The sequence below is a fragment of the Apium graveolens genome, chromosome 6 (genome assembly GCF_009905375.1).
Source record: "Apium graveolens cultivar Ventura chromosome 6, ASM990537v1, whole genome shotgun sequence".
NCBI classification, from domain to species: domain Eukaryota; kingdom Viridiplantae; phylum Streptophyta; class Magnoliopsida; order Apiales; family Apiaceae; genus Apium; species Apium graveolens.
Window position 1 is genome coordinate 248,661,438 of NC_133652.1, and position 72,089 is coordinate 248,733,526.

At 34.8% G+C, this 72,089-nt stretch overlaps 3 protein-coding genes and 1 non-coding gene across 4 annotated transcripts; 3 read left to right on the plus strand and 1 right to left on the minus strand.

The window, feature by feature from the left end:
* Nucleotides 1–8,210: 8,210 nt before the first annotated feature.
* On the minus strand, nt 8,211–18,366 carry LOC141667308 (ABC transporter G family member 32-like). The gene is made up of 25 exons (XM_074473736.1): nt 18,056–18,366; nt 17,400–17,520; nt 17,221–17,309; nt 17,063–17,147; nt 16,724–16,883; nt 16,525–16,601; nt 16,389–16,442; nt 15,788–15,878; nt 15,389–15,690; nt 15,030–15,308; nt 14,381–14,697; nt 14,113–14,273; nt 13,898–14,001; nt 12,998–13,157; nt 12,719–12,841; nt 12,551–12,645; nt 12,127–12,459; nt 11,755–12,045; nt 11,167–11,250; nt 10,726–10,859; nt 10,426–10,653; nt 9,696–9,867; nt 9,339–9,593; nt 8,773–9,073; nt 8,211–8,614 (listed from the first exon to the last, which is right to left on the minus strand). The coding sequence occupies exons 1-24, from the start codon at nt 18,328–18,330 to the stop codon at nt 8,801–8,803; spliced, it is 4,263 nt and encodes a 1,420-aa protein (XP_074329837.1). The 5' UTR covers nt 18,331–18,366; the 3' UTR covers nt 8,211–8,614; nt 8,773–8,800.
* Nucleotides 18,367–19,836: 1,470 nt separating this feature from the next.
* On the plus strand, nt 19,837–20,530 carry LOC141668005 (small ribosomal subunit protein eS17-like). Its single transcript, XM_074474672.1, has one exon. The coding sequence runs from the start codon at nt 19,911–19,913 to the stop codon at nt 20,349–20,351; it is 441 nt and encodes a 146-aa protein (XP_074330773.1). The 5' UTR covers nt 19,837–19,910; the 3' UTR covers nt 20,352–20,530.
* Nucleotides 20,531–23,688: 3,158 nt separating this feature from the next.
* On the plus strand, nt 23,689–30,561 carry LOC141667720 (uncharacterized protein At5g03900, chloroplastic-like). Its single transcript, XM_074474325.1, has 13 exons — nt 23,689–24,154; nt 24,690–24,797; nt 24,909–25,009; nt 25,201–25,284; nt 26,157–26,214; nt 26,302–26,367; nt 26,933–27,019; nt 27,413–27,478; nt 27,806–27,939; nt 28,028–28,114; nt 28,212–28,275; nt 29,357–29,500; nt 30,042–30,561. The coding sequence occupies exons 1-13, from the start codon at nt 23,768–23,770 to the stop codon at nt 30,321–30,323; spliced, it is 1,668 nt and encodes a 555-aa protein (XP_074330426.1). The 5' UTR covers nt 23,689–23,767; the 3' UTR covers nt 30,324–30,561.
* A 19,208-nt stretch (nt 30,562–49,769) lies between these two features.
* On the plus strand, nt 49,770–49,876 carry LOC141670015 (small nucleolar RNA R71). The gene has a single exon (XR_012554266.1). It is a non-coding gene; the product is annotated as a small nucleolar RNA R71 (small nucleolar RNA).
* The last annotated feature ends 22,213 nt before the right edge of the window (nt 49,877–72,089 follow it).

A 72,089-nucleotide genomic window follows, 5' to 3' on the forward strand; every position in this document is an offset into this window, starting at 1 on the left:
GCTTTCATAAGGGTTGAACTACTGCCACCTAGTACACCTTTCCCTTTCCTAGCCCGAATGCCCTCACCCTCTGAATCTACAATCCAAAAATCAAAACCCTAATTAGATTCCCATTCGACGTTCCCGGAACACTTAACAATTTCCCCTTATCGCAATACCCTAAGAGTATATATACTCGATCATATTCACAAAGCACGATTATACCATATACTCGTATACTTTAACCAAATAGTCATCGAATCACATATTGCAACAGAATTACAACACATAACATATAATCCTTGTATCCAAACTCTATACTCGAGTTATAATAACAATTATACAATCTCATATCAAGACGACTCAATCCTTCCTTTATTTCACATTAATCGAACCAAAACCATCAAATAAACCAAATAATTCTTAGAAATCTCACATGCATTCTCTTAATAAGATATTAGGATCAAATCAATTACTTTTATACCTATAATCCATTCGCTATAACACGAAACACGAGCAATAAATCATACAATTCATTTAAATCCCAATCTTGCCAAATACAACACCATATCTTACATGCAACCACTATTTCATCCAACTCTAACTTCAATTTCAACATTATAACTCATAGAAACATAGAAGCAACACTTTGAGCACATCATTCATCTGAATTTCCTATAAATTCGAATTTTACTATTTGAATTTCCCAAAAATATCACATGCAAACATCAATTTGATCTATAATCCACCAATCTATCTATCCATATCATGATTTATAGTAACAACTACTTAAAATCATCAAAATACAACATGCATGTACCAATTAATGTTTATAAACCACAAATCATTCTACTTTTCCCATAATTCTTATACCCAATCATTTATAAGTCCAAAAATCAACTTATATTCTAAAAATAACAAGAACCATTCGGTTTCAAGCAAAACACAACATGCAATCACAGAAAATCTTGTGTATTCATATTAGAGTTCAGTTAATACATCACAACTCACCACCGGTTCAGTGCATCACCGGTGGCGGTGGCTTCACGGTGGTGCCCCCACTCGGGGGTTTCCAACCTTAAACCACCAATTTCTACATCAAAGATACACATGTAAACACATATCATCAATCCAAACCACTTTAAAAATCAAAACCCTTTTGTTTTCATCAAAACCAAACCAAAACCACCAAAATCCAACTTTGGATTTTTCAAAAACTTTGGAGATAGCAACATGCATCTATATATCTGAACAGAGGAAGCAAAATCTCACATAACCATGGTCTTATAATCGAAAAATGATGAATAACGAGGGAGAGATTGAAGAGAGAGAGAGAGAGAGAGAGAGAGAAGACCCGAGAGAGAGAGAAGACCCGAGAGAGAGAGAGAGAGAGAGAGAGAGAGAGAGAGAGAGAGATAGATAGAGATAGAGAGAGAGAGATAGAGATAGATAGATAGAGAGAGAGAGAGAGAGAGAGAGAGAGAGAGAGAGAGAGAGAGAAATGAGAGAGTTCGGGGTGAGGAAAAGAAAGAAAGGGGGTGGGTGGGGTTTATATACTACCAAGTAAGGGTAGTTTAGTAATTGGGTAATTATATTTCTGAATTATCTTTTATTCTTTTCCAAAAATGAATTTGATTAATGAATATCTCTCTCGGAAAAGATGAAAATGATACGAATAATAATTTTAGAACATAGATCTCGAAATTAGCTTTTCAGCCATATTTTTCAAATAATTTTCGAGCAAACGGTTAATTTAATATGGATTTTACAAGATTATGCTGAAAATAGCATTTTAACTCCATAAAATCATTTTCAAATACACCGATCTCGGAATAAATCCATCTATCATTTTTATAAAGTCTCTAGGACTATTCTGAAGATAACAAAATAAATTTCACACCTTGAACACACTCGGATAATTTTATAAAAATATTTAAAGGTTCAATAAACCTTATTTCAAATCAAATAAATCCCTTAAAATTATTTAAAAATTAACAGAGCATATTTTCAAACAATAGCACGTATTCACATATCACGACTCATATTCGATCATAAAATTTCCCTTTTTTTATTAAAGGTGGTATTAATATATATGATTGATATTGACTTCAGTATGGAATGTTGTGAGCATCAAAGTTAGTATTAATATCCAATTTGATATGACATCAAAATGAGTATTAATATCAAGAGTTCGGTTTTGAATAAAGTTTATGATTCAGTTCAGAGTCACTGTTCATATTGTTGTTTACGATATTTCTGTAAACACTTTTTTACGACTTTTATTCTCGTCGAGATTCAAAGTATTGCTGAAGCATTTTGCTCAAAAATATCAAAAGGATTTTGAATACATATGAGGAATTAATTTTGGGATTTCTTAACTAAATTTTCTGATTCAGGAATTATGATTTTAATTGTCCTGCTGTATTGCAGATGTCAGTTTTTATATCAAAAGACCTTATATATGTTATACTGAACTTGCTGAGCATTTCTTTCGCTCATACTTGTCTGTTTTTAAATTTAACCTTCGAGTGAGGAATAACTTGCGTTGTTTAGTTGCGTAATTCAAGAAAGAGAAGGGAAAAGAAGCTTTTGGAATGTGGTTGGTCCAGGGTTTGCGGACTAGTGTAAGTTCTATATGTAAACTTGTTTATATTATTTTATTTTATAGTTGTATATCATATTAGGCCTAATATACTTCTTTTCGAAGTTACACTAGTGGGTTAAGTTTTGAGATTGAGAATTATTGAAAAAAGTTTTTAAATGAAAGTGAAAAATTTATTATGGAATTTGGATATCTTGTTTCTAGAACTGTAACCTTAAAAGATCTTGGATTAGTTTGGGGTCATAAATGCTAAATATCTTTTGCTGACATTTCTTTATTAATAAACATGTTGTTTTGGATTGAGGTTTCATAGTGACGAACAAATCCAATGACCCCGAATTAATAAATATTATATAGCATGTTATATATATTTTTAAATTATTTTATATATATGAAAATTTCACATGTTCAAATAAATTTAAATATTTAATTAAATATAAGTAAAAATAAAATATTTATTTAATGAAAAAATCTTGAATATATAATTATATAAGTATAAAAGGATACATATATGTGTTAAAAACACATACTTATATGTATAATTAAATTTTATATTTATATTTATATTATATTTTATTATATTAGATTAGATTTATTAATATTTTTATAAATATGTAATGTTTATTATAATCATTAATAAAATTGGTCAATAAGAAAATCATATTCTAACACTTAATATAACATAAACTTAAAATATTAAATATGAAATAAAAATTTGAAAACATAATTATATATTAAATATAAATATAATATGAATATATGTGTGTATTGATGTGCAAAGTTAGGTTAAAGTAAGGCAAAAAGTTGACAGAAAGCTTACGTGGATTTTTTAGCTAATGACTACAGGATCAACAGATATAGAAGATGTGATACATGATATCTAAATTTTTTGCTAACATGAATAATGGTTGGAGTACTATATTTTTTAGCTAATATGTATATAATTGTGCCACCTATACTTTTTAGCGTAGATTAATGACTTGTTATGCCCTTAGCATATATGTTGCCTGCATTTTCATATAGATATACAAATTTAGTTCCATTGAGTCAATTGCATTGTATACGACTTCCCACCTTGGCATTTAGTGGTGGTAGCACATACAATTATCCTAAGGCCTACATGTTCTATGAATTGAAGCTTTATTTATTTATATTTGCAGGTCTATTACGAAACAACATCTTTCAAACCTAGTTTCCTCTTTGAAGATTGCTAGTTGTGTAATATGTGGTATTATTTTATTTTACAGGGAGACTTTGCAGGCCATCTTTGAAGATTTTATTTCTTTTGAGGCTGTGGTCAATGATATTTCCATGCTCCGATTTTAGGCATGTCGTTATGACTCTAGCAATATTATTAATGTGTGAATATTTAATGTATTGTCCAATTGTTTCTATACTTGTAACGATGTAAATGCTGATTTATACATTACCCATTATTAATGCAATTTTTTGTGAAGTACTTGGTATATTTAATGATATTCTCTTTGGTAGTTTTGTATGTTTTGGTTTAGAAACCATTTGTTTTTTTTTCCATTTGGTATGTTATGGGTGCATATAAAACAATTAGTACATGTCTAATTTTTAGGCATATAGACATCAGTTTCTGCACACATTCTTAAAAACTGTTGTTAAAATGCTACATGGACATCAGTTCTTAAACAAATCTGCAAAGCACCTGATGTAAATTTCAAACAAATACATCGGCACATTTTTAAAAACTGATGTCAAAGAAGGAGAAAGTTTAGTACCTTTTACATCAGCTACAAAATGATGAAGCAGACATAGACAGACTACGGTTGTCATAAGGAAACCGATGTTAAAAAGATATAACACATCGGTCCAGAATCTATAACCGATGTTAAAAAGAAGCTTTTACATCGGTTTTCATTCAAAAGCGATGTTAGAACCAAAATTGACATCGGTTCTATTTTTATAAACGATGTAAATGCTGATTTATACTTTGTAAATTAATAGTTAAGTTTCATAATTAGATCATATAAAAGCTATTTGGAAAAGATTGTAAAGCAGTTTATGTTAAAAAATAGAGAATATATATCGGGTTTTAAGCTAAAACCGATGTTAAAGATGTTCCCAGACATCAGTTTATAACTGATATCATATGGGGGTACCTTTCTCTACACATGCATAGACATTGGTCAGGAAAATTTTTAACATCGGTTTTTGGCCGAAGTCTATTGAAGGTTTTCTGGTAGTGGACGATCCCCCCGATTCACCTCTAGTGTGAGAATAAATTAACAGATTTTGGTATGGATAATTCGGAATACGAGATAGTGCTGTAATCTCTGTGTGTGTTTCCTTATTTTTGTGTGTATATAACCTGCATGTTAACGTTCATCCTCTACTGCTTTCGGCCAGTTCCACAAAAAAAGGGGAAGTGGACGTTGTGGCTTAAAAGACCACATTATCGCTTTTACTAAGCCGATCCACCCTGAGCTTCATGTCTTGACACTCATCGATCTATGGATATTTTATGAAACGGCTCGCACTTTCGGACCATTAATTCTAAATAAAAAACAATACAATTTACTAATTGAAATCTCTATTACAAAGGTGTCTATTACAAAAGCGCAGCTAACGGAAGTTCAAAAGTCAAACCACTCCAAACCTAAGGTCCTCAAAACTCCAACGCTATTCAACTCGAATCTTAGACAAAACCTAAAATTGTCAGTAATGAGCTATACAGCCCAGCAAGAAACCAATCGATCCATCTAGTAGGCCAAGTATCACATACATATAAGAAAATATGATAATCTATAATATACGATATTCGAAACAAACACTTTTGATACATATTCTTATTCTTATTCGATACATACGATACACATAACACATAAACAACAATAATTCAAAATCAATAACTCATGTCACGACCACTACAACCCGGTAATAACGGTCCTAAATTTTCAGAAAACCGTCACTACAATCCGGTGACTACGGTCCTAAGTTCTTCTTCGATATTTTCACAAACCATGACATAAATTAGAGATCTCAAATTATCGTTGGCACACAACACATATACGACAATACATATACTATAACACATAGTACTTTCGAATATATCATCACTTAGCCCATGTTTTGATAATCAAATATTAACGCATAACATATAATTTTGAAAACACTAGCAAGATCGATCGAAAACTTACCTCCAAACCTTACCAAATCTGAAATTGTTCTTTTTGACCCTCTAAATGACGTTTTCTTGAAAAATCTGAAACAAAAAAGTTGAAGAGAGCGAAAAGACCTTTCCAAAAAGTCCAGAATCAACGAATTCCGACTTATGATGAATTTTCTACGAATTTTACAAGATTGTTGATTTTTGTGTAAAGAACCTTACGAATCATATGAATAAAAACGAGAAAAACGAATATGGTGTATTTATAACGATACAAAATCCTATATCTTAACCTACAAGTTATCCATATTTGAATCTGATCCAAATTTTAGGTCCGTTATTCTAATTCAATTTTAAACCCTAATTTTTATCAAATTTTAATTTTTTTAATTCTATTATTCTATTATTAATCTAATTCTAATATTTACGATATATTACATTTTAAGTCCTGTTCAGCCCAGACGGACAAGATGAGCATAATGAAATGGGCCTCCAACAGGCAACAGCAAGTTTAAAGAATTTTACTAGATGATAGTGATTAAACAGTTATAGAAGCATGTCATTAAGTTGTCAGTTCTTTTTTAAAACATTTGTATATTTTTCATTTAAAAATTAATTAGAAAAAAATTATCTTGAAACATGTAAAAGAATGTATTTTATGTTTGGAAATGGTTAAATTTTTATTTTATTTGGATTATTCTGACAAGAACTCTGGAATAAATTAAGTTCAAGGAAAACTCAAATGCTGCTCCTGAAGAGATTGTGGAGGTTGTAGTATGGTGCAATAAAGTAAATAGCAAAATATTAATGGATCCTGTTTTAATGGATGGTATTATGGCTTATGCTATTGATTTTTAAGGATACCAGGGAAATATCAAAGGGTTGTGGATGTGCAGGAGTCTAGTAAAGACACAAGTTGAAATTTAAATTTCTCAACTGCAGGAACATTTGTTGCATAACTGCAGCATGGATACAGCATAAAATTATGGCTGTTTTTGTTTCCAACATTTGTTTCATTTTACATTTTAACTGCTGCTCATGAACTCTCTTCTGAGTATTATCAATTATATCTATTGCCTCTTTCTTCTCATGACTACTGCACATATATTAACACTTAGTAAACTCTATTTTTAACATGGAACAACAGAAGAACACCATATGGGCAAGCAAAACCAAATTCGAATTAACATACATAGGCTGCATATCATGTACACCATATGCACAAGGTCCTGTAAATCCATAATCATGAAAAGGTTTATCTGGATGTTCAAATTCCGCATAAGACCATAAATCCGCTGGATCATCAACCATTTCTGTTGCCTCTTCCTTTATGTAATCATATGACAAAAATCCAGCTTTATCATATCTATAATTTACTAGTACTACATCACCATCATTTCTAAACCCAATGGGCCACCAAACTCCACCAACTTTTTCGAGATCAATAGTAACCTTCTTCTTCCAAACCTTGTTCATCTCACCACTGGCCTTTAGTACCCATATGTCCACAATAGGTTTTTGGTCAAAATAAAAGAAAAACACCGCTAGTTTACCAAACTGTTGAACGAGATTAATACTATTAAACTCATCAATCATAGAATATTGTCGAGGTAACATAATCTCTCGAATGCTCTCATTCACTGTGTCAAAATAAACAATGTATTGCTTAGCGATGTAATCGAGAAAATTCTGGTTTGCAAATAGTCTTCCAAGAATTAGTACTCAGACTATAAATAGAGATGTAAACAAAAAATGACAACACTTGTTCTCTCGGTGCAAAAAACTTGTCGATTTTTATTACTTTGTAATCCTTGGTACTAGGGCTATAACCAAAAGCTATACAAGACACAAAATGCTGAGAAACCGGATCAACACGGTAAGGTATTGCAGAATCTGGAAGAATTTTAGATATTCCAATAATCGGGTTCATAAGGTATAGTTGGTATTTGTATACCCGTGGTTTGTCAATTGTTGTTTCAATACAAAAACATATCAGACCACGAGATGTCCCATGTATATGTTTACATACATTTAAACACCCTGTAACCATTTGCGGAACAGGTAATTGATTCTGAAATATATATTCCTTGCATTGTTTATCATCAAATCGTAAAGAAAAACGAGAATGAACACGACCTTGAAAAAGAAGATATTGAGATTGTATAAGATAATACCATGATTTTTGAACGCACCTGCACCGAAGAAGAGATTTTACGGGCAGTCTTTTTAAGATTTCTACCCAGAAATCCTCGGAGAGGAAACAATCAGTCATTGTTTTGTGTTATCGCCAGAGAATGAAGAGATTTGAACAAACAAATATGCTAGTTGCGTATGAACATAAACTATGACCTATTTTGTAAGGAGAATGAATCTGAAAAACAAGAAAATATATTAATGTAATTAATTTGCAAGTATAACGGATCGTGTGACGATGATTTGGTGGTCTTATCATTTAGGGTTATGAAGTGAGACGCAAGTAAACAATTTCCTATTGATTTTTTTAACAAATTATTTAAATTACAAAAATTGACCATATGTAATGTAATTCACCATCAAAGATAATCTCATTTATTGACTATTGGATAGATAACAAAAAATTGAGGGTTGATCTTATAATGTTTCTGTGCTATACTACATTTAAATGATCATGGATATCAAGGCGCAATTTATTTATATCTCTATGAGCTTTCCTTAAACGAAAAGATTTTTGAACATTATAGATTAATCCTATTTTCACTATTTTCCTGCTTCCTGTGATCATTGCGAACTCCTTAGACCTTAACTATTGTCCGTCTTCCTGTGATCATTGTGACTCCTTAACTATTGTCCGTCTTCCTGTGATCATTGTGATTCCTCGTCTAGCTACAATACTTGACAAATGTCGGATGAACAGAGACCTGAAAGTCATAGACATTGATCACCTATTAGTTAGAGAGCTAATCTACCACCTGTGTTACATGACTGATTCATAGTTCATTACAATAACTACCCCGATTACTCATGTTCACTGTCAGAATATCAGGCGATTCTAATTAAACAGTAGTTAGGATTTTACCTTTTTTCTTTGAGTTTAAGCTCCATCATCATCTTGTTTGAAAGTTCAAGGCTTTGATAGCGAAAGCAAAGGTTAATGCAAAGAGCAAACAGAAGCTAACCACTGCAATGGCGGCCGGACCTAAAAGATCATGCCTATATCCAAACTGTTCTTTGAGCAACTGCTTTATAGCGATTGTTTGAGCACCACCTGCTCGCTGTACCAGTGCATCCACATCTCCGTATTGGGATACTAATAGGCCGTACAAACTCCAAGCTACCGGATTTCCCCAGTAGTACCAACTCCAATATGTTGGAAGTCTCTGTCATAAGAGAAATAATAATCAGTTACAAGAAAAAAAATACTGAAGTCATTTGAGTATTGAAATCATGGTAAAGCCCCCTGCGAAAACTTTTCTAAAATGCTGAGCTAACACTAATTCTACCATTTACCAACAGGTAAACATTACATATCAGTGAACAAGGTTTTTCATTTTCCTTAGTCACTTGATTTGAGCTCTGTAGAGACTAACCATGAACATTACACACACAGACACACTATGGAAAATTCAGTAATTAATGTCATACCATCCGAGCAATCATGAATCCGCTGAAAAGATTCCACATCATATAGAAAGGTGCAGCAACTATTGCAGCAATATTTTGATTTGGAGTAACAGCAATTGTCATCATTCCAAAGAAAGTGAAGTATAGTAAGGTGAAGTACATAAAGTAAATGTACCAAACAAGCTTCCAAAGGTTCTGCTCAAAAGACGCCATAGAGTAGAAGATGATACTGTAAATAACTGACTGAACATAGACGTATGGGAATTCTATTACAATCTGCAAATGGAATTTTAAGCAGTTAGAAATTATGTATATGATTGGAAACTATAAAGCTCGAATGAATAAAATGGATGCATATACAGAAAATAAAGTACTGACCTGAGCCAATGCAAATGGTAGCGCAGAATACATTCCAGCTGCTCTTTCTCTATATGAAACAGACCTTTCAACATAGACTACAGGTTGAACAGAAGAAGCATTTGTAATTCCGATAAATAGTACTGCAGCATACATTGACCCCATTGCATTGAATATATCTTGTTGTGATTCCCTGATAATGCAAAAAAAAAAGGACATAACATTCAGCAACAATATGTTAATTTATATAAGAGTAACTGTATATGTTATTCAAGTGATCAAAAATACGAAAAGGACTCCTTGTGAACCATTTGAAAGAAAACAATGTATCGATTGATGAGTTGTTAGTTGGTTATAGAAATTCACTCTTCTAGATTACCGTGAATTACTATTAGCAGGTTGTATATATATAGGTATTGTACATTAGTTTTCTTGCACAAGAATTTAAATAGATCCAAAATTTCAAGGGAAATGTGAAATGTTCTTATTCTGGTAAGAATACAGTTACCTTACAAGTAAACATTTTAATTAATCTTCGGGAGCATGCTATCAGCATGTGTCAGAACACTGAACACAAGATGTGTCACAAGTTTTAATCGAGCAATGTTTGTTATGTTTATTGATATAATGAGGCAACTGTATCAATTTGGTCGAGTGATTACAAATTTTTATTAGCAATGTATAAACTTATGTATCATGGTGTATCCGCACGTAATAATGTCAGGTGCAGAAGAAAATACCATCGATGTACCTTTTAGAGCCGAATCTCCAGCATATTGTACCAAACATTAGTGATATGATGACTGTGTAGAAGAAACGTACAGCAGTGTATTGCGGATTTCTCCAGTATGACAGATTTTGTTTCCAAATACAAGTGAAAAACTGGCCAAAAAATGATTGAGAATATTTGGAAGGGAAGTGCAAGTCAATTGAATCTCTATCCGGCTTGCATAAACAGTCAACCAGTCTTTTATTTTGCCTGAAATGATATAATGTCAGTTACAAAACTGGATATAATAGTCAATGAGAAGTTGTGAAAACATATGCATACTGGAATAACTCTGATCTGCGATAAACTTCTGCAAAGTCAACACCAAGGCGTATTTCTTCAGCTGAAGAAGTCACATCCAGAATCCATGCAGCAGGGTTACAACCAGGCCTTATCTGAGGAACTTCTTGAACTGCCTAAAGAAGATGAAAATGCAAATGTAAAACATAAAAACAAGAACGGGGCATCAAAATCACTGTTGTATATAAACATAATAGCTTTCTCTTCCTTTGAAATGATTTAAATTATATATCAAATATAAGTAGAAGTTGATTATGGGCTACACATATCAAGGTAGCTTAACCTAAGATCCCAAAACTTATGTAATAGAGAAGAGATTTTAAGGCTGTAGAGTAAACAGGAATTTGTTGTTGTTGTTGTTGTTGTTGTTGCTTCACTTACAAGCATAATATATGTCGCAAAAACAAATAAGAAACAACAAACCTCAAAGAACTGAACAAGTTTCTGAGAGTTTTTTCCAAGAGGACCAGCATATATAAGCTCCCCACCACGCTTCATCAGTAGGAGCTGCATAATTGAAAAATTTAGGCTTCAGTTGCAGCAATGAATGTTTGGACCTTGGCCTTATGAATATATAACAAATTGTAACAATTGATTGTCTGCCACTATCCGGTCTTTACGTACAAAAAATGACAAACATGTGAGATATCAGAAAAGTCATAAGCGACAAATGGTAATAATTAATTTTCCTGCAAAAGGTATATTGCAACAGAAAAGACCCCCAAATGATGCTAAGATACTGAAACCTAATAGATATTAGAAAACTTTACAGATTCAGCAAGGCATTAGCAGGAAACTTGGGTACCTTTTTAGGTTCTTACCAGTTACCAATCCGTGAATATATGCAAGTATATACTTCTTTCATTTCTTTTCTTTGAAGTGATTGTTAAAGCTAAGATCTGTTTATCTAAGTTGGCTTAAACCAGCATAAGGAGTCACAGAAATTGTGTCACTTCAATATTCATTTTTTCTGTGACAGTTTTTCTTTTGGCAATTGCAATAGTCTCTAACCTCGTCAAAAGATTCAAAAATGTCAATACTGGGCTGGTGAATAGTGCAAACAATTGTTCGTCCAGTGTTGACAATGTTTCTCACAGTTCGCATCACAATGGCAGCTGCCCTGGCATCTAATCCTGAAGTAGGCTCATCCATGAATACAATTGATGGATTGGCAACAAGTTCAATTGCAATAGTTAGTCTCTTTCGTTGCTCCGTTGACAACCCATCAACCCCAGGTATACCAACCAAAGCTCCGCCCAATGAAGTGAGTTCAACTAGTTCCATGACCTCATCTACAAAATCCTGATAGTAGATATTTAAGTGTTAAACGGAAACTGCAATTGGAAAAAAAAATTACAAGGAACAACTGAACCAAATAATGACCTTTTGGGTTTTCGAGTTGACATGAGAAGGCAATCGAAGCCAAGAAGAAAAAAGAAGTGATTCAAGCACAGTCAAACATGGGGAGTGAATATCATTTTGTTCACAATATCCAGAAACTCTAGCAAAAGTTTCTTGTTTTTTAGGATACCCAGAAATGTATATACTCCCTTCAATATATCCCCCCGTTTTTCTACCAGCTAAAACGTCCATCAAAGTAGTTTTACCAGCACCACTGACCCCAACTAATGCAGTAAGCAAACCAGGCCTGAATGCTCCTGTAACATTGACCAAGAGCTGCAATTTGTCTTCTACGATTCCTTGTTGCTTCAGTTCCTGATGCAGACATGTACTCGAATGATGGATGTGTTTTTTGACAAGTAAGGTTAATTGATGTAGAAGAAACACAACTGATCAAGTAACATACCACAGGTGTATCCACATAATAGCTAATGTTTCTGAAAGACATGGATAGAGGTTGAAATGGAAGTACCATTCTTCTTTGATCTTTAATTATTTTCCCTACAACCAAAGAATATATTAATATTTGGATAAATTAAACTTAGCTAGTAAATGGTCAAGTATTCAGACTGACCAGCAAAAGAGTGTGAATGTTTCAGATACTCTCGCAATTCAATAACGTCACATTCACCCTGCATTCTACTGTCTCCTACTTCAGCCTCTTTATCACATATAACCACTTGCTGATTTCCGAGTGCTGTATAAGAGTAAACAGAAGATACTTGATGTGATTCCACAAACTTTAAAATATACTTATCAGCTGGACTTGGAATCCAACCACTTCTAGACCAGCTAGATGTTTCGGCATATTCTTAAAAATTGAACTGCTACTGCTTTGACCACATAAACTTACGGTTAAGGTAGGTTAAAAACAAGGTATAGAGGATGTTGAACAAGACAGTGTAACCAAGCAAGGCACCGACACCAATCCAATACCAATAAGTCTCTGGAAATAAACTGCGTGCTTTCAGTAGCATAACCCCCAGAGATTCACTAGTGCTGTTCCCAGCATTCTACACAGTCAAAGAAAATGAGGATTCTGAGAGAAATAAATGTAGCTGCAGAGTACAAATACATGAAAGCATATATTAAGACACTACATCTAACGTACTATCAAAGTTTATGCAGTATCCCAAAATTGTCCCTAAACGGTTCAGCTGTGAACCAGTCATGTGCAACTGTGAAAAGGTTAAATGAACAAGGCATGACCACAGGTGTATATGTGTGAATGCAGGGCCGGGGATGGTCTTACAAAATTCTAACACAATTTAATTCACCAACTATTGATTTTCTGTAACTTGTGTACAAGTCTCGAAGTTTGCCAGTATCCCAGTGATATCATTTCTTTGTATCTATCCCCAGAACAAATAACAAAATCTAGTAAGTTATCGTAATTAAGGCGATTTTCATTTTTATTTCACTAGACCAAGAAGAAGAGGTAGCTCCGTATCAGCTTAAATTTGTATTGGATACGATTACAAATCCTTGCATTGACTAATAGCCTAATTGAGTTTCTTTCAGGTGATATTCCTCCATTTTACAAGAACAATATGAAGCTGTAGCTCCGTATAAAAACATAAATATATATTGGATATGGTTACAAACATTTTACAGGAAACACTTTCTTTGACTAATAGAGTTTCTATGAGTACACATCTCTAAACAAAAAAAGTGTTGTACGTTGAATATAGTTTCTACATATAAGAAAAAGATCATACATGTAATGAGTTCAACTGTTACTAATTAATATTACCTTGATCCAAGAACGTCCAAGAAATTCATTAACAGAAGCGGCATTTTGTGCATACATCAATGGGGAAAACCAGTAACCCCAGAGCCACCAATCTGGGATACTATCTGCCAAAAGTGAAAATATGGAATCTTAGCTGAAACAAGATATTTTTTCTTTATAATTAGTATTTGAAACAGTTGTTCAGATGATTTTTATTAAGTAGAAAAATGTTTGACCTCTTGAAAGGACAAATCCTCCCAGAGCCATAACAACCAGCATTGCAAATGATCCAAAAGTGTTAGCAACTATCAAATTCCGCCCTAAGGATGCCATCACACGGAAAAGTCCAGTGGACATCTGGTGCAAAGAGAAATACAACAAAAACTGGCGTAGGCATCTGCACATTGTAATTTGAACTGAAATCCGTCAACCTTTATATGTGAAAAAATCAATGTATTAATGTGCAAATCAATTAAGCAGCAACCCTGGCGACAGTAAACTTACCTGCTTATTTGAGGATCAAACCCAACCGCATAGTATGTAACTATTACCCACATGCCAGACTCTAATAAAGAAAATGGAATACTTAAAACCCAAGAAGGAATTGTGTACACCCAACATGGATAGAAGTGCAAGTCTCTGTGTTTGTACAAGATAGGAAGCTTAGCTATCATCATCGGGACCTCCATGAATCCGTTAAAGAGAATCATCACTATCGAGAAGTATATAGCACCAAGATAAACACCTCCATCATCCAGTGTATCATGATGCATAGTTGTCCGAAAAAATACACTTACCATGATAATAATGATCAGTAGAAGCTGCATAGGTCAAATATCACTATCAGTTGTTATGATACCATAATTGCCTTTACAGAGATTAAAATAAAATTTTCTGGATAATCGACCCATTAGCAACCAGGCCTGCGTATTTCAATAGGCCTGTCAGACATAACCTACTGCAATTGAGTTAGGAAAAGACACATTTGGAGATTCGATCTATTGTTATTTTACAACTGAAAATATTTCAGTTTAGTTAAAGTATAGTACTTATACAATGAGATTATTTAGTAAGATGATTTTATAGTGAACAAACTTGTAAGTAGTATATGTGCTTACACGAAAGGAACTGTAGAATTTTACAATGTGTTCACCTGAAAGAATTTGAAAATGTGGACAAATGAGTTCCGCTTCAGTAGTAGCACCTGCCAGGAGAAACTGATCTTGAGAAGCTCTACCTTCTTTACACCATAGTTACTAGAGGACAGGACTGCCGGATGATTATAGGACTTGTCGAACTGTACAGCAAGTTCCCGCAACAAAGCATTTCCAAGCCAAAATGTTTGAAATGCTTCAACAAAATTTGCTACAGTTATGTACTGGTATTGCTTGTCAAGGACCCAATATTGTTGTTGATCCTTTTCTGATATCACCTGTGTAAAACCATTACAAAACCATTAGAGACTAATTATATCTTGAATACATGCAATTAAGCTCATGTTCAAATGCATACTTCCTGCAAAAAATCCGCCACATTTTTCCTGTATGGACAATGGAAGCCCATAAATGTAAAGAATTCGAGTGCAGTTTCTCTGGGTCCCTGATATACAATTTGTCCTTCACTTAAAAGGATTATATCATCAAATAAGTCATAAGTTTCAGGATCTGGTTGCAACAGAGAGATGACTGTGGTCCCATCCAGAGCTTGAGTTGCATGCCTTAGATACTTGATAATTTGATGTGTGGTTGAGCTATCTAGTCCAGTTGAAATTTCATCCATAAATAGAACTCTAGATGCACCCATTAGCATTTCTCCTGCCAAAACAAGACAGATTTTTAGAAATTAAGAAGCAATGTTGCCTTAGTATTCTGGAAAGGAAGTTATAAAATACCACGAAAATAAATTGGTTACCTGTTGTGAGACGCTTCATTTGTCCCCCAGATATTCCTTTCCGCATATCATCACCCACCAATGTATCAGCACATACATCTAATCCTAGTATCTTTGTATATTCAAAAATTATGAAAAAAGTAAATCTAGTGCCACATCATATTCCAGCTAAAAGAAAAACTCAAAAACATGAAGGATGCAGCATATGTTTCTTGACTGTTTAATGAAGATATGGAACTGTTCACATTAAAACAGTTAAAATTAATAGTTTGAAAGCACAGGTATATACAGCTTTGATCATATACTGTGTTCAAATAATCTACTAAACAATACATAATTATGCTTCTTTTTTCTTAAATAGTGCAGCTGCTTTGTAGCTAACTGACCACCTAAAAACAGTTTCAAAAACCCCCAAACACGGCTCTACAAACTGTTTTCTGGAACTAGCAATGGTTCCTATTATTTCTGGTAATTGTTAGCATAGAAGTCATTAGTTCAATCACTAACCAAACAGCAGTCTAGTCAGTGATTGGAAAAATGCAGTTTGAGTACAATGTCTAGTTCTTGATAGCTTGGTTAATCTAAGCATGTATTGAAAACAAAATGATTCACACTTACATACCTTCATAATGTAATCCACAACTAAACTTGTTCTCTGGTCTCCCAAGGCAACTGACTAGAAGAAATAATACAGTGGTGTCAAAGATATACTGATACAAGAAAGTAATTTAAGAAACTTTTGACCGCTGATACAAAACCTTCACGAAAGTATCAAGATCATCATCAGGTTCTATTCCAAGAACCTTTTCTCTTCTCAAAAGTTCCATTAGCATATCTGTATCAAGTTCTATATGGTTAGAGTCATGGTGTAAAATATTACAAAATGATACTAATTGACAGATAAAAGATAAATATATATTCAAAATCTACACAATTTTGAATTTTCTGTAGGCTTACCTTGCTTGAATCCAAATCCTTGACATCGTCCTGAAAGTTCGAGAGTCTCCCTCACTGTCATGTCAGCAGTGTGCGAGTCCCGTTGGCTGACATATGCAGAAGTCCTTTGGGCAACAAACTCATTTAGTTTATGCCCATTATAATTAATTTCGCCTGACATCTTAAAAGAAGATTAAGGGTTACTCTCGCAAATTAAACTGGTAGCTCCATGATTTTGTCAAACCAATCAAAACCAGGTACAAATCCAGTATTCAGATACATAAAATCATACTTGTATCAACTGTAGTTCTAGTAACATTACAAGTAAGAAGTAAAAAATAACTGCGAAAATTTTAGTACCTTTAAACCTGGAACAAGTCGACCCGCAAGAGCCAAAAGCAAGGTTGTTTTCCCCGAGCTTGGAGGACCCAAAAGTAAAGTCAATCTGTGATACAATAAAATGATGAACATTCTGAAAATAGCCTTTTATAGAATATAATTTTTGATGATCACTTTACCTGGAAGGCTTAACGATACCACTGATGTTGTTTAAAATAGAGTACTTCTTTCTTTTGGCAGGGAATATCCCGAGCTTTCCCAACAAAGCCTTTTCCAGACATTTTAAAAGAAAACTTGATATATTAAGGATAAAAATATGAAAATTACTGTTAAACATTATATATTCCATTCGATTTACCTCGGTCATGTTAAAAATAAAATTAGGAACAGTGGGCAGTGCCCTGCTCCCAACATGGACTGAGGCCTCTATCTTGAGGTCCTGAAACCGAACCTCTACCCTGGGAAATTCCAATGCAACTCTGCAGATTGTGAAGAATTGGTCAGGTTTCAAAGAATTGTTGACCTCGGAAAATATATAATTTTGTTAACTTGCTAGCAGGCACAAGTTATTACTATTTAGTATTTAACAAATAACCACTGACAACAGATATCATGTTCTCAATTGACAACAGAGATCTTGCTCACAACTTTCCTACACCAATGTGACTCACAAATTGATTTATTCCACAGGATGAGCACAAAGGGTGCCAATAACCCAAAATTTAGAGCTGAAGCCTAAATTTTGCACAACCTCATGAATATCTAGCACCAACTTCTTCCAAGTGTTTGTAAATCTAGATTACTCAAATTATTTGTAAGCCTGATTACAAATGCATCCTCATATACAATCTCCCGAAATAACACACACGTGGTTGAAGAATGTATCGATAGTCGACCTATGGGGAAAACACATTAATCAAATATGAAATACCTAAAAACAAGTGACTCTAAACTCTACAAACCAAAAAAAAAAATGAGAACACTTAACACATGCAAGAAAGTAAAAGAGCTTACACATCGAACCGATTCCTAATCCTTTTAAAAAACATCTCTTGATCTTCAGTAATAGTAGCAATTATCTTATCCAACACCATTTTATGTTCTTGATCTCCAAGTTTACCAACATCCACAAGTGAAACCTTTCCTTCAATGTTCCGAAAAATCGAAGTTGTTGCCTGAACACTAGTTGGTGATCTCTGCAACACAGCAGCCAACTGAAGTGCTTCTTCATCATCAGTACCGCCATTTTCATCACTTTTACCAAAACTCATTCTTGAAGCATTCCACATTATTAAAAGAAGAGTATTATGAAAATGTACTTGAACTAAATGTTCTGCGAGGATTTAAAAGAACAATGCATGGAAAGTAATTGTGACAGATGAGTCCTTCCAACAACTCTGAAGGCTAAACATGATTGTTAAATTAATTGGGTTACTATCATTTTCATTAATTAAACTACCCAGCTGGATGTTTGAAATACAAAGTAGAAATGTTTTGGGTAAGACTTTTTTCAAGTAATCAAGGTATTAAAGTAGTTAAAACGGTTAGGAAAGAATTACTACAATACTAATAAAATCTCTTAAGGATTGTTTGGTTCATTTTTGTTGCACCAAATTTATTTGACCTGTTTTTTTCATTAGATTCTAATCCTAACCATCTGGTTGCAAATTTAGGACTTGCCATAATTCATTTTCCGAATTGGTTAGCATTCTAATTAAACAAAGTCAGTCTCCCTAATTCAGTAATCCCGCCGTTATTACAAACTCAAAGATAAAAAATAAATTCAAAATCTAAAACATAAAACTTTCAGAGCAACCCGTATTTATAAAAGTAGTGTCAGGTAATTCGAGTCCGTTTTCAAAAAAATTTCAGGAAGACGCGGCGTAACATTTTAATTTGTGTGCGCATATGTACACAAGGTCCATCTCCGAAAATCACCTAAGCAGATTACACATGAGGCAGGCAGTTGTGAATGGTCTGAGGACTCTGGCATTTCTGTTCATAAAAAATGTAATGCCTGTCTTGTATAAAAAAGCAGTAAACTGAATTAAATTTCAAAGGTTTGATGTAGAATAGACCATCATACCTGACATGTACTCTTTCTTTTTCTTGTACACAAAAAAGGAAGTACACAGGACAGAAGTAATCAAATTCAACAACTTTTGTGACCTTTAAATTTAAACAGTCTTCAATGTTCCCCAAGCTGACTTTTCAGTCACTACATTTTAGAGAAATGCTAATTATTCTTCCACTGATCAATAATATTCAAATACCATGTATAATATATTTTTTCACAATTTAACACATTTGATACTACTTTATAAAATATTTTACTCAAAAAAATCATAAGAATTTGTATTTTATATTTTACATACCAAATGATGAAATAAATAAACAAGATGACAAAATATGGATGTCATAAATTATTGTCCTTGCCACATTGTGATTTTTTTTAATTAATCACGTAAGCACGTGAAGTCGAACTTTTGAAGAACCGTAAGCGCGAGCTCAAGCACTGTACTATTTTACTGGCAAATTGAATTTTCTACCTTATCATTTTGCTAAATAATTTGTGTTATCCCTTTTCTATAAAATAATTTTTGAAAGTAAAAGACCCCAACAATACTTTTGTAATGAATTATGGTGGTGCTATACCTATACATGCACAAATATTTGGGCTCACTTACAAAAAAAAAGTTAACTGGGCTAAAAAATATTTAAGGACACACAATCCAGCCCAAAAACGTTATAAGCATAGCCCAAACAAAATCACACAATATAAAAGCCAGCAAGTTTGTTCCTAAAAACCCTACCTCCCCAAAGCACACATCGCAAACCAAACAAACCCTAGCGATCCACCGCCGCAGCCATGGGACGCGTCCGCACCAAGACGGTGAAAAAATCTTCACGACAAGTAATCGAGAAATACTATTCCAAAATGACATTGGATTTCCACACCAACAAGAAGATTCTAGAAGAAGTCGCCATCATTCCATCAAAGCGTCTCCGTAACAAGATAGCTGGATTCTCAACTCACTTGATGAAGCGTATTCAGAAAGGACCTGTGAGAGGAATCTCGCTGAAGCTACAAGAAGAGGAGAGAGAGAGGCGTATGGATTTCGTGCCTGATGAGTCTGCAATTAGGACTGATAGGATTGAAGTTGATAAGGAGACTATTGATTTGCTTGCTTCTCTTGGTATGAGTGAGCTTCCTGGAATTGTGCTTAAGGAAGAACAGCCTGCTCCTGTTGTTGCTTTGCCTTTTGCTGGTGCTCGTGGTGGTTTTGGTGGCGGTGCTAGGAGGTATTGAATTGTTTTAGGGGAATTTGAGTATTCGGTTTTATTCACTTTAATAATGTCGAGACTTTTTCGAGAATTATGACAGTTTTTATATTTTTGTTATTCGAATTTAACGACTGTTTTTTTTAAATTTATCAAGTTTGGATGATGTTATTTGATATAATTTGGTAGAAATGTGGATTTGGGTAACTATTCTATGAAATTGCTAGGGTTATTACTATTTGCGAAGCTTATAGAGATATCATTATTCCGGGGGTATTGAATTGATTATGTGGAGTTTCTTTTTTATTCAGTTTTGTAATGTTGAGAGTTTTTTTGAGTATTATGAATTTATGATAGTTTTTATATTTTTGTTGCTGGATGTTATTCAACTGTTTTTGTTTATGATAGTTTCGATGATGTTATTTGAAATGCTAATGGTAGAAATATGGATTTGCGCAACTAGTCTGTGAAATTGCTAGGTTATTACCTTTTGCGAAGCATAGAGATGATTATTCCTCCTTTGGTGGGATAAAGTTTATCAAGTTGGGATTATGTTTGTGTTGGTTTATTAGTTGCTGACTAGTGTGGGTATGCTATTTGGAATGCTTTGGTGAAATGTGGATTATTTTGTAAAAATGATAGGTTATTACTGTACTATTTAAGGTACAGATGATTAGTTCCTTTTGTTGGGGGAATGTGTAAGACGTACTGCATTTAAGATTGATAGGTGGTTACATAATTGTGTTTGATTTCACTTGTTTTACTTTTGCTGCATGTAGAATAGTTTTGGTATTGGTTTTGTGTAAATTTAATGTCTGCAAGTTGGAAGGTCTGGACTTGTCTGTGTAGACTCTAGACACCTAGTAGTGTTCAGATGAACTTTAGGGATCCAACAGCATATGTTATGGTGAGTGAAGGACCAGTTGGGTTAGGAGGAATGAAGAGGTTCGTGTCTGGCCAAAGTACAGGAACTTGGGGTGAAGTAGAATGAATGGGTTAGATTAGGTAGGTGTGTTTTTCGTGACGAGCTAAGTGGTTCCTCACTTTAAACCCGGATCTTTTAGATTAGTGGGAGGAGGCTAGAAGATATATTCTTTTTTTAGATGGAAGGTTTACTATCCCCGTCTAGTCCCTTCTTTGGATGAAGAAGTAATGTTTTCCGGTTTGCACTCAATCTCGTATTTGATCATCAGATGATTAAATGAGCAGCAGAAATGTTTAAATGTGTCCAACACCTAGACACACCCCTGTAAGATTTACATAATGCAGTTGATCTCGTTATGAAGTGTTATCGGTACTTAATACTTCTAAACATGAAAAATTGAGTGTTAGCTCTGAACTATAAAACTTCTTAGTTATACAATATCAAATAATCTTGTGTTTTTATGGAAAAAGGTCCCAAAGTCCAAATAATGTTACACGAACTATCCATCAATTGCAGGATACTCATATCCCAAAGATTACAAACAAGAATACTATGATGGCATTACATGTATAGAGATCTAAACCTTGGTCCCTTGATGCAGATACAAAGCTGCTGATTTTCAATACATAGCACTGCAATGAGAATGCTCATTGCAAAGTTTATGTTCTATGGCAACACAATCTTTGTAAGTATATGAGAAAACAGAGGAAAACAAGCACCATTGCTTCTCAGAGAGCGTAAGTCGCATTAATTTATTCAACAATTTCTGAGCTTTCAAACATTTGGATATTCTAAATAAGGCACCTGCAAATTTTAGCAATTTAGATTACTCACAATATCTTCGAGCTAAAATGCATCTATAATCTTATAACCACCACTCTAACTGAGAGAAAAACCTGAAAGTATCTAGCTTTCTCATAGATTAACTGTCGCTTTGGAATGACACGAGCACAATTGTAACAAATAAACTTAGCTGTAAAGAAACCTTTGCCTGGAAATATAAAGAGCGAAAAACAATATATGCAGAAACTAGGTGAAATGAGCTGCCAACAAATGATATTAACCGCTCATTCATAAAGCCACCGGCGGGGTTAGAATCGTAAAATATTCGGGACTAAAATGATTTATCGCTAATTTTTCGAGGTTAGCCGGAGCTTTAATTAAAATTTCTACAAATTTTTAATTAAAAAACGTGGCTTTTTTTAAAATCTCTCACAACAATCTTTAATCTAACCGGTACTACAGCTAAAGTTTGCACCTATCGGCTCTGGAAAAAAGGCTCCAAGATATTATTTTTTGGGGTTAAATGACCCTCAATGTCATTTTTTAAATTATTGAACCCAAATATCACTGTATAACACAGTTTCGTTTTACGTTTTTCTCTGATCCAAAAACATTAATTTGTTTGCCATTTTCCAAGCTGAGAAAAACATTGATTTGGTGCCGTTTTCAAGTTGAGAATTATGTTTTTTTTAATGACTAAACATAACTTCATCTTATGTTTTGTATACACAAACGCAATATTATCGCTTGTTTTTAGAGATAACATTAAATGCATCAACGTTTTTTTTAATATATTTTTTTTCCCAAAATGCTAAGTAATGTTATGTTTTCAAGTTTAAAATGCTACTTTAACGGGTATTTTATTCGTATATATAAATATATAAATATTTTTAAATCTTAAATTGAGAATTAGTAAACCCAAAAATATTAAAAAGTGGGTCCTAATTTAACAACTTTTAATATTTTAGGGTTCAACAATCGTTTTATAAATATTAAAAAATAAATTAATGAAACGTACAACGATTTAAGATTTAGGGTTAGGGCCTAAAACTGTGATTATTAACTATTTTTAATATTTTATGATTCACCAATTCTGAATTTGGATTTTAAAAATAATAAAATATTAATAGATATCAATAAAATACGAACAAAACATCACTTAAAATAACATGAAGGATCAGTATGTCAATTAAATTTCATAAAAAAGATAAGGATAAATAAAAAATAGTCCTAAATGTATCAAAATAAACACATGACATATTGTAAATTGTAATTAGTTGACTCATCTTAATACACGCACTTGGTGAAAACAACTCATCACAAACTGGAAATTTTGGGATTTTTTTTGGGATCTTAAAAATTACTCATAAATAAATGTACACACAAACAACAGAAGAAGGGAAAAAAAAGAAGCAGCAAGGACACCAAATTACCCAATGTCCTAATTGACCCATCCTTGATGCTCCATTTGGTATTGCTATTCGGATAACAGCTTTTGGTCTCAAAACTGCTATTGTACCATCAAACTTTTTTAAAAATATTATTTTTATATATTATATATTAAAATATATATAAATTAATAAAAATGATCGTGATCTAATTAACAGTTTTTAACCGTACTCGCAAACAGAGCATCAGAAGGTGAAAACCCTGTTGCCTCTTGTACATGGCAGAAATGAAAAGCAGAGTAAATAGATAAATATACACACATTACATTTTTATGTACATACATAATTATGGTGTCCCTGGTTGCATGCTGCAGGAATACACCACTCTCTTATTCCATTAACCCCTACAATAACAAACCTTCTCTCTCCCTCAAACCCTCCCCAATCTTGTTTTCTAGGTCACAATCTTCTCCGTTTTTACAAACTAACTCACACTTTCTTAAACATAACAGACTCTCTGTTTACGCTCCTCTCATTAAGGCTAGTACTGATGCTTTTTATTCTATTGACACTGATAACATTCCGTCTGATGTACGGAACCGGACTTTGGACGCTGTTGATTTTTGTGGCCGGAAAGTCACCGTCGGTGACGTCGCTGCCAAAGCTGGGATTAAGGTGGATGTAGCTCAGAAAGCTTTGCAGGCTGTTGCTGCTGACTCTGATGCCTACTTGGATGTCTGTATCTTCTTCTTCCTCTTCTTCTGATTTTTTTTTTAAATTTTGATAAATGCTCTCTCTCTCTCCCCCCTCTCTCTCCCCCCTCTCTCCCCCCCCTCTCTCTCTCTCTCCCCCCCCTCTCTCTCTCTCTCCCCCCACCTCTCTCCCTCTCTCGCCCCCCCCTCTCTCTCTCCCCCCCCCTCTCTCCCTCTCTCGCCCCTCCTCTCTAATGTGTTTTTTAGCATTTTAAGCTCAAAGTTATAAAATGTATATTATTTGTTATACAATGTAGCGTTATTAATTTATCAAGGTTTCGGAGAAACTAGTCAGGTTTCTGTTAGTGGTCTTTGAATGTTATAATGAGCTAAATTAAAATTTTTGCTAGATGAAACTAGTGACATTATGGAATTAGTTTTTTGAGTTTAAAGCTGTAACAACTGAAATTGTAAATAAAATATGTATAGTTTAAGTGACAAATAACATGTCACTTGTTTCTTTTTGGTCTGTTTGTATGTGTTTGATGTGGTCAGGGGAATTGTATTGCATGTAACAGGTTTCGGATGAAGGTGATGTTCTTTATATTTTTCCAGAGGATTATCGCTCTAAGCTTACATCCAAGTCCATTTGGATAAGATATGAACCTCTAGTCCAAAAGACCAAGGTAATTTTGTTACTTCTTCCTGTTAGTATTCCTTTGGAAGAATCGATATCAGGGATGTAGTTGTATACTTGTACATATGTTTGTAAACCAATTTATGTACTCAAATGCCAGTCTGTAGCTGATCGCGTGGTACGGTTTGCCTTTGGAGCAGCATTAATCGTTTCAATTGTTCTTGTTTTTGCTGCAATTGTTGTTATACTCGTGAGTAGAAGGTAACAGTTTCACATAATTTGGCAATTACAGAATCTTATACTATTGTGCTCTGAATTCTGATATGACTAGATTTGTATTATCAAATTTATGTCACATTATACATTGTAGTAACTAGTAAGACACTAGGAATATATTTGATAGCTCTATGTATCAGTGTTGAGAATGATAACGGTGATGAGGATGATGACAGTGATGAAGATGATGAAAAAAAGAGTAGAAGTAAATCAAGTAGCAGTAACCTGTTCTTTCTTGATTCATCACCTAGTTCCTTTAGGTAAAATCTCTCTCTCTCTCTCTCTCTCTCTCTCTCTCTCTCTCTCCCCCTCCCCCTCTCTCTGCATGTGTGTGTATTATGTCGATATCTACAGTAGTTGCAGATTCTTGTGGGAAATTCTTCACAACAATAAGCGTGCGTAGAAGTAAACAATGCGGTTATTCTACAAAGTGTATGTTCATTAATTTCTGGCCAATTGATACATTGACATATTGGATGTTGACAGTATTCATTTAAGTCTTGCAAGCGATAAATTCTTACCAGTTACCAGTAGTACTTATGTAGTTATTTTATATAATTTACGATATCGATAATTCTACGATTAAAATTAAGTCACTTAGTCTGACACTAATTCTCATTTAAATTTTATATTTCAAAAAGTTTGTCTTCTTTTTTGGAATCCAGTAAAGAATGATCCACACTTAACATTAATAGTCATTATAACAAAATATTGCACTAACTTAAACAAACTTATGTTGTTAGTGATGTAAGCTAATTTGAAATACATTTTGTTTGTGTGGTCCGTGTGAACTAGGTGGCGGTTACATGGTTTTTGTTGATTGATTAATTATATTTAAGAGTGATCTTGATATCTAGACACTATAAATTTTACAATAACCAACCAGAATTGATCTTGATATCTCGAAATAATTGTTATAAGTACCAACCAATAATGATTAGAAAGAGGACTAAGATTGTCGGAGGATCATAAGATCTCGATATAAATATCTGTAGGCAAAGCCTCTTGTGAGGAGTTTATACCCTGCAATTTATATGACTTGTTAACTATAAGCTTGCTTTGCTAGCCATATTTCTTTTTATGTTGACCCGATATTTAAAGAAATTTTACACTTTTCTCTGATTTCTCCTAGGTGGTTGGATGCGTATGTACCGCAAGTTGAAAGCAATGGGATGGACTTTACAGAAGCTGTAATTAATTATTCCTTATAAAGAGCCTACTTCATTTATATATTCTGCTTATATTGAGTTATAATTCTGTAAATTTTCGTCTTGTAGGTTTTCTCCTTTGTATTTGGTGATGGTGATCCGAATCAAAATTTTGAAGAAAAGAGGTGGAAATTGGTAATCATTGAGAGTCGAACTTGGTGATTCGAAATGTTTGCATTTCACTCGAGCCATATCATGGCTCTAATTCAGAATTGCACTCCCAAGTTTTAATGAAAATTCCATATTCATTAATAATGAACCTAGAGATTTAAATTTCATATGCATACCTCAATATTTCAGGCATACACATCCTCTTAGTTGTGTAGTTACTAGAAATTTGCATTTCAGTCATTTCTTTTTTAAGGAGTGGTAACATTTTCAACACAAATGTTTTTCCAGAAGCATCCGTGGAAAGTGTAATCACCTTGTTTTATTAGTCAAGTGCTATTTATTTTTCTTGATCTTCCTTCATTGATCAACAGATATCTACCTGTTCACTTCAGTAATCCCAATGTATTCCTAGAACTTAATCTCAGTTTTACCCCAGTGCAATTATTTTGTGGTATCCCCCAAGGTTTCAGCTTGTCTAGTCTTGTCTCGTAAAGTGGGCTTCACGCTAGTGGGATTTAGAAATCATTTATTTTCTGTCAAATGTTTTAGGATTGGAGAAATATGTGACAGCTAAGCGTTTATTTTTCAGATTGGACAGTACATTGCATCAACTGGGGGTGTTACTACAGCAGAAGAGCTTGCTCCGTATCTAGACGTAACTACTAAAGCACAAAAGGTATATGCAGGATTGTCATTACCAATATAATAGCGTGTCGTATAATTTTTTTTAGACAAATTGCATTTTAAATTGAATTATTTGATGTAATTAAAGTCATGTGGAAATGAAACAGAGTCAGATAAAATAGATTCACCGTGTCTGACGAGATATTGAGCATTCCGACGTTTCAAGTCTGTGGAATAATATGTTCATATTTCTTTCTTATTCATCCATATTTACCTGGTATTGTGATTACATGTATTTATTTCATCATTGAGGTTGATATACACACTGGCTTCCCTGAAGTACTTGATACTCCAAGCCCGCTGATATATTTGTCATCAAAAAATTTCTTAAAGGACGATACTCCTTACCTGAACATTTGTTTGTCCTTCTCTTTGTACATTTCAGAATGACGAGGGATATGTCTTACCTGTTCTTATTCGATTTGATGGCCAACCAGAAGTGGATGAAGAGGTGAGTTCAAATTGTGCATATGTAATAGACATTACAGTCCTTACTCTTCACATATTAGAAATTGGTTTTTTCGTATTCATAAACATGAAGCAATATGATTTTTAATTTTCTTTGATAACTTTGTCAGGTATCTTCATCTTTCTCTTTAAAAGTTATGTCTGTTTAAAAAGCTGACCTGCTTCTATAGTTGTATTAAACATAAAGTTGCACTTGCGTTCTAATTAATTTCATAGTTTAAATTTGTGTTCAGATGAGATATTTTACCCCTGCAAATGATCATTCCAAACTGGATCATTGTACATGATACCTTGCAATTATTTTATGCAGGGGAATATTCTTTATCAGTTTCCATCACTGCAACGAACTGCCTCATCCAATAGGAGAGGAAAAGGTCATCGTAATGGCATTGACAAGGTTGTGCCAAATGAGAAGTTTCTAAGGGAGAATTACTGGAATTTCAGGTTTCTATATATGGTCATGTTACTTCAACTTGTATAATATAGGAATTGTTTTTTACTCCCTGAAGCAATTACTGTTTTCACAATGTAGTATTACCAGCATGTACCAGAAGGTGATGGTTGTGGGCTTGGCTGTCCTTAATAACCTTGGTGTATTAATTCTTGGGGGTCTCTTAAGGTATGACTGACCTTCACTTCAGTTAGCCTGAGTCAATTCATTATTTCCATGTTACCTGTAAATGACATTGGCATTTTTGGTCGACTCGTTAATAAAGAGATAAGGAAGTTACGAAGATCGGATTCATCAAATTTGTGTCATACATATATCCTTTACTTCAGGTACTCTTTCAGTTCTTACTTGCCTTCTTAAAGTTGCTCTAGATACAAATGTTGCACATCTCATGTATATTCTAATGGATTTTACATTCATATCTGTTCAAGGAAAAAGACTGTCATATACTCGTATCCTTCTTTCTATCTGACTGCACATTGGCCTCTCAGTAGGGTATTAGCTCTTCGACTTAGTCCGTGGAGTTCACAAATTGTTGGAATTTGAACTCCATGGAAGTTAATATTTATTTCGATTTTGTTGTGGATTCCTCTTAAGCTAATTACTAATTTGTAATTAGTGATATTTTGGTACCTGATGCACAATGGATTGCATTGATGTACTAGCTTTTTTATTACGACACAGCTGAAAGTGACCAGTACATTATGACCTCGACAACATACTCTTTGGGTGTAGTATTGGTACCTGATGCACAATGGTTTGCAATGATGTGCTAGCTTTTTTTATTATGACACAGCTAATAGCGAGGAGTACATTATGACCTGATCAACCTACTCTTTGGGTATAGGATTGGTACCTGATGCACAATGGTCTGCAATGATGTACTAGCTTTTTTTTTATTACGACACAGCTAATAGTGAGCAGTACATTATGACCTGACAACATACTCTTTGGTGTAGTACAGTGGTGTTTTTGAGGGCATACTTGGATTTTTTTATCTGTACTTTTGTTGTAGCCATATGACTCTTATACTGTTATATGTATTATTTTATCTGAAATCTTTAAGATAAAATCTCCCTAAAGAATTTCAGGAAGCTGCTTCTCCCATGCATCTTCTTTCTTTGCAGCAGTCATGTAAATTCCATTTTTGTGCCTATTCCAGTTTTAATAATAATATATTATATAAGCCTTGTTGCTTTTACGAATATAATCAGTTAATTTTTTCTGGTATATTAATTAGTAATTGACCACATTCTCCTTTCTCTAATATTTTTAATATTTTTTGATAGTTTCTTAGATTAAAATCAATTATTTTCGCAGAACTAGATCCGAGCATTTGATTCTCTTGATATAAATGCAGTATTTGCTTAATAACCTCTTACAAATATTGAACTTTAATGAACTATGCAGATCTACGCTGTATCCTATGTTGTAATTCCCTTCTTCCGAGGTATCTTCATCCTCAAGATAAACGCTGATATCAAAAAGAGGAATCAAGCGAGGGAGCAACACGCTCTAGGACTTGAACATCCAGACGTCACTCTAAGACGGAAGGTAAAAATAAAAAATAGGGTTGCTTCCATATATGGTTATTTACTGCAGTTGTGATCCTTCAATTGGTAGCTTGAGAACGTCTTCTTAATTGTCTTCTATATTCTTTCGTATTATGAACCTTTTATGATATAAGTAGTACCATCTTCTGTTCAATGCAATAATAAAATGGAATGCTTTATTGTTTTATTTAGTCTTTGTTAAGTAAATGGAATGCTTTATTGTCTAGGTCTGTTATATGTATTTAAATTTTAGGATGATGTAGACTTGTATTATGATATATACGAGATCCATTTTAGCCTTCTTTGTAATGTGATCTTCCGTGATTGCAAGATTTCATATTTTAAATGTTGCTTCGTTTTATGTTATGGGGTGTTTGGGTTAATAGGAACGGTAACAAGGAAGGGTTCTTGAAGACATTGTATCTTGTCTGTACTATTGAAGTGTTGATTCGCAGTTCACAAGTTATGCCATTAGCATACAATTAGCGGAGTCATTGATGAAGTTCTTTACTTTACCAAGTTGTTCCTTTGAACTAATGCAGCTTCAGAATGCTCGAGATTTGGCAAAGAGGAAATTTGTTGGCAAAGATAAGGTTGTTTATAGTACCAAAGGGGACTCGGTTGATCAAAGTCTAGAGGCTGAAAAATGGGATCAGAAATTATCTAGAGGTAGAAAGTCAAAGGCTAAAGAAATTATAGAGATTAACAAGACGAAGCCCATTGGCAACAAAAATGCTGTCTACTCATTCGGTCAAAATGTAGACGCTGAAGAATCAGGTCAAAAACTCTTGGAGATGACGGAGAAATTCGAAAAAACTGACTAGAAAGGTACTTGGAATAATTAGGTAAAATGCTGACAAAATTTGAGAGAGAAGAAAGGGAGTGGTATTGTAAGATTTATAAAGAGAAGTAACATAATTTCAGTACAACCCTCAACTTAAACATATTAACTAGACCTGAGATGATGGTAAAATGTGGGAGTGTTGAGTGCTCTTGATGTATTTAGTTTTCCTAGGAATTGTATAAGGGAAGAAAACTCATGTCCATGGTTATATTATAATTTTGCAAGTTTTATTACAAGTAAAATTTATAATTCTAATAAAATTCACCGAAAGTAAACTAAATATAATAATACATAGTTAATTCGTATCTTATACATTTATATATATTTTATATTATTTAATAAATAAAAATTGACAAAAAAATGATTGACGAACAATATTGTCCTTGAAGTATCTGATTGGGGACATAATAACCCTTGAGGTTGAGGGTAGTATTGGAAGAAATTTTGATAAAAGGGTTAAAGTGAACAAATCTCATATTTCAAGGTTAAAATATATGATTTTTTTCTTTAAGGGTTTATGTGTACAATGTGTCATATTTTAAGGATTAAGTTATAATTAAGCCTTAAAAAAGTAACTCTAGGAGCTTATTGCTTCCTTAAGTTGTAGCTTGTATCTTTTAGTTTTTTTTTGCTAAATAGTTTACTCTTAGTTAAATACAAATTATGATGAAACATGTTGTATTTGGGATTTTTAGGAAGCATCTTCAAACTATATCTGACAATCATGACTAAACAGTTTTTTGAGTCCATTGGTCAAGGGTACTGCATCAAAAGAGAGTACTCGTCTAGTTCACTTCTTATTTACGGTTAAAACTATGTTCTGTTATCCATTTTATTCAACCAATACTCTCATGAACAACAATTAATATTAATTTTCATTTTCGAATTAGAGATATAAGTAATATAGACATATTTAGTTAAAAATAAAACAGCAGGAGTTGAAGATTTTAGTTTGTTGTAAGTTGTAACTGCCTCCTAGAAGGTTGAAAATCATTGTTAACTGCGCTCGTCAGTGGATCTAAGTAAATGCAAGTGTCCATCTCTTTTCACTTCCTATTTTTGATATGACTAATTAGCACTTTGCATCCCAAAACTTTGGCTGAATCTCATTTTAGTACTATTACTTTTAACCTTGACAGTTTGCATCTTAAATTTAAAAAACGGTGACTTTTTGCATTTTTTTGGTAGTTTTGCTGTTAAGTCAGACGTTAACGTTAATTGTCGGAAGGGCATTTTTGGTAATATTTTTATATTTCAGTTTGCATCCTAAAATTTTTCTCAAATCTTACTTTGCATCCTAGAGTTTTGTAATTCAGTTATAAAAAAATAATGGTTATTTCAAATCATCAAAAAATAAATCGAGTTATATTATTTTTTATCTTCACATTAGGATTTTAAAACTGTACCATTAATTAATTTGGTGTAGTTTATATAATTTTTAAGGCGGAATCTTTACTATATTTGTTGTATATTAAGGTCTAAATGTCAATTTATAAAATTTTATGACTTACACAAAACTCATTAAATAATAATTAATTCAGTGTTGTTTTCACAATTATAATATAACTGAAATCAGAAAGAAAATAGAGAGAAAGATGATTAAGAATTTTATAATACGATATTACTTTATTTATAAAATTTACAAATTATAAAAGCATAAGTTATTTATGAATTTAAGTATATATTTTAGGTATTGTACAAGTAAATATCATATAATATTATATAATCTTGTCCGTTTAAATTAATTTTCAAATATTAGGATCAGACTATCTTTAATTATTCTCGTTACGCTTATTTTATTTAGCTAATGATTATTTACTATTTTTTCTTAATTTAATACTCCATACGTCTCATAACTGAGGCTATTACAAATTATAGAACCATAATTGATTTTTAAATTTTTTTTTTGTATAAAAAAATTAACATTAAATTTTTATTTGGAAGAAAAGATTTAAAAAAATGAGGCGACTATATTTCATAAGAGTTTTAAAATGCGTGTCGAGCCCTCATATTTATTTTAGATAAATTTATTTATTTGTTTAAAATAATTGCGGGATGCAAATTGTTATAGTTTAAAGTTATAGAGCTAAAATGAGATTCAAGATAAAATATGGGATGCAGACTCTAAGTTACGTTTGCATAAATTTTTTGAAAATATACATTACCAGAAATACCTCTCTGACAATAACGTTAACGTCTGACTTAACGTCAGAAACGTTAAAGGGATGATTATTGACGGTGTTTCTAAACTTTGTGTGCAAACTGTTTTAGTTTAAAATATTAAACCTGAAGTGAGTTTCAGCCAAAGTTTTGAGATGTAAAGTGCAAATTAGTCTTTTGATATTATTATTTTTCACTGTGCAATTATTATAGCGAATGAATATAGCGAATGAATAACTGCTAGTGGATCAGCTGATATATGATGCGATTTGCTTATTTGAATAGAATCGGGATGATTTGGTATGTTTATACATCTTCTTAATTAGGGTGCTCATGGGCCCCGGGTTGGTCGGTTTAGAAACATTTTAATAATTCGATCCAATTAAATCTGTTTGAAAATTCACACACCGACCCATAAAATATAAATCTGCAACTCAACCCTATCTTTTATTCATTGGTTTGGTTCAATTTGGATTGGGTTGAACTGTTTCTTAAAGGTATTTAAAATGTATAAATTGATAGAAAATATATTTATGATACAGGACTATTTGGGGAGACATACGAATTCGCAAACAAGATCATGTTATGTGTCATTCGAGAACATTTTTTTAAATATCTTTCGAGATACATAACATTACTTTACGTTAAACTCTTATGTTTATTCGTAGTAAAACTCTTAGAAGTTTAGGGCACGTCCTAACTTATTCAAATATCAGGACTGCCCCAGTCCACTAAAAACGCATCCCGAAGAAGAGGACAAATCCTAATTTAACCTGATATAACCTAATTGCTTGGTCATTTGTACTAATTGTATTCAATTGATCAGACTTTCATCCGAATATTTATTATACCAAATTTTGGTTATAATACAAAACAATTATTTAAGTAAAAATATACGCAAGATAATTTTGAACAACCTGTTATAATCGGAAAAGCCTTATATCTTGAAATTAATTCATTAACTTGATGATAAAATTCATGGACCGTGAATATACGTATTAACATTCTGTTTTCGTCTTTTATCTCGATATACAAGAGACAAATAATTAATTATTGTTATCATCATAAAATTTCATTTAATTGACATTTTAAATTAATAGGCGATTTTAGTAGAGTAGTTAAATATTCTCAGTGAATTTTTTAAAAACAAAAGATATATCAAAACCAAATAGAAGCTCATACAATTAATTTGACATAGTCCTGACAATTCTTTTAGGCTAGGCCCAAAAACACAGAAAAAAGAAAAGAAAAAGCCCTGTAAGTGTAATGTGTTCACTTCCAAATTTAAATCATTCTTATATAATTTTGGGGAAAACAATCAATAGAATTCATAAGTTAGCACATCATTGAAATTTAGTTACTAAGAATATTCCTCAAAAATCCAAACTATAACAAGCATAAACTAAAATTAATAAAAGATCTAAAATATGACGAGTAATAGTTGTATTATCCCACTATCTCTTCTCTATAGCCCCCTCTAACTCCTCAGTTTTACAATCTATTTTCTAAAGTTTGCTACATTAATCATCCTCTGTATTTTACTTCATCTAGTGAGTCTTCTTCCTGCAATAAGAAAATAATAATTTAAGGACTAAAAAAAGTTTAGGAGTTAGTTAACTTACAACAAGATTGTAAACGAATTACAGATTCATTTGAGTCAGAAAAGGAATTACTAGTTTACTTAAGCCAAGAAGAATTAGGAACTTCATAAACACACGGTAGTAGTCAAGAAGTTCCATGTGGTCATAAATCATACTATGAATTCCACACACCTATACTAGGTTCAATGTGCATTCTTTTAATGAAATCTAATGTTTCATTCAGATTTCCTCTAGTGTCTAAGATGTCACTATACTATGCTCAGAAGGAATTATACCATAATCATCCCTCATTGATTTAAACTGCAACATCATCTTATCAATATCACGTAGGATATTACAAGCTACGAAAACACTAGAGAAAACTTTGTCATCGAGTTGCAATCCTTGTTTCTTCAATCTTCTAATAAGACCTAAAACTTTCTCCGGACGACCATTCTTAACAAGATGGAGTATCATTGTGTCCCAAGATTTAAGATTGCGTTGTGACATAACATTAAACACCTTCTATGCACCGTCCATAGAACCACACATACAATACATTTCTAGGATTCGATTAACACTTGAAACTTCGAACGAAAAGTTTATTTTATTGAAAAGACGATGAACATTCCTTGCCTCCTCCCTATATCCAACCTCCTCACATGTCTTCATTAACGTAACATATTGGTTCATTTCAACTTGGAATCTCTCTCGTTCCAACAAAACAACCAACTATCTAGCTTGCTTGACTTTACCCTCCTTGTATAGCCTATCAAACTCATGCTGATTTAGACTCAATTCCTCACATTTAAGAAAATTGTTCAAAATCTTTATTGTATAAGAGCGCCAATCTTTTTTATCAAGGACCCGCTCTAAGTGACCAGCCCAAGCCTTGTGGTAGATGGGGTCATAAGGAGCAACCTCTCCATTAATAAAGGGTTCTCCTGAAATAAAATAATTTCGTTTAACATATTTAAATTTAATGCATGTGTATTCTATAAAACCGAGATAATTTGAAGGCAATCAACAACTATATTTAACCTCCATAATCTTAATCTTGAGTATCTACATCCACATAAGAGTCAGGAAGCACCCACAACACATTATCCAATCTTGAGAAGGTGATAAACATATTTAATAAGAAAGATTTAGAACTCATCTTAATAAAGTGGACATGATACGGTATAACAAGAGAACTTACCTTTCAACTTATCTAATATTTTTTTGGAGATCAGAGCTCCAAATGCAAAATAATGCTTTGTAGATAAGGAGTAAATCTTTTTTTGTTTTTGTTTTTTCCTCACTAGGAAATGTACAATACATCTAAAAATCAAACTATCACCATATATGTGAGTTTTTTTTTGCTTAATTGTAGTATAACATATCATTGTAGCAGCATAACATATAATTGTTCACATTATCTGAATGAAACAAGCCGGTGTAAACTTATAACAATGTGTCAACTAATTAAAAGACATGTCAAAATAAACTTGAATACAAAACACACTCCATTAATGTGTAGTAGTAAATTATCTTTATTATGATATCAATAATATGTTTTCAGGAGTAATTTGTATTTATTATCATTTATTACGTCAGTTTTCTATGATTTTTTAAATTTTCTTACTACAATCACAACTATGAATTTTTTCCAATTATTTTGTTCTTAAAAAGTTTTTTTTAAATCTTCATTTAATTAGTGGATTGGTACTATTTGTTAAAATATATCCTTAAATCTTTTCTCTAATTCGTAGCATATAATTGATTTTATAGTTTACTTGTTTTATGGCTTATATCTAGTGACTATTGCCTTTTTAGTATTTAATTTGATAACTATTTTTGTCAAGTATCTCTGATTTTGAATGCTGTTACAACATTGTAGGTATATTTATTCAAAGTAATTAATATATTATTAGTATTATGCTTAGAGTTTTATTAAATTTTAGATACCGTCACTATTAATGTCATTCGTTTTCGATTAATTACTTTCCTTAAGAGGTTTGAATGTTGTATGTAATTCACCACGTTTTTTTATTTACTTCCTAAAGACTTTTTTAAGTTTATATATATTTAGCATTCAAATTTTATTAATTCCTTTGGTTCGGAAACTTAAAACAATTCCAAGAGTTTACTTATAAAGCATTCTTACATAAAATTATTAGGATTCAATCAAATTTGACACTCCAACAACATCCTAGTGATTCGCTAAAAGTTTAAGATCCTCTTTTACTTCCTTAATGATAAAGAATTCTTAACCATTCCTTATCTTATTTTTATTATTAAATATTCATTTTCCTCCTTTTTCACACTTCTTTTCTCATTCATCTTTCCTTCTCTTCTGTAAAAAATATGAATAGAATTTGAGTTTGATATTATAATAATAATAAGGAACCAAAATAAGGATTGTTGTTGCAGTTATCATACCTTATTATGTCTTAAGTAACTAGAATTTTATTAATTTATATTATATTTTAAGGAACACACAAGGACAATGTTGGAGTTGCTCTTATAGTTTATAAAGATAGTGGGTAAGATAGCAGGGTTAAGGTATGAAAAGGTATTAGGGAATATAATTTGAATGGTAGTTTTTCATTTAGTATTCATTTTAATTTTAAAGAATTTTACAAACTTGTATTAATGATTCTCCTTCTCTTCTCTTAATAGTAGAATTAATAAAAAAAATTCTTAAGTAAAATTTTTATTTTTTTATTTTTATTGTCGTATTATTTGAAATTTGAAATTTGGCTCATATGTGGGATACTCTGCGCCTACCGAATTCGATATTAGAGAAGATTTGGGATTGACACTAGCCGAGATTGCTATATATGTTTAATCCTGTTTATGAATGTTGTAACTTATTTCTTTTTGTCACAATTTGCAGGATTTCATATTTGGATCATTAGTGCCTTGATTGAAGGCTTTTTATTTGTACCTTTTATGAGTGGCATTCTGGTGGCACTATTTTTGACCTTTTAGAGGAAATAGCGTGTCAATTTATTTTTGCTTATTTATGTCTAACTAAAGATTTTCTTTGTTTATATTTTATTTATTTTTTCTTTCCTTTTTTAGTAATTTATCGAATATGATTTTTTTTATTTTAATAGATTTTTCCTTTATTTCACTTGTTTTTATTTTCAGGATGCTGGAAAGAGGTTTAATGGCTATTTCTCTTATTAAATGTTTAAAGCAAAATCATTTATTTAGGGATCACAAATCCGAAGATTTTTCAAAATTTACTAGCATTGTTTTACTTTTTGTATGGAATGTAATTTTTATAGAGCACTCTTTTTCCCCTTGAGTTTTTTTTCCATAGGATTTTACTCTTGCGGGGTTTTAATGATGCTTTTTTATGGGTTATCTTTTCAGACATTTAAAGGTGATGTTATCTAAGTTTCTGTTAGTCGCTAAACACGCGCTAATAATACACGCAAGTATACGCGTTCGCAAGTAATATAAAATTATTTCTAGTTCGTTCCCACATAGACTGGCTTTGGTTGACTAATTAATTTATACACTTATGCACTGATGATATGGTTATTATCCAATGCTAAGACTATAACAATTTGGGTTTTTGATTATAACTAAGAATTAAACTAATAATTATAACTAAGAGAATAAGAATGGTTAAATTAATATATATGACAAATATGTGATTCTAACTTCATTAAATACTTCATTCATTCAATAGCCTTTTCGTTCTTAACCTTAGCATGTAATGGTGATGACACTAATCTGATAACACGAAACTGATAAATGCCAACTTTCGTTGCACGAATACCATACTACCAGACATCCACAAAATAGATAGAAGCTGAATAGACACCAATTATACTGAGAGCCTATATGTCTATAGAATTTGACAATATAAAGGTTTAAAGCACAAGTTATCTATCATGATTACATAGGACAAGTAAGATGGTTAAAATTACCTACGAATTATGCATAACAATAATACATGAACCTATGCTAGCATGACAAGTTCTAAATCCTTAAATTCACTGTCACTTCATTAAGAATTAACACACTATCTTATAAGTTCGCGACACTTATAAGACGAATAAGCACAACCAATACTAGGTTATCATACAATCACCATACACTAAGGAATCGAAATAAATTAACCAAAGAAATCCATAAATAAATCCGCTAGAACCCCACGATAACGATTAGCCCATAATCGGACTCATCATCAACGTGGGTTCCTATGAAAGTATGGTATAATAAACGTAGTCTTTATACTGAATAAATAATAAAACCAAGTACGAAACAAGAGTAAGGTTCACGAATAAGAAAACTAGCATCCAAGTTACAAATTAGAACAAAGATTCACAAGTAAAAACAAGATCTTCTTCGTCTTCGTTGAATCGTGCTAACACGGTCTTCTTACGGCTCTCTTTATGCTCTGATATACATGTCTCTATAAAACGTCCTTTATTTAAGTATATATAGCAGCCCATGCAAGATAGAAGTCCTTCAATTGTAAATCAACTAGAATCAGGATTCTGGGATCCCGACCCGGCGCGGCCGCGTGCTTCATCAGCGTGGGCGCGCTGGATCTCTGACAAATGGGCGCGGCCGCGCGCTAGACCAGCGCGGGCACGCGTGCTTCTGGAAAAACTTCTGAATTTTTTTAATTCCTGCTGCAATCGAGTTGGCTTCCGGAGCTTTATTCTTTGGACATCATCCTAACAACATATTAGCACCAAAACAATGCTAATTCACATGATTCTTAGAATAATACCTGAAATACAAAAACACTAGAAAACACATTAAAATACCAACAACTTGAGTACGTTTACACCAATTCAAAGCTTTACAGAGCGTAATAAAGTGTCATAAATTCCACTCAACATACCCCCAAACTTGAATCGATGCTTGTCCTCAAGCATAAACAGACTCAAAGAACAAGAAATAAAAATGCATGAATGCAACTAAATGAATGCAACCAATCCCCAATAGAATAACTAAACCACTCAACAAGCAACATCCCAACAAATGCAGTTATTCGCATAAGATCAATCAATCCTCACAAATCAATCTACAAACCAGAGACGTGCGTGTGTGCAACTGCTTACAGATATACTATCGTAACTAGATCAATAATCATGACTCACTATTCATCAAAGCAATCACAAGGTTATAAACATAATAAAAAAGCTAGACTCAAAATAACTTATAACACTTCAATTTTTATATTGGAGTTTATATGGATTTATGCTTTTATTCAAACAAAATAACACACTTATGCTTATTTGATCGTGTAATGAGTGAGGTCCACAAAAGACCTATACAATAATACCCACCAGGTAGATGATCAAAAGTATAACCAAGCCCCTTCAGATCAGGCTTGCCTCCATCCCACTCTTACATCGTAGCCAAAGTAGTGCTGTCAATAGGAGCACTCGGGATCTACAACTGCTCATGTGCTGGCCAATGAACACCAACTACCACGCACAATTTCGTCACAACGAACGCATACAGAATAGACCTAGTGGTACTCCCCCTCAAGAACTTCTGAATACCCTGATAAATCACCATCCCAAGATCTACATAATCTCCCTGAAGAATGCCCCACAATAGCCGTGCACGCTCCACAGTAATCTCATGCACATGCGAAGATGGCATGATGTTAGTACAAATAAACGCGTTCCATGTACAGGAAAACGTGTTCATGCTGGAAGCTGGGAACATAGAATACTCAGTAGTGCCCCTCTTGATCTTCCAGTGTGTGTCAGGCATGCATAGCGTGGCAATAATAAGATCCAGATCAAAGTCCTCCGGAGTCTTATCATTCCAAGTGTCCTGCCCGGGCTTCCTCGCGGATTGCTCAATCACTCTCCTAATAGCATCAACACTATACTCCACAGTCATCCCTCTCACCACCGTGAAGCCATTCTTCTCAGCCTTCGCATTCGCATAGAACTCGCGAACAACACTCATGGGCACAGCAGTGGGTGCCTCGTAAAAAGGAACCCAGCCCATCTCCAGAATCATCTCCAACAACTTACCATCCTTCCCCGATGGCAGAAAACCTCTCTCCTTGATGATAGGCTTCGAGAAAAGCCTCGTATACTCTGCTTCAACATGGGGAGTAGAAAACCTCGGCCTCACACCACCAACACTAGAAGAGTCGGTGGTGCTGCTGCTTACTTGTGTTCTTTGTCTCTTGGGTGCCATTGGAATTGAGTAGAGAGAATAAGAGTTGTGTTTGAGAGAGAATTTGTGTTTGAGAAATTTGTGAAGTGGTGAACAAGTTTGTGTATAAGTGTATATATTTATAGGAGGTGAAAGAGAATTATATATGGAATAGAAGTGGGATTTGATTATGGGAATAGTGGGAATGATGGGTTTGATTTGGAGAGGGAAATTTGGGATGTAGGAGAGTAAAATTCGGGTAGGAATTGATTTTTTTAGCAAAAATGCCGTTTTTCCTCTTCAAAACTGCTATTTTTATTTTTTCTGAGTCGAGACCTCGGTGTGGTCGCGGCTAGGACAGCGCGGGCGCGCTATACTTTTTCCAAATCGGCGCATCCGCGTGCTAGATCAGCGCGGGTGCGCCGTGTCTCTGTCTTGCTTTACGTCGTTAGCTTGACGTAGAAACTCGAGATCAAACGGACAACAAAATAACACTAACCACCTCGCGGTTTGCCGTGTCACCATAGTAATGCTTCAACCTCTTACCATTTACCTTGAATGCTTGGCCATGATTATTCTCAAAAATCTCCACTGCTCCATGTGGAAACACAGTTTTGACAACGAACGGCCCTGACCATCTTGACTTCAACTTTCCAGGAAAAAGACGGAAACGAGAGTTGAACAAAAGAACTTGTTGCCCCAGCATAAATGATTTGAGCAGTAGACCCCAATCGTGCCACCTCTTGACTTTCTCCTTGTACATTTTATTATTCTCATAAGCTTGAAGTCGAAACTCATCGAGATCATTTAATTGAAGCATCCTCTTCTTACCAGCTGCATCCAAATCTAGATTCAATTTCTTCAAAGCCCAATACGCTTTATGCTCTAGCTCCACCGGCAAATGATACCCCTTACCATAAACCAACTGGAACGGCGACATTCCCAACGGAGTCTTGTATGCTGTTCTATATGCCCAAACAGCTTCATCAAGCTTCGAAGACCAATCTTTCCTCGATGGACACACAATTTTCTCCAAAATACGCTTGATCTCTCTGTTAGACACCTTAGCTTGACCATTTATCTGAGGATGATAAGCCGTAGCAATGCGATGATTCACATTATACCTTTGCATCATAGCAGTGAATTTACGGTTGCAAAAATGTGACATCTCATCACTGATTATGACTTTTGGAGTTCCAAACCTTGTGAATATCTGCTTGTGAAGAATATTAAGCACCACCTTTGCATCATTCATTGGAAATGCCTTAACTTCAACCCATTTCGACACATAATCAACCGCCAACAAGATATATTGATTGTTACAAGATGAGACAAATGGCCCCATGAAGTCAATTCCCCAAACATCGAAGGCGTCAACCTCGAGAAGCATATTAAGAGGCATCTCATCCCTTTTAGACATATTACACATACGTTGACATCGATCACATGTCAAAACGAATTGATGAGCATCTTTAAATAAGGTTGGCCAAAAGAAACCTGCTTGAAGAATACGAGCTGTTGTCTTTTCTCCACCATAATGTCCTCCATAAGTCGTTGAGTGGCAATCTTGCAAGATCCCCCCACCCCGTTTCGTTGTAAGGAATACATCTCCTGATGATTTGGTCAGCTCCTTGGCGAAAAAGAAACGGCTCATCCCACATATACCACTTCACTTCATGCAGAAACTTCTTCCTTTGAGTGTACGATAAGTCGGGAGGCATGACATTGCTCACAAGGTAGTTCATAATATCTGCAAACCACGGTTCTTCCTCTTGCACTCTAAACAACTCATTGGGAAAAGACTCATTTATCAATGTCTTGTCCAGTAAAGTATCATTAGGGTTCTCTAAACGTGAAAGATGATCATCGACTTGCTTTTCAGTCCCTTTTTTGTCCTTGATCTCTAACTCAAACTTCTGAAGTAAAAGAACCCATCGAATCAACCTTGGCTTCGAGTCCTTCTTCGAGACGAGATAACGATACAGCGTGATCAGTGAAAACTATCATCTTCGTCCCGAGTAGATAAGATCGAAATTTCTCAAAACCATAGACAATAGCCAAGAGTTCTTTCTCCGTAGTAGTATAATTCAGTTGAGCACCATTCAAGGTCTTACTAGCGTAGTACACCACATGACATATGTTGTTCTTTCTCTGCCCAAGAAATGCTCCAACTGCATAGTCACTTGCATCGCACATCATCTCAAAAGGTCCATTCCAGTCAGGTGCAGTTATGACAGGTGCCGAGATTAAACTCTTTTTAAATATCTCAAAAGCGGTAAGGCACTCGTCATCAAACTTGAAAGGAATGTCTTTCTCTAGCAAATTGCACAATAGCTTTGAAATCTTAGAGAAGCCCTTGATGAAACGCCTATAGAAACCCGCATGACCTAGAAAACTGCTAATTCCCTTAACAGAAATTGGTGGAGGAAGATTTTCAATGACCCTCACTTTAGCTTTCTCCACCTCAAGACCCTTACTAGAAACCTTGTGCCCAAGAATAATGCCCTGTCGTACCATAAAGTGACATTTCTCCCAATTGAGAACCAAGTTGGTCTCAACATACCTTTTGAGAACATGTCAAAGATTCTGCAAGCATTCGTCAAAAGAATCGCCAAATATAGAGAAGTGGTCCATGAACACCTCCACAGTATGTCCAATCATATCCGAAAAGATGGCCATCATACATCTCTGAAATGTGGCTGGTACACCACACATACCAAAAGAAACTCGTCTGAAGGCGAGAGTATCAAATGGACAAGTGAAGGTTGTAACGCCCCCAAATCTGGGATCAGAGGATTTGGTCGTCACTATAAAACCTCAATCCAAATTAACATGTTTAATCAATAAACAAATGCCAACGGAAGATATTTAGCATAAATGACCCCAAACTAATCCAAGATCTTTTAAGGTTACAGTTTTAGAAACAAGATATCCAAATTCCACAAATAAATTTTTCACTTTCTTTTAAAACTCTTTTCAACAATTCTCAATCTCAAAACTTAACCCGCTAGTATAACTTCGAAAAGAAGTATACTAGGCCCAATTATAAAATACACCACTATAATATAATATAATATAAACAACTTCACACAAAAGAACTTACACTAGTTCGCAAACCCTGGATCAACCACCTTCCAAAATCTTCTTCTTTGCTTCCATGAATTACGCAGTTAAACAGCGCAAGCTAATCCTCACTGGAGGTTAAATTTAAAAACAGGCAAATATGAGCGGAATAAATGCTCAGCAAGATCATTATAGCGAATATAGGGTCATTTTGATATAAAATCGACATATGTAATAGAGCAGAACATTTAAAATCATAATTGCTGAATCATATAATTTTAGTCGAGGAACCCCAGAATTGATTCCTTAATTGTATTCAAAACCATTTTGATATTTTTGAGCGAAATGCTTCAGCAATACTTTGAATCTTGACGACAATAAAACTCGTAAAACAGTGGTTACGGAAATATCGTAAACCACAATAACAAGAAACAATGATTATGGATTGAATCATAAACTTTACTCAAAATCGAACTCTTGAAATTAATACTTATTTTGCTGTCATATCAAATTAGATATCAATACGAACTTTGATGCTCACAACATCCCATACTGAAGTCAACATCAATCATCTATACTCATACCACCTTTGATATTTAACAACAACGTAAGTATCAGCATAAATCAGAATCTGAATCAAAACTGCATTTTACCATTATTCCAAACCAGAAATAGTTGATAAATCATTGATTCTATGAATATAAAAAATGATATGATAATTTTGATTGGGATCATTCTCCGACGGACGTACTATCACATGCTGATCAGCCCGTGTGATAGCACTGAGTCATGATTCGTAGAAACATGACCCCAAAAACACGAGTACTCAAACATAAGGCAATATACCCGCCTGTGGCAAAAATTGTGTCATAATATTTCATATGACACTTAGAAATAGCCCTTCGCTGGACCGTCCTTCCCGGTCACTTACACAATTATGATCCAATCTTAAAACCTTTTATTGAAAAGGGGTCATAATAATTGACACCCAAAATAATTTTATTCCCCCATTTACTTGGGTAGGAATATTCGCAACCAAATCATCTTTCTCAAAATCCAAAACATTTATAATACCGGTAATTGGATAAGTAAAATCACTTGACTATTCTGAACATAGAATAGTAGATGAGTATTTGCATAAACAGAATTGTTTAATTCAATGATATGTAAAACATTTATCTATTTTGAGCTGAGAATAGGGAAATCAATACTTGCATAATAGGATTCAAGATAAATATCACTTGAACAATAAGTGATGATATAAATACTTGCCTTTGGGTTTTTAGCAGTTAGACACACTCGTATACACACAATTATCTCAGTCTGGCATCTCAATGCATCACCGCTTTTACTTCGCTAAATCTCTGATCTGCTGCTCATGTAGTGCTGCAACCCATTATTCCATACAATTCAACTCTAGCCTACATCCATTCCATCTGGTCCTGATCGTCTTGAAAGATTCACATCTATAATTAAAAGATCACACTTTAATCATCTAATCGATAATTACTCAACGAACTGCGCGTCAACACCCTATCGTCTACCCATGCGATAGCCCACACATAACTATAACAGACAAACACATGACTCTTGACTCACATATGCACATAGTTCACATAGCATGTTAACACGTAATTCACGTATCACATAATTCATATAACACATGCCTCGGTTCGTCAAAAGGGTCGACTCGGTGTGTTTAAAACTCAAATCGGGTCAAAAATATGATTTATCGATCAATAATTGACTCAGAATGACTTGAAAACAAGCGACCTTTCGAAACAAAAGGATTTGGGTCTCAAAAGTATTTTTATTGAAAGCAGAATATTTTTCTGAGTCTGGAGGCGTTCGTTTCGTATTAAACGGACGAATGGTAGATTTATTATATATTTTTGAACATTTTTTGGAATTAAAACGGGTCTCGAATCATTTAATAATTAAATAATAGGGCTCGAACACCCGAAAATAATTTTATAAAAATTATCGAGCCTGGAAAACAATTTAAAATAATATTTTAAAGCTCGAAACTATTTTTCAGAATTTTTAAATCAAAAATAAATAATTAAATCTAATTAAATAATCAATTAAAATTAATTAATAACTAATTAAATTAATTAATCAATTAATATTTAAATTAATTGACTAATTAAATAATTAATTATCAACCAAAATTAATTAACTAAATAATTTAGATTTATTTTTGAATTAAAATAAATTTTCAGAATTAAAAATAATGATTTTCAAAATAAAAATGAAATTTTAGAAATTAAAAATAGGAATTTTGAATTAAAATAAAACAGAAAATGCAGAAACATTTTGTTGAAATCAAAATTTAGGGATTTTTGGATTAAACCCGGGTTCCAATCGGGTTGAAACCGGGTCTGTGGTCAGAAAACGGGTAATCCACCCAATCAAGAACACCGACAGCAATTTGCCAGAATCCGGCACGCCGGCCGGAACTCGGCAATTCCGATCAACCCCGAAATGGTTTCGATTTACTCTCTTCTCGGCTAGGTTTTATTCCAGCAGAACACAGGAACTCAGAATCAGAAACAAAAACAGTCGGCGACGCATAACGCATTGATTCCGGCAAAACCAAACAAAAATCTGGTAAAGCTCGAAGCTTTCCGGCCAAACATCGATCCTACACGTTTCTATACCAAATTGATCAGTTAATATGTCAAAACGATGCTGGGATTCTGTATAATGTATTCATATCATCAAAATAATCCAAAAATCACTCAATAAGAAACCCCTAATTCGGGGAATAAACCCTAAATTACGAATTTACAAATTATTAATCATTTGAAAGATTTGATGGCATAAACAGAAAGAGCATGAAAACCTGAGCATTTTGGTTACTCATACTTCAAAAACTGAGATCTGCATCACCCTCAAATTTGGGTTTGATTCTCAGAACTCTTCAAGAACACCAAGAACACATATTCAAATAATTTTCAGAAAATCAAACCTTAAGTTCTATATGATACTGAACTCTATTTTTGAAGTATAATATACCAAATTGACCAGAAAAATATTATCTACACGATGGAAGCATCAAATTACATCAACAACATCAAGAACAAATTTTCATAATTTAATTATCAAATAATTCGAATATAAATAAATAAATAAGAAAATTACCTTAATTACTGCACTAAAATGGTTGATTGATTCAGAAAGAAGATTTCGAGAGCTTCGTTTTGATATACTGCACGCCCGAATCGGAGTTCGATAACGCCTTCGTTTGTATGATTGATTCTCAGGAACGTATCGGTTTTCTAGGGATTTCTCTGTATTTACGGTATTTTAACTGGTTGCAAATGAATACACGAAATAAATGAAATAAGAAATAGGCTATTTATATTTACGGAATATTGGTTCATTCTGGATCGTTTTGGATCGTTAAATTAGTTGCTTAGCCGCTAAGTAACTACAAAATGATCCAAAAATAGATTACTTAGCCGCTAAGTAACTATAAAAATGATACAATTAATACCAGAATTGGATAATCATCAAAACCGGGCTTTTCATAAAACACCATATACGAAAATAATGTAAAAATATCCCGTCTCTCGAGAATACGGGTTTCGTTGATTTATCGAAATGGTTGTCGTATCAAAAATCTTGCGCTGGGCCGCACACGGGTCAAACCGTAATTCGGATCGAAAAAGTCAAAATACGGAAAATGTCCGGAATTAGCAGATTAGGTTAGGAAGGAGTTTTCAGAAGAGTTTCGGGTTGTAAAAACGCAAAACAGTTAAGTTGGACGATTCCCGGCTTTATAAAATAATTTTGTAATTAAACAGAAAATAATTAATAAATCCATAAATTATTATAAAATCATCTAACAGTCCAAAAATTACCAAAAAAATATCACAATTACTTATATTTTATTCTGCACATATAAAAATTCAAATACTCAAATAATATCACATATAAACACCCAAACATCAATTCCAATTACCAGATAATTCACCAAAATTCACATAAAATTACATAAATAATTCTAAAAAATTATAATAATAATATTTGAAAATATGGGATATTACAAAGGTAGTCTTCTCCTGATCTTCTAGAGCGATACAAATCTGATTGTAACCCGAATAACCATCCAGAAGACAGTAATACTCCTGACCAGCCAACCGGTCAAGCATCTGGTCAATGAAAGGCGGAGGGAAGTGATCCTTCCTAGTGGCCTTGTTCAGCTACCTGTAGTCCATATAAACTCTCCATCCCGTGACTGTTCGAGTAGGAATGAGCTCATTCTTCTCATTAGCAACAACTGTGATACCTCCCTTCTTTGGTAATACACTGAACTGGACTCACCCAATAACTGTCAGAAATAGGATAAATAATCCCTGCATCCAGCCACTTAAGAATTTCTTTCTTCACTACTTCCTTCATGATCGGATTAAGTCTTCTTTGCTACTCAACCGTAGGCTTGCTACCTTCCTCTAGCAGAATTTTATGCATGCAATAAGAAGGGATGATTCCCTTAATATCTGCTATTGTCCATCCAATTGCCGATTTGAACTCTCTTAGAATCCTCGAAAGCTTCTCCTCGTCGCTACCTGAAAGGTCAGATGTGATAATAACAGACAAAGTAGATGCATCACCTAAAAATGCATACCTCAAATGTTCAGGTAAAGGTTTAAGCTCAAGAGTAGGAGCTTCCTCAATAGATGGCTTGAGGCTTTTAGGAGCTTTGTTCAATTCCTCCATTCCAAGAGATTCAAAAGGCATATCAATCTTCCTCTTCCAGGGAGAAGCATTCAGATATTGCAATTGCTCCTCTCCTTTATCATCTTCACTATCTAAATTCCCCAATAAGGCCTTCTCTAAGGCATCAGACCTTAACAATTGTTCAAGTTCTGAAGTAACTACGGAATCGACTAACTCCACTTTTAAGCACTCCTCATTTTATGTAGGAAATTTCATAGCATTGAACACATTAAAGTTACATCCTGATCTAGCACTCGCATTGTAAGTTCACCCTTCTGCACATCTATCAAGGTTCAGCCAGTCGCCAAGAAAGGTCTTACCAAAATTATGGGAATCTTCTTATCCTCCTCGAAATCAAGAATTATGAAATCAGCAGGAAAAATGAAATTATCAACCTTGACCAGGAAATCCTCCACAATACCTCACGGATATGTAATAGAATGGTCGGCCAACTGCAAAGTCATATATGTTGGTTTTGGATCTGGCAGATTCAACTTCTTGAAGATTGACAAAGGCATCAGATTGATGCTAGCTCCTAAGTCACATAAGCATCTGTCAAAAGACACTTTTCCAATAGTGCATGGAATAGTGAAGCTTCCTGGATCTTTAAGCTTCGGAGGCAACTTCTGTTGTAGCACTGCACTGCATTCCTCCGTGAAAGCGACATTCTCTAAATCATCAAGCTTCACTTTCCGAGAGAGAATACCTTTCATAAAATTTGCGTAACTAGGCATCTGCTCAAGAGCCTCAGTGAAAGGTATGTTGATGTGAAGTTTCTTGAACACCTCCAGAAACTTCACAAATTGCTTATCTAGCTTTTTCTTCTACAACCTCTTAGGAAAAGGCGGTTGAGGATAAATCTGTTTCTCCCCTGTATTACCCTCAGAAGGAGTGTGCTTAATAGTAGTCTTCCTTGGTTCCACTTCTGCTTCCTGCTGCTCTACTTCTTCTTCAGCCCCAGCTTCTTCATTCGAAACTTCAGTTAGCTCGGGATTCACAACCTTTCCAGACCTCAAAGTAATTGCCTTCACCTGCTTATTAGCTTCCCTCTTTCCTGGCATTTCAGTGTCACTAGGTAATGTACCAGGTTGACGATTTAGCAAGGCATTGGAAATTTATCCAATTTGATTTTCCAAGGTCTTGATTGAAACAGCTCGACTCTTGCACATAAGCTTCAACACCTATAATTCAGATTTTTCATTAGCTTGTTGCAGATGAAGTTGCTGCCTTGGTGCATATTGCGGTTGCTGAAAACAAGGGGGGTTGTACTGCTTAGATGGGTACTGCTAATAAGGCTGTTGAACCGTATTCTGAGCGTTGCTCCAGCTGAAATTAAGATGATTGCGGTTGTTGGGATGATAAGTGGTTGTCACAGGTTGCTGCGATCGCTGAAAATTGCTCACAAACTGAGCTGATTCACTAGAAATAGCACACTGATCAGTCTCATGGGCACCATCACAAAGCTCACAGACACTAGTGATTTGATTAACTCCACAATTAGCCAAAGTGTCCATCTTCATCGTCAAAGCCTTAAGTTGGGCAGCTATAGCAGTTGCTGCATCCAACTCCAGAATACCCGCTACTTTTCCCTGAGTCAGTCTCTGGGAAGAATTCTAGTATTCATTAGCAGCCATCAGTTCAATCAATTCATAAGCTTCATTGTAGCTCTTAGCCCACAAGGCTCCTCCTGATGCTGCATCAAGTATGGTCTAGAAGTAGCACCCAATCCATTATAGAAACAGTTTATAATCATCCAATCAGGCATGCCATGGTGTGGGCACTTCCTTAGCATCTCCTTATATCGATCCCAAGCCTCACACAGAGATTCTCCAGTTTGCTGGGCAAACTGAGTAAGAGCATTCCTGATTGCAGCATTCTTCGCCATAAGGAAGAATTTAGTGAGAAACTTTTGAGCAAGATCCTCCCATGTGGTGATAGACCCTGGTGGTAGAGAATATAACCAGTACTTTGCTTTATCCCTTAGAGAGAATGGGAAGAGTCGCAGCTTGATAGCATCTTCAGTCACACCATTGAACTTGAAAGTGTTGCAGATCTCGATGAAATCCCTGATGTGCATGTTGGGGTCTTCAGTAGGAGAACCCCCAAACTGAACTGAGTTTTGTATCATCTGAATCGTTCTTGACTTGATCTCAAAAGCGTTAGCTGAGATGGATAGTCTGATGATGCTTGATAGAATATCATTGATCTTAGGCTGAGAATAGTCCATGAAAGCCTTAGGAATTTATGCTTGATCCCCCAACTACTAAAACTCGTTCCTCGATTTTCTCTTCTTCTTCTACTTTCTCTTCATCCTCAAAAACTTCCCTTCGAACCACTACAACTTCTTCCTCGGCTTTATCCAGAGTTCTCTTACGAGACCGCGAACCCATACACGCTCGCTAGAGTACCTGGAATAAGACAATAAAATAGATAAGTAACAATATCCGAGTCAATGAACTTTAACGATCACTAATGACAAACACAGAAATAAAAAAATTAACACTGTAGTCCCCGGCAGCGGCGCTAAAAACTTGTTAGTCGCTAAACACGCGCTAATAATACACGTAAGTATACGCGTTCGCAAGTAATATATAATTATTTCTAGTTTGTTCCCACATAGACTGACTTTGGTTAACTAATTAATTTATGCACTTATACACCGATGATATGGTTATTATCCAATGCTAAGACTATAACAATTCGAGTTTTTGATTATAACTAAGAATTAAACTAACAATTATAACTACGAGAATAAGAATGGTTGAATTAATATATATGACAAACATGGGATTCTAACTTCATTAAATACTTCATTCAATTGCCTTTTCGTTCTTAATCTTAGCATGTAATGGTGATGACACTAATCAGATAACACGAAACTGATAAACAGCAACTTTCGTTGCACGAATACCATACTACCAGACATCCACAAAATAGATAGAAGCTGAATAGACACCAATTATATTGAGACCCTATTTGTCTATAGAATTTGACAACATAAAGGTTTAAAGCACAAGTTATCTATCATTTTTACATAGGGCAAGTAATATGGTTAAAATTACCTATGAATCATGCATAACAATAACACATGAACCTATGCTAGCATGGCAAGTTCTAAATTCTTAAATTCACTGTCGCTTCATTAAGAATTAACACACTATCTTATAAGTTTGCGACGCGTATAAGATGAATAAGCACAACCAATACTAGGTTATTATACAATCACCACATACTAAGGCATCGAAACAAATTAACTAAAGAAATTCATAAATAAATCCGCTAGAACCCCACGATAACGATTAGCCCATAATCGGACTCATCATCAACGTGGGTTCCGATAAAAGCATGATATTATAAACGTAGTCTTTATACTGAATAAATAATAAAACCAAGTAAGAAACAAGAGTAAGGTTCATGAATAAGAAAACTAGCATCCAAGTTACAATTTAGAACAAAGATTCACAAGTAAAAATAAGATCTTCTTCATCTTCGTTGAATCGTGCTAACACGGTCTTCTTACGGCTCTCCTTGTACTCTGATATACCCGTCTCTATAAAACGTCCTTTATTTAAGTATATATAGTAGCCCATGCAAGATAGAAGTCCTCCAATTATAAATCAACTAGAATCAGGATTCTGGGATCCCGACCCGGTGCGGGCGTGCGCTTCATCAGCGCGGGCGCGCTGGCTCTCTGATAAATGGGCATGGCCGCGCGCTAGATTAGCGCGGGCGCGCCGTGCTTCTGGAAAAACTTCTGAATTTCTTTAATTCCTGCTGTAATTGAGTTAGCTTCCGGAGCTTTATTCTTTGGACATCTAGCTAACACCATATTAGCACCAAAACAATGCTAATTCACTTGATTCTTAGAATAATGCCTGAAATGCTAAAACACTAAAAAACACATTAAAATACCAACAACTTGAGTACATTTACACCAATTCAAAGTTTTACAGAGCGTAATAAAGTGTCATAAATGCCACTCAACAATTTCCGAGAGTACTTGCTTACTCTTCGGTAAGATGATATACTTTCAATGAATGAAAGAAACTCTGTTCCTCCGGATTGGTAACTCTACCCATCCGATTTGTAATATATATTTATATCAATGGAATTTTTTTCCTAACAAAAAAAGGTGATTTAAAGTTACAGTCCAAAATTTAGTGTATCTATACATCAATGAGTTATATGCCTTTGCTAACAATTACTACATCTCTACATCAACAGGTTATTTTTGATAGTAAAATTACATGAATCTTTATCTATGTCCAGGAATGGTAAATATGTGAAAGAGTCATAGAACTTCACAAAGTTTTCTAAAATAATGACATTTTTTGTATAAAAGCGCATTATATGTTCCTTCTGAGTTGAATTACGAAGGATGATGTAAAACATGAACAATAATTTTCTTCATTCTATGCATATGATTACATACAAGTTAAAAGACTATCTAACAACTATTAAAGATACACAATCAAGAAGTACAATCAGGGAGTACATATTGTAGGCTATGATACAAGGAGTGTAATAAAGATGATATAGATATATTTGATAATGTCATGTCTAATATGATTTATGTTTAGTTTTCAGATCTTACTTAAACAGGACAAATCAGTACTTAACTGAAATCAGCACTTATACTGAAGTCAGAACTTAAGTAATTAGTACTTAAGGTTCAGAAGATATCTATCAGAAGATAATATCATGACTTAAAGGAAACGTTCAGATAAGGAAAACAGCTGATTTACAGGAAGAGAAGATCGAGACAAAACATAAGAAGAGATATGCATGAAGATGGAATTCTATGAAGAATAGAATACTTGGAAGAAAAGATATCTGATTGATATATTTTAGGAAGCAGAATTATATTCCATATCAATTAGCGATTATCTTATAACTGTGTAGTATATAAACACAGACATAGGGTTTACACTATAAGTGTTATCATTATCGAGAAGATTATTCATTGTAACCCTAGCAGCTCTCGTGATATTTGTTCATCACTGAGAGAGGACAGTTCCATACTGTAACAGAGTTTATTATTTTGAATAAAGTTTGTTTTCTGTTACTTGAGTTATTAAAGTTCGATTTGATTGTGCTATACACTGTATTCACCCCCCTCTACAGTGTGTGTGACCTAACAAGTGGTATCAGAGCCTATCTGTTAACACACAAACAGTTTAAGATCCAAAAACAATCATGTCTGAAGTAGAAACTCCAACTAAGCCCACCAAAACTGAAGAACCTCGAAAGACACAAATTCAAAGCCGATATGAGACTATTAGAGTTCCCATATTGAGACCATCTGAATATCCCATATGAAAGGTGAGGATGACCATGTTTCTGGAAGCCACAGATCCAGAATATCTTGATAGAATCAAGGAAGGGCCTCATAAACCAACCAAGCTCGCTGCTGCAGTTGCAGGTGAAGCAGCAAAGTCAGTACCAAAAGAAAATAGTGACTACACTGCTGAAGATATCGCATCAATTGCTAAGGATGCTAAGGTACGACACTTACTGCATAGTGCTATTGATAATGTAATGTCAAACAGGGTAATAAACTGCAAGACTACAAAGGAGATATGGGATGCCTTGGAAACAAGATGTCAGGGAACTGATACGATTAAGAAGAACAGGAAGACTATACTCACTCAAGAGTATGAACACTTTGACTCAAAAGCTAATGAGTCATTGACTGATTTATATGATAGATTTGTCAAACTTTTGAATGATTTGTCACTGGTTGATAAGGAGTATGATCTTGAAGATTCAAACCTTAAATTCCTGTTGGCTCTTCCTGAAAGCTGGAATTTGAAGGCAACAACAATAAGAGACAACTATAATCTTGATGAAACAACTCTTGATGAAATTTATGGGATGCTCAAGACTCATGAACTTGAGATGGAACAAAGAAGCAAGAGGAAAGGAGGAAAGTCAAGGACAGTTGCTCTTAAGGTTGAAGAAGAATCCCCCAAGGCAGCTACCTCAAGGAAAGACAAGGGTAAAACTCTCTTCACAAAGTCTGATACTGAGTCATCAAGTTCTGAAAGTGATGATGAATCAGAATCTGAAAGCTTGCCTGAGACGGATGCTGATGAAGAGATGATGAAGCTGTGTGCTCTTATGGTGAAAGGAATCACAAAGATTGTATACAGGAAGTTCAGGAAGGGAAAGAAGTTTTCCAGGAAAGGTGCAAGTTCTGATAAGAAGAATTTCAGAAAATTTGAAGGTAGAGGAGGAAAGTCTGACAGATGAGATTATACAAATGTCAAATGCTACAACTGTGGTGAGAAAGGCCACATATCTCCTGATTGCAAGAAAGTGAAGAGTGACAAAGGCAAGGCTCTTATCACAAAGAAGAAAAGCTGGATAGACACCTCAGATTCTGAAAGTGAGGAGAATTATGCCCAGATGGCAAATGCTGATAAGGCAAGTGCTGAAGCTGCTGAATTAAAGGTACCTCAAACTACTTATGCCTTTCATACTGATGATATTAATGAGTTGAGAAGATCTCTTAAAACCATGTTCATTAGTTATAGAGATCAAACTTTAACATGTGAAAGATTAACTTCTGAAAATCTTGCTTGCAAAAAGAGGAATGATTATTTAGAAAAAGAGTTAGTCATGTTCCACCAACTCAGAAAGATAGAGATGATGCTTTCTATGTTAGGGATGAAGTGCTTAAAATGAATGAATCTCTAACAACTGAGTTAGAAAAGGAAAGAGAGATTATCAGGACTTGGACTAACTCTGGCAGAACAACTCAAAATTTGTTAAGTAGTGAAAACTGGAAAGAGGGCTTAGGTTATGGAGATGATAAGAATGATAAAGGAACTGTAGATATTAAGCCTATAGTTGTTAAACAAAAGCCAAAGTTAAAACCTGTTAAGTTTGTAGCTGTAAAGTCTAATACTGAGAAATCAGAAGTTAAAAAGGAATTAACTTCTGACAAACTAAAACAGGAAAAGACAACTGAAGTAAACGTAGGCTTAATGGCTAAGAAGCAGCTTAAGCATAAGCTGAAAGATGTTAAGAATGCAAACAAGGTAAAATCACCTAGGAAAAATAGGAATGGAAAAGAAGGTGTGAATAAAAGCAATGATTATAAGTCTGTTCCTGATGCTCCTAGAAAAACATGTCATAACTGTGGAAGTTCTAACCATCCGACTTCTTTTTGCAGGAAGAATAAGAACATAAACTCCTTACCTTCAAAGTCAGGAGTTAAGAGTCAGTCTGTTAGATATAAACCACAAAATCCTTGTTTTCATTGTGGTAGTTTATGAAATTCCATTTATACTTGTAAGGAATATCATAGTTTGTACTATGATTATTATCAAATAAAACCTTGTTTAAAGAAAGTTACCATTGTTCCTTCTAGTGTAAGTTCTGATTCAAAGTCTGATAGTGTAAATTCTGATAAGAAAAATGTTAACATAAACTCTGATGCTAAATCCGCTGCAAATGTTAACAGACTTAATAAGGCCAAAGGATCCAAGCTTGTTTGGGTCCTTAAAACTAATCATTAGTGGTCTTTGTGATTGCAAGGCAACAGGAAAAACATCCTAGTTCTGGACAGTTGATGTTCAGGACATATGACTGGAAATAAAGCCCTGTTATCAGACTTTATGGAGAAGGCTGGCCCAAGTGTTTCTTATGGAGATGGTAACATTGGAAAAACATTGAGATATGACAATATCAATCTTGGGAATGTCATCATTAAGGAAGTAGCTCTGGTCTCAGGACTTAAACACAATCTGCTGAGTGTTAGTCAAATCTGTGACAGAGGTTATCATGTGGATTTCTTTGAAGAACACTGTGAAGTAGTAAGTAAATCAACAGACAAAGTTGTTCTGCAAGGATACAGGCGTGGTAATATCTATGAAGCCAAGCTTTCAACAAGTAATGATGGTTCTGCAATCTGTCTGATGAGTAGAGCATCAATTGAAGAAAGCTGGAATTGGCACAAGAAACTCTCTCATTTAAATTTCAACAATATAAATGAACTAGTCAAGAAAGATCTTGTGAGAGGACTGCCAAAGTCAGTATTTGCTCCTGATGGCCTTTGTGATTTTTGTCAGAAGGCTAAACAAAGGAAATCCTCATTCAAGAGCAAGACTGAATCATCAATTCTTGAGCCTTATCACTTACTGCATGTTGATCTATTTGGTCCAGTAAATGTCATGTCTATTGCAAAGAAGAAATATGCTATGGTCATAGTGGATGAGTTCACTAGATACACATGGGTGTATTTCTTGCACACAAAAAGTAAAACTGCATCTATCTTGATTGATCATGTTAGGCAACTGGATAAGTTGGTCAAAGATTCTGTGAAGAAAATAGGAAGTGATAATGGTACTGAGTTCAAGAATTTAATAATGGAAGAGTTCTGCAAAAACATGGAATCAAGCAGGAATTCTCTGCTCCTGGAACTCCACAGCAAAATGGAGTTGTTGAAAGAAAGAATAGAACTCTCATTGAAGCTACACGTACAATGCTTGATGAAGCAAAGCTTCCAACCTATTTCTGGGCTGAAGCTGTGTAGGCTGCTTGTTTTACTCAGAATGCAACACTCATTAACAAGTAAGGAAAGACACCATATGAGACGGTGAAGAAAAAGAAGCCAAATCTGAAGTTTTTTCATGTATTTGGATGCAAGTGTTTTGTTCTTAAGACTCATCCTGAACAGCTATCCAAATTTGATCTAAAAGCTGATGAAGGAATCTTTGTTGGATATCCACTTTCCACAAAAGCCTTCAGAGTCTATAACTTGCGAACAGGAGTGGTCATGGAATCTATCAATGTCTCTTTTGATGATAAGAAGATTACTGGACTTGAAGATTTCAATGATCATGATTAGCTTAGATTTGAAAATGAAGACTTAAATTCTAATATTGAAAATCCTGACAGTCTAAATCCTGATACCGCAAACTTTGATGGATTAAACTCTGATGTTATTGAAACTGTGATAACTACGCCAAAGAAAGATGCACCTGTGCAGGGGGAGCATACTGAAGATACAACCACATCTCAAGAAGCATCAGAACAGACTACTGGATCTTCAAGTTCTGATTCATCAAGTTCTGATAAGCCAAGTTCTGATAGTTCTGAAAATCTAAATTCTGAAGGATCCAACTCAGAGAGCATAGTTTCAGGGGGAGCATCAGAAAATGTTGATGAAGATAGCATGGATCATGGGGGAGCATCCAGTTTTAGAGAAAACCTTCCATCTGCAAGGAAGTGGACTAAATCACATACACCTGACTTAATAATTGGAAATCCTGATGCAGGAGTCAGAACTAGAACAGCTACTTCAAGTGAATGTCTTTACAATTCTTTTCTTTCTTAGACTGAACCAAAAAAAGTGGAAGAAGCTCTTCAAGATGCTGATTGGGTGCAAGCAATACAGGAAGAGTTAAATGATTTGAAAGAAACAAAGTCTGGACCCTAGTACCAAGACCAAAGAACAGATCTGTTGTTGGTACAAAGTGGGTATTCAGAAACAAAACTGATAGTGATGGCATAATTATAAGGAATAAGGCAAGGTTGGTTGCAAAAGGATATTCTCAACATGAGGGAATTGATTATGATGAAACATTTGCACCAGTTGCTAGATTGGAAGCCATAAAGAAATTTTTGGCTTATGCTGCTCACAAAAAGTTTACTGTCTTTCAAATGGATGTGAAAAGTGCTTTTCTCAATGGAGAATTGGAGGAGGAAGTATATGTTGAACAACCTCCAGGCTTTGTAGATTCCAAATATCCAGATTATGTCTACAGGCTTGATAAAGCACTCTATGGCCTTAAGCAAGCTCCAAGAGCATGGTATGAGACTTTAGCTCAGTTTCTTCTGGAAAGTGGATTTAACAGAGGAACTATAGACAAAACACTGTTCTACCTCAACCATGGAAATGACTTACTTCTAGTTCAGATATATGTTGATGATATCATTTTTGGTTCTACAAATGACAGACTTTGAAAGAAGTTTGCCAAACTGATGAAGTCAAGATATCAAATGAGTATGATGGGGGGACTTAGCTATTTTCTGGGACTGCAAGTCAAGCAGAATGAAGAAGGCACTTTTATTTGTCAAACCAAGTACACCAGAAATTTGCTGAAGAAATTTGGGATGCAAGATTGTTCAAGTGCATCCACTCCCATGGCCACTGCAACAAAACTGGATAAGGATACTGGTAAATCAGTAGATATTACTGATTACAGATGTATGATTGGCTCTCTACTCTATCTAACTGCTAGTAGACCTGATATCATGTATGCTACATGTCTTTGTACAAGATTTCAAGCATATCCAAGAGAACCTCACTTAACAGCTGTGAAAAGGATTTTCAAGTATCTTAAGGGAATAGCTGATCTGGGATTGTGGTATCCAAGAGAATCAGATTTTAAACTAATAGGTTACTCAGATGCAGATTTTGCAGGTTGCGAAATTGACAGGAAAAGCACAAGTGGAAGCTGCCAATTTCTTGGAGGCAGATTGGTTTCTTGGTTTAGCAAGAAACAAAAGTCAATTTCCACATCAACTGCAGAAGCAGAGTACATTGCTGCAAGAAGCTGTTGTGCACAGATTCTTTGGATGAAGAATCAGTTTGGATTATAGGTTAACATATTTTAAAATCCCTATTTACTGTGATAATCAAAGTGCTATTGCTATGACAGGTAATCCAGTTCAACACTCAATGACTGTTAGTCCCTTAACAATATAGCAAGAATTACAGAAGGGGGGTTGAATGGAATTCTTGAACCTTTTTCTTGAAATAAAAATGTTCAACTCGATTATGGATATATTTGTTTTGATTAGCACAATGCGAAATGTAAACTTGAATGAATCAAAACATAAGTAATTAAAAACAAGAGGCTTTAAAAACTTTCTGGTGGATTTAAACAATTCCACCAGAGATATATTTAATATATCGAGAGGACTCTGTGTGCAGAAATGCTCACAGCTGCTTACAAAATAGAACTGCTAAAAATACAGGAAATGCTAAAGATAGTGCTTACAAAGATTTCTCTGTTGTTATTTCTTAGCTATCTCAGTTGTTTTTCTATTTGCTACTCTCTTGGTTTATATATTATCAAGATTACAAAGTCAAAAGAACTGAACAAATATAAAATCAAAAGTCTTGATCTTTGCTGCTTTTCGTCCTCTATTACCCAGTTAATGGGCTTCCACAGTGTACTTGTATCCAACTCAACGGTTGTGTGTCAGCTTTCACTGTTCAACTGATGTTTGAATCTTGATATGATCATCAGTCGACTTTCAGATCATCCGTCGATGACTTAATTGATCATCCGTCGACTGCTATGTTAAACATCCGTTGATAGTCATTTGATCATCCGTCGAAGCTTTGTTAAGCATCCGTTGATAGCTATTTTGGCACTTGACTTCATTTCACTTATACAGAATTACAAGACATTACTTATGTACAGTTAATCAACCTATTCTGCATATCTAGTTAAAGTCAACATGACTTATATGCTACTTCAGATTCTATACAAAGGTGCATACAACACTGTGCTACAAACTTATTATTACATAAGCTACTCACTCGATGGATAATAAGTTAATCATCCGTCGGGACTATAATGAGTTATCCGTCGGGACTATAATTCTTATCCGTCGAGTGCTACATTATGTTACGACCGACATTTTATGTAATATTTTTTGTGGATTGGATATAATATTAAAGTCAAATGAAAATATATTCAATGATTGTACGCTAGTGTGAGTGAAAGTTTCTGCATTATAAATTTGCTTTGTGTAGTATATGATTTTTCAAAGCAAGAGTTTATTTAATTTCTTTATTTTTGATTTATAAGGAATATTCTAAGCTTTGGAAAAATTTTCTTTTAAAAGGTATTTTGTTCACGAATTTTGAAAATGATTTTATAAAGTCTCTAAAAATCCAAGTTATTTTATGATATAAATTTTATAATTTTTGAACTTATATTTTATTTTATAAAAATAAATCATTATAAATTTTAGTTGTCATATTTATCAAATTACATAAGAGACCATGCATGCAAATCACCCTTATATTCTCTCAAAGGGCAAACAAGACTTTTCCAACCCCACTAACTCATTTGATTATTACCAAATTACTACCTTAGCCTTGCATGCAAAATGGCCTAACTTTAACCAAGGGACATTTTTGTAAGTTCTCACTTCCACTCATCATTTGTAAACCAAATAGCATAAAACAAAGAAATCAAAGTGGGAGAGGTCATTCTCATTTCCACACTCCAACACCCCACAAATTTTCTCTCCTCCCCCTCCCACATTGCTCTCGGCCGAAGGCCAATTCCCCACCCCCCTTCCATTTTTCAATTCATTCTTCATCTTCCTAAGTGTAAATCTTCTACCTACATTCATCTTATATACTTTCCAAGTGTTTAGTGACTTGTAAGTTGAAGTTCCATGGATGCATGTGTAGTTCTTATGTGATCTCCAAAGAGAAACTCTTGATTCTTGTAAATTCAAGAGCTCTCTATGAGATATATTATGTATATGTGCTAACTAAGTGTTTTATGGAGATATCATGCTTTAAAATCCTTTGCATGCTACTGAAATTTCATTATATATTTATGTTTAGCCATGCATGTTAGTTTTAAGACATTAAAATGATGATCAACCATGTTTTGCATGCTACTCTTTTCGAAATCATGTAGTTATGTTTAAAAATCTATAAATTCGAAATATGTGTGCTTAAAATAGATTGTTTCCATTATAAATTTCTTATTAATACTTAAAAGAAGTTATATTTCATGATTATTAAGGATGAGTATTAGGTGCAAGTCGATTTTGCAAGTATTTAAAACTTTATGCCTAGCCGAAATCTTGTTATGTGCTTTCCATGAGTTGCATGTTATATATTTGGTTGCATGTTGTTGTTTTTGGGCATGGATGATCTCACCCAAGTTTATTTTGAGAATAAGGGAGTTAGTTCAGTATATTACCATGTATAAGTCTTGGTTTAAGTATTGAGTTGTTGTTAGTTGGGTTTGTCAAGTCAAAACCTTGGAAAATGGGAGTTATAGTTTCTGCAGAAAAATCAGTATAGCACCCTGAGGTTTAGAGTGAGTTTTGACCATGTCATTGGTGTGCACTTTGAGGCCCAAGCTACCAGAAGTTAGTATTGGGAGTATATAAAAGTTTTTAGGAGTTGGTTGGAGGTTTGCATGTCATTTGGTTAGGTGCACAAGTAGAATCACAAAATCTGTCCAACAGGGGACAGTTTTGTTGCAACTTAGAAATAGGGAGATTTGACCATGTCATGGGTAGGCCCTCATTAGGCCCAATTGGACCTTAGTTATAGGGTATGTCAGAGAAGTTTTTCCAACCATAGTTCATAGGATATGAGCTAGAACCATGTGTCACAAGTTAATTCAAGTCAGGGCATTTTCTGCCCAGAAAAGCAGGGGAACCTTGGACTTTTAGCTTAGGCCCAAGAAGACCCAAGCCAGGCCCTTGAGCCACATCAAGTTTGTGATATGCCCTTAGGTTAAGAGAGTCTTGTGTAAAAGTTTTGAAGGAAAAATTGTAGTTTAAGAGTGTCTAATGCACTCAAGAAACTATAGTTGTCATTCTGAAATTTGCACCAGTGAGCACTATCACTTATCACATAGTTTTAGAACACTTAGAAGTGAGTATTAGGTCGACCACCATAGTTTTAAGATAGTATAAGGTCAGTAGAGCAAAAGGCACAAGTGAGGGTCAATAGGTTTTGGATAATTTAGGAAAGGCACATCGAGTTAGGAAGCCAAAATTAGAGGACTTTGTCTAGTTTAGCGACCAAGTGACTTAAGTTGTGAGTCGAGATCATCCAAGCCTAGTGTTGCATTATGGTATATATGGTGTTATTTGGTGTTAATATATGATATGTGAATATGTGGCTATGTGTGTGCAATTATAATTTAAAGGTGAATATAAATTAAGTGTATATAGGCCTAAGTGCCATCCGTGTTTAATTTCGGGTTGTAAATAGGTTAATATTGTAAGAATATATTATAATGAGGATTATTATTATTTATGTAGGATCTCGAGACGAGGGAAAACTTGCCATAAAAGTCGAGTGAAGCTCCAGTTGTTGCTCCTACCAGTCAGACCAGACCAGCCTATCTCAAGGCAAGTGATTCAACTTGACCTTCGTATTTACTATAAATAGTTCATATATATATCGATGCAATTATCCTGAGTCATTTTGATATATTTAAATCAAGCGTATATTTTGTCTATCTTTGAATCATATAAAAATGCCATGAACCCTCAAGTACTTATTGCAAGTAGATCAAAAGTCATACCATGCTAGTATACCAAAGTAATGGTGATGCCATGATAAAATAGAGAATTTGTTATAATACTTTATTGATCCTTTTGATTTTAATGCTATTGATCCCTGAGAAATCTTGATATTGCACCCTGATGATTTGATTCAACTCTTGAAATAACTTCGATAGAAACTTTATCTTGATACCTAAAAGCCAATCATTTCTTAAATTCATTCATGATTGTTTGATAACCATATCCTTACCCTAAAGCTTGATACCCTGTTATATCTTGAGCTGATGATCACTTTCTTTATATTTTAACACCTCTATCCTATTTAGAACCAGTGATGCTTATCTTCTTGATGTTCTAATACCTATACCTTGTCTACAACCATTGCTTTAAGCCTAGTTTGGCATTACTCTTTCATATTATCCAATAGCCTTGCTCAATTTCCTTGTCAAAGTTCTTGTTTATGGAAACCTCTCAATTACCCTAATATAGTAAAGTCTAGTTGATCATGGCCCTGAGATTTAGTGTCATATTTCCAGTGTTTCAAGTTGATCTATAATCCCTTGATAAAAATGTTTACAGTCAAAAGAGATTTTGTCATAAATCGGCATCAGTTTTTAAAATGATTAAAATATGGATTTCTCTGTCCCAAAGGGGGATAAATGTTTTCTTTGAATGGTGGATCTGGACTGAGACGCGAGTCCTTTCCACACTTTTATTAGGCTTAAAAGTTGCCTAGGGATTCCCATTAATGTTTTAGAACCCAGCGAGGTTCGGGATTACTTCGCGGCTGATCATCGACTGTAATCCGTAGCGTCATAAAATGATTTTGATTAAGACAAGATTTTAAAATTGTTTTGATACAAGCAAAATGATGCCATCTCACATAGTTTTTATCTCTCGTTAACTTTGGTTATGTCTTTCCATTATCATTCTTAAAATTATATCTCAATTTATGTTTTGTGTCGTACTGTTAGCACTTGTTGAGCTTTTGGCTCACTTCTTGCTTTACCCTGATATTACAGCTAGCAGCTATGGTTAGATTCAAGCAGACTGCCCGTAAGACCTGTGATGCTGATGCTTATGTTCGAGCTCAGGTAGAATAAGTAATAATAGTTGTGTGAGGACTCGGTATTTGTAATCAGATGTAATAGTTGGTAGTGTTGGGCTGTTCCAAACCCTAAACTGTAAGATCTTGGAGTTGGTTGTGTATTCTTCATTTAAAATATTGTAATAGCTATATTTATTTTGCTGTTTAAGTTGGGGGTGTGACAGGTTTTGGTATCAGAGCTACGGTTTAGAGTCCCTGGACAGCCCAAATAGGTTATAGGATATGTGTGTAGGTTATAGATAATATGCGAGAGAGTAGGTTAAGTAAATTATTATCAATACTCCTCTTATTGGTTATCAGCAAAGGGCGCATTCCTCGTCATCCTCTGGGTCGGACGACACTATTGCTTTCTCCGTGTATGCTGAGTTGAGGCGCGAGTTCGACATGCTTCAGGGCAAGTACGACCGACTGATAGACCGACTGAAGAACGTGTATCCGGACAGCCGAAACTATGAAGGGAAGCCCAAGGAGCAGATGACTGCGAGACTTGAGACCTTGGTTCAGTACGTCAACACTAAGCTTGAGGAGATGCCAGCGCACCGGACCGTACCAGCCAGTATGTCATTCAGATGGTGGCGGATGAGCTCCAGAGCATTGTGAAGACGCTTCGAGAGGAAAAGACTACCAAGCCCCGTTCAGATGGAGTGGAGCCTTAGTTCTTTCCATTTACCTTTCATGTTGTTGTACTATCAGACTCTATGGAATCCCCAGTTGTTTCCGTTGTTCCTTTAAATAAGCCTGTTATTCCTAGAATCAGACTTTGTCCCAATCCTATGTACTGTGACCTTTAAAATTTCAATAATTATGTGCTATTGTTCCATTTGCTCTCAACTGTTATTTTATGTTTTTATCATCATATCTGCTTAATTTGGAAACTTGACCCCATATGAAAATAAGAATGCCATGCGATACCCTCGAATCATTTTATCATTCATATCTGTTTCGACACAACTCTTATTTCAGGATCATGCCTCCCAAAAAGAAGAACCCAACAACCACCTTCACCACAGACCCAAATATTCTTCGACTACTGGAAACCTTGCAACAGCAAACCAATGCTATAGCTCAACAACAACTAACTCTTCAACAACGAATTGAAAACCAAGATAACCGTGAGCCACACCAACCACCTGAACCACCAGTACCACCTAGACAAATTGTCACTTTCAAGGCTTTTCAGAATGTGAATCCACCTATATTTCATGATACCACTGATCCAGTGATAGCTAACACATGGATCAAGGAGATGGAAAGGGCTTTTGAGTTGGTACAGTTAGGAGACGATCAGAAGACGCCGTATGCTACTTACTTCTTGAAGGGAGAAGTTATCTATTGGTGGGAATCAGTAAAGGCTATGGAAGTCACTCAGCAGGTTTCTTGGGAGAGATTTAAAAAGTTATTTCTGGACAAGTATTACCCTAAGTACATGCAGAATCAGATGGAGCTAAAATTTCTTGAGTTGAAGCAAGGGAACATGACCGTATTGGAGTATGAGAAGAAGTTCACTGAGTTGTCAAGGTTTGTGACAAAGTATACCAGCACTGAGGAGGAAAAAGCAAAGAAATTTCAGCAAGGATTGGAGCCTTGGATCAGAGATAGGGTGGCTATGTTTGAGCTTGAAACTTATGCGGGAGTAGTACAGAAAGCTGCTCTGATTGAGAATAATGGGATGCAGTCAAGGAAAGAGAGGGATAACAAGAAGAGGAAGGTTCCATTTTATGGAGAAAAGTCTGAAGCTGGAAGTTCGCAAGATCGGAATGTAAAGAGGATTGGTTTTCAGAAGGGCGGAAGTTTTCAAAAGAAGGGAAATTTGGGCAAAAGGCAAGAATCAAAAGGAAACAACCAGGCAAGCCAAGGGCAAGTTGGAGAAAACAGGTTCCAGAGACCGGAATGCAAGCACTGTGGAAGAAGGCACCCCGGGGTATGCAATAAGCTGAACATGACCTGTTATAGGTGCAATCAGAAGGGACATTTGGAAAATAAGTGCAAGATGCCGAAGCCAGGAGTTACGTGCTACAAGTGTGGGAAGACTGGACACATGGCTAGGGAGTGTAAGGCAACAGGACCAGTCAAAGCTCTGATGAATGTGGCAAGTACAAGTGCAAGCGTGCCAGCTGAGGTATAGGCATTACCTCCACCACCCGCACCAACCCCGCAAGCAACAGCAAGGACATTTGATCTAAAGATGAAAGATGCTGTTCAGAATTCTGAGGTGATAGCAGGTACACTTTTACTCAATAATGTCAAAGCTAAAGTATTGATTGATTCGGGAGCAACAAGATCTTTCATATCAGAATCTTTTGTTGATAAGCTCCAATGTGATAAAATGATTATGAGTGAGGTAGTAAATGTGGTAATTGCGAACCAAGAGAAGATTCCTGTGAATCAATTTTGTCCAAAGTGTGAGATCGATATTTCGGGATATAAGTTTTCAGCCGACTTGATACTCTTCAAGTTGGGAGAGTTTGATATAATTTTAGGAATGGATTGGTTAGGAGAGAATAGCGCTCAGATTAATTGTAAGACCAAGAGAGTGTATTTAAAGACGAAGAGTGGAGAGAAGGTAGTATTTAAGGGGCAGAGGCAAGAGCAACTATTTCTTACAATCGTTCAGGCTAAGAAGTTGCTTAGAAAAGGTTGTGAGTCGTTCCTAGCATATGTAGTGGATTCAGAGAAAGGCAGCCTCAGCATGGAAGATATTCCTGTAGTTAGTGAGTTCCCCGATGTGTTTCCTGACGAACTACCAGGCTTACCACCAGATCGATAAATTGAGTTTGAGATCAACCTTGCTCCAGGCACGGAACCAGTTTCAAAGGCCCCATATAGGATGGCACCAGCAGAAATGAAAGAGTTGGCGAGCCAGCTACAAGAACTATTGGATAAAGGAGTGATACGACCAAGTACGTCGCCATGGGGAGCACCTGTTCTGTTTATAAAGAAGAAGGATGGGAGTATGCGTCTATGCATAGATTACCGGGAGTTGAATAAGGTGACGATCAAGAACCGCTACCCGCTACCAAGGATAGATGACCTTTTTGATCAGTTGAAGGGAGCAAAATGCTTTTCGAAGATTGATTTGAGATCGGGATACCATCAATTAAAGATCAAAGAAGAAGATATTCCTAAGACCGCATTCAGGACCAGATATGGGCATTATGAATTCCTAGTAATGCCGTTTGGATTGACCAACGCTCCGGCCGCATTTATGGATCTGATGAATCGGGTATTTAAGAAGTATTTGGATAAATTTATCGTGGTATTTATTGATGACATCCTTATTTATTCTAAGTCGGAAGAAGAACATAAGCAGCACCTCTGGATAGCCTTGGAGATACTCCGACAAGAGAAGTTGTATGCCAAGTTCACCAAATATGAGTTTTGGTTAAAGGAAGTTCAATTTTTGGGGCATGTTATTGGAAATGAGGGAGTTAAAGTGGATCCGGCAAAGATTGAGGCAGTTATGAGTTGGGAGAGGCCAAAGACTCCTACGGAAGTGCGAAGTTTTTTAGGATTGGCCGGATACTATAGAAGATTCGTCAAGGATTTCTCGAAGATTGCCACGCCATTGACCAAGTTAACCAGAAAGAATCAAAAGTTTGAATGGAGTGCAAAATATGAAGATAGCTTTCAAGAGTTAAAGCAGAAGTTGGTAACAGCTCCAGTGTTGGTACTTCCAGATGATCAAGGGAATTTTGTAATATTCAGCGACACTTCACATAAGGGTTTGGGTTGTGTGTTGATGCAACACAGTATAGTGATCGCATATGCGTCAAGACAGTTGAAGCCGCATGAGTTAAAGTACCCGACGCATGACTTGGAACTAGCCGCCATAGTGTTCGCACTTAAGATTTGGAGACATTACCTCTATGGAGAGAAGTGTGAAATCTACACGGATCACAAGAGTTTAAAGTACATTTTTACTCAAAAAGAGCTCAATATGAGGCAGAGGAGATGGCTGGAATTGATCAAGGACTATGACTGTTCGATAAATTACCATCCTGGATAGGCGAACGTAGTGGCCGATGCTCTGAGTAGGAAGGAGAGATTGAATATGATGATAACATCAAAAGAGTTAACTGGAGAAATCGAAAAATTAGAATTGGAACTTTGTGCTTATGGAAAAGTCGAGGAAGTTTGTCGTGCAATGACCTTTCAGCCAACACTAGTGGAAAAGATAAAGAAGTGTCAAGAGGAAGTAATGGAAAAAGAGAAGAAACAGTTATCTGGAGAGGAGATTAATACTCAAAGGGATGAGCAAGGGATATTAAGGTTTTCATCCAGAATATGGATTCCCCATGTACTTGAATTAAAGAATGAGATCCTCCATGAAGCCCACAATTCGAAATTTTCAATCCACCCGGGAAGCACCAAGATGTATCGAGACTTAAAGAAGAACTTTTGGTGGCCAAATATGAAGCGAGACGTGGCAGAATGGGTTGCGAAGTTCTATACTTGTCAGAAAGTAAAGGCAGAACATCAATGACCAAGCGGATTAATTCAACCCCTGAAGATTCCAGAATGGAAATGGGAAAATATCGCTATGGACTTTATAGTAGGACTACCGCGAACGAAATCCGGACATGACGCAATATGGGTTATAGTTGATCGTCTTACGAAGTCGGCGCATTTCCTTCCAATAAACGAGAAGTCATCATTGGACAAGTTGGTTCATTTATATGTGCGCGAAATCGTACTAAGGCATGGAGTACCCGTATCAATAGTTTCAGACAGAGATCCCTGATTTAACTCGAGATTTTGGAAGCAATTTCAGGAATGTCTTGGCATAAAATTGAATATGAGCACGGCGTACCACCCGCAGACTGGTGGCCAGAGTGAAAGGACAATTCAAACGATTGAAGACATGTTGCGCAGTTGTGCAATCGATTTTGCAGGAAGTTGGGACGATCACTTGTCGTTGATTGAATTCTCTTACAATAACAGCTATCATTCCAGTATCGGCATGCCACCATACGAAGCTTTGTACGGGCGAAAATGTAGATCACCAACAAGTTGGGATGAAGTAGGAGAAGGAAGAATTCTCGGCTCGGATTTGGTACGACAGTTGCATGACTCGGTTAAGGTAATTCAGAAAAGGTTGCTTGCTGCTCAAGATAGACAGAGGAAGTATGCGGATCCAGCGCGTAAGGACGTTCAATTCCAAATTGGCAAAGCTGTGTTGCTAAAGGTGTCACCTAGAAAAGGGTTGATAAGATTTGGCAAGAAAGGGAAGTTAGCACCTAGATACATAGGTCCTTTTGAGATTTTGAGTCAAGTGGGAAAGGTGGCCTACGAGTTGGCCTTACCACCTCATTATCGGCATGTGCATAATAGTGTTCCATGTGTCGTTGCTTAAGAAGTACAATCCTGACGCTAGCCATGTGATAGAATATGAACCTGTAGAAATTCAGGCAGACCTGTCATTTGTGGAGCAACCGGTTAAAATACTCGACTGGCAAGTAAAGAGTCTTAGAAATAAGTCAGTAAAGTTAGTAAAAGTACTTTGGAGGAACCCTAAGGTCGAAGAGTCGACTTGGGAGTTAGAGTCTGATATGCGTTCCCGGCATCCTCATCTTTTCTCTTAGATTCTGGGGACAGAATCCCTTAAGGGGGAGAGGATGTTACGACCGGCATTTTATGTAATATTATTTGTGGATTGGATATAATATTAAAGTCAAATGAAAATATATTCAATGATTGTACGCTAGTGTGAGTGAAAGTTTCTGCATTATAAATTTGCTTTGTGTAGTATATGATTTTTCAAAGCAAGAGTTTATTTAATTTCTTTATTTTTGATTTATAAGGAATATTCTAAGCTTTGGAAAATTTTTCTTTTAAAAGGTATTTTGTTCACAAATTTTGAAAATGATTTTATAAAGTCTCTAAAAATCCAAGTTATTTTATGATATAAATTTTATAATTTTTGAACTTATATTTTATTTTATAAAAATAAATCATTATAAATTTTAGTTGTCATATTTATCAAATTACATAAGAGACCATGCATGCAAATCACCCTTCTATTCTCTCAAAGGGCAAACAAGACTTTTCCAACCCCACTAACTCATTTGATTATTACCAAATTACTACCTTAGCCTTGCATGCAAAATGGCCTAACTTTAACCAAGGGATATTTTTGTAAGTTCTCACTTTCACTCATCATTTGTAAACCAAATAGCATAAAACAAAGAAATCAAAGTGGGAGAGGTCATTCTCATTTCGACACTCCAACACCCCACAAATTTTCTCTCCTCCCCCTCCCACATTGCTCTCGGCCGAAGGCCAATTCCCCACCCCCCTTCCATTTTTCAATTCATTCTTCATCTTCCCAAGTGTAAATCTTCTACCTACATTCATCTTATATACTTTCCAAGTGTTTTGTGACTTGGAAGTTGAAGTTCCATGGATGCATGTGTAGTTCTTATGTGATCTCCAAAGAGAAACTCTTGATTCTTGTGAATTCAAGAGCTCTCTATGAGATATATTATGTATATGTGCTAACTAAGTGTTTTATGGAGATATCATTCTTTAAAATCCTTTGCATGCTACTGAAATTTCATTATATATTTATGTTTAGCCATGCATGTTAGTTTTAAGACATTAAAATGATGATCAACCATGTTTTGCATGCTACTCTTTTCGAAATCATGTAGTTATGTTTAAAAATCTATAAATTCGAAATATGTGTGCTTAAAATAGATTGTTTCCATGATAAATTTCTTATTAATACTTAAAAGAAGTTATATTTCATGATTATTAAGGATGAGTATTAGGTGCAAGTCGATTTTGCAAGCATTTAAAACTTTATGCCTAGCCGAAATCTTGTTATATGCTTTCCATGAGTTGCATGTTATATATTTGGTTGTATGTTGTTGTTTTTGGGCATGGATGATCTCACCCAAGTTTATTTTGAGAATAAGGGAGTTAGTTCAGTAGATTACCATGTATAAGTCTTGGTTTAAGTATTGAGTTGTTGTTAGTTGGGTTTGTCAAGTCAAAACCTTGGAAAATGGGAGTTATAGTTTCTGCAGAAAAATCAGTATAGCACCCTGAGGTTTAGAGTGAGTTTTGACCATGTCATTGGTGTGCACTTTGAGGCCCAAGCTACCAGAAGTTAGTATTGGGAGTATATAAAAGTTTTTAGGAGTTGGTTGGAGGTTTGCATGTCATTTCGTTAGGTGCACAAGTAGAATCACAAAATCTGTCCAGCAGGGGACAGTTTTGTTGCAACTTAGAAATAGGGAGATTTGACCATGTCATGGGTAGGCCCTCATTAGGCCCAATTGGGCCTTAGTTATAGGGTATGTTAGAGAAGTTTTTCCAACCATAGTTCATAGGATATGAGCTAGAACCATGTGTCACAAGTTAATTCAAGTCAGGACATTTTCTGCCCAGAAAAGCAGGGGAACCTTGGACTTTTAGCTTAGGCCCAAGAAGGCCCAAGCCAGGCCCTTGAGCCACATCAAGTTTGTGAGATGCCCTTAGGTCAAGAGAGTCTTGTGTAAAAGTTTTGAAGGAAAAATTGTAGTTTAAGAGTGTCTAATGCACTCAAGAAACTATAGTTGTCATTCTGAAATTTGCACCAGTGAGCACTATCACTTATCACATAGTTTTAGAACACTTAGAAGTGAGTATTAGGTCGACAACCATAGTTGTAAGATAGTATAAGGTCAGTAGAGCAAAAGGCACAAGTGAGGGTCAATAGGTTTTGGATAATTTAGGAAAGGCACATCGAGTTAGGAAGCCAAAATTAGAGACCTTGTCTAGTTTAGCGACCAAGTGACTTAAGTTGTGAGTCGAGATCATCCAAGCCTAGTGTTGCATTATGGTATATATGGTGTTATTTGGTGTTAATATATGATATGTGAATATGTGGCTATGTGTGTGCAATTATAATTTAAAGGTGAATATAAATTAAGTGCATATAGGCCTAAGTGCCATCCGTGTTTAATTTCGAGGTTGTAAATAGGTTAAGATTGGTAGAATATATTATAATGAGGATTATTATTATTTATGTAGGATCTCGAGACGAGGGAAAACTTGCCATAAAAGTCGAGTGAAGCTCCAGTGTGCTCCTACCAGTCAGACCAAACCAGCCTATCTCAAGGCAAGTGATTCAACTTGACCTTCGTATTTACTATAACAGTTCATATATATATCGATGCAACTATCCTGAGTCATTTTGATATATTTAAATCAAGCGTATCTTATGTTTATCTTGAATCATATAAAATGCCACTGAACCCTCAAGTACTTATTGCAAGTAGATCAAAAGTCATACCATGCTAGTATACCAAAGTAATGGTGATGCCATGATAAAATAGAGAATTTGTTATAATAATTTATTGATCCTTTTGATTTAATGCTATTGATCCCTGAGAAATCTTGATATTGCACCCTGATGATTTGATTCAACTCTTGAAATAACTTCGATAGAAACTTTATCTTGATACCTAAAAGCCAATCATTTCTTAAATTCATTCATGATTGTTTGATAACCCTATCCTTACCCTAAAGCTTGATACCCTGTTATATCTTGAGCTGATGATCACTTTCTTTATATTTTAACACCTCTATCCTATTTAGAAACCAGTGATGCTTATCTTCTTGATGTTCTAATACCTATACCTTGTCTACAACCATTGCTTTAAGCCTAGTTTGGCATTACTCTTTCATATTATCCAAT

Coding starts and splice junctions, on each gene's coding strand:
- LOC141667720 (XM_074474325.1), top strand. CDS start 23,768: ATGGTGTCCCTGGTTGCATGCTGCAGGAATACACCACTCTCTTATTCC. Junction 26,215..26,301: donor GGATGGACTTTACAGAAGCT/GTAATTAATTAT, acceptor TTCGTCTTGTAG/GTTTTCTCCTTTGTATTTGG. Junction 26,368..26,932: donor AAGAAAAGAGGTGGAAATTG/GTAATCATTGAG, acceptor TTTATTTTTCAG/ATTGGACAGTACATTGCATC.
- LOC141668005 (XM_074474672.1), top strand. CDS start 19,911: ATGGGACGCGTCCGCACCAAGACGGTGAAAAAATCTTCACGACAAGTA.
- LOC141667308 (XM_074473736.1), bottom strand. CDS start 18,330: ATGTGGAATGCTTCAAGAATGAGTTTTGGTAAAAGTGATGAAAATGGC. Junction 12,842..12,997: donor GTTTTTAACCTACCTTAACC/GTAAGTTTATGT, acceptor ACTCTTATACAG/CACTCGGAAATCAGCAAGTG. Junction 10,654..10,725: donor CGCAGATCAGAGTTATTCCA/GTATGCATATGT, acceptor ATATCATTTCAG/GCAAAATAAAAGACTGGTTG.